Below are 72,089 nucleotides of genomic sequence, written 5' to 3'. Positions count from 1 at the left end.
AGCAATACCTCTTAACCTTGACTTTGCCACCTTGAATTTTTGAGCATCAAAGACACCATCACATTCAAAATGGTTCTCCATTTCTTCAATCCATTCCATGATGAGGTTTGGATCCATCTTACCACTAAACAAAGGGATGGCTTCCAAGGCCTTGTCATTCATTACTTTTAGTGCCTTCAAGAAAGGTTCCTCTAGTATAATTGGGTCTGGTGTTGGAGTTTCTTCCCCCAACTCACTCTCTTTCTCTTTGGCTTCTTGCTCTTCATTCTGCTCCATCTTGTCCTTGACTTTATCTATTGTGTCTTGGACTTCACTTAACAACTATTCAAGTTGTGCCAATCTTTCTCTCAAAGACTTATTGTCTTCCTCTTGTTCTTCTACCTTCTTCTCTTGCTCGTCTACCTTCTTGGCCAATTTAGGATTGGTCACCATATTTCTAGAACCACTAGATTTAGTAGGTGACAACATTCACCTTGTTTTGCACTTTCTTTTCCCACACCTTTATAAGGCTCTAATACCACTTGATAGGGAGAGGGGATGAACTAATCACTAGTTCATGCTTCTAGTCTACCCCTAAGACCTAAGACAACTTAAAAGTTCACCAAATAGATCTATAGGATCCCTCTTATATAGAGATACCCCAATCCTAAACCCCACTTTCCTATCTTGAACAAATTCCACTTCTTGCCATTTGCTAGGTTCTCAGTCTAGGTGGAGAACACTCTAAGTTTCTAACTGAACTAGGTCTTCCTTAGTCAATTCTTGCATAGTACTTGCAAGTTTATGGAGATGGTTAATGAACTCTCAACACATCTTTTCCATGGCACAAAGAAACACTATGCATTTAACTTTCTTACTGATTCCACACTTTCCCTTAAAAATAGTGACCCAAGAAAGAGCCCTAGTTAGCCCTCTTGTTCCTAGAAATTAGGGATTTCTTCAAAATTATTCCACTAAGAAATTAAAACCTTCTTCATAGACCCCCATTTATTTCATAATCACTCTCAAATTTTCAAGGTCTTGTGCCTCAAAACTACTGTACAACACCTCTGCCAAAACTAAGGGTTTTAAGGGTTTTAGGGCCTTTATAAGGCTAGTCTACTATTTGGATTGGCTAGGTGCCTTAATAGATTGATAGCACCATCTCCTTCTTCCCAAGGGATCTTAACTTACTCCTCTTCACTCTCCATAATCACATTTTTGATGATCTTCACAACCCTACAAATTATAAGCTCTACAACTTTAATGTTCCCTAACTGAGCATGCTTTGGCTCACTTAGGTAAAGAGCTTGAAAATGGCTCCATGGCTTTTGAGGGCCCTTCCTTTTTCAAATATGAAGTACATAGAGTACACTCACTATACCCAAGAGGTTTTACTATTTCTATGGTGGGATAGTGAGTTACATCTCTTGTAATGCTAATTGCCTGGTTTAAGACAATAAACTAGCAGAAATGAAAAGAATTTACAAACAATGAAAGGAAAACACAAACACACCTACTCTACTGAAGAAAAAGTGTTCTAAACAAACCTATATATAGTTCCAAATGGATACAAAAATTAAATCACCACTCAAAATCTTTCTTAGCTCTATATTTTTTCTTTTTACATTCAAACAGCATGTCATAGCATATAGTCTGTACACTAGCTCACAACTTCTGGCAATTTTAGGATTTTTGGAAGCTTGTATATGGCTTCTTTGGTTTTATCCCCTCACATTTATGGATTCCATCAGCCTCCACCATTATTGGAATTATTTTTGCAAGTTAATCAACAATTTTTCCAAATTGCAACTTTTTGCAATTTTTGTGTTGACATCTATTTGACATCTTTTTTGCCAAAATTGCATATCCCTTAGTTTTTCAATGATAAGGATTCCCTTAAACTCTAAGGTCACTTATGACTTTAGGACAAGAAATACTTTGATTCCAAGGCCATTTAATGACTTCCTATCCCTTAGCCAATATTGCCAAAAATACACACTTAGGTCCTTAGACCTTTATTCTAAGTAAAAAATCTCTCTTAGAGCATATCACAACAAAATTGAAAGTGGTGAGGGCCCTATGTTTCAAGGTGCCCCTGCACTAGGAATATACTTTCATCTCCTTTAACATCAAGTTTACCATTCCTAGTGTCCTTGTGAATATAATATCTACTTCCAAATATTTTGAAATAACTTACATTCGGTGTATGACCATACTATAGCTCCTAAGGTATCTTGTTTGTTCTTTTCTTCAATTAAGCTTGGTTGAGTGTGTAAACAACAATACTAATTGCTTCCCTCTAGAATATCTGAGAGACCTCCTTATAAATCATTAATCTCCTTGCATAATCCACGATAGATCTAATTCTCCTTTTAGCTATACCATTCTGTTGTGGAGTCCTTGGTGCAAATAATTGTCTTTTGATACCATTCTCAACACAAAAGTTAGTGAATTTAAAAGACATAAATTCACCACCTCTATCAGATCTTAAACATTTCAAAGGTTTATTAGTTTCCTTTTCAACTCTTTCTTTGTACTATTTAAACATATCAAAAGCATGTGATTTTACTTTCATGAATATTACATTCATCATCCTTCAATAATCATACAGAAACAACATAAAGTATCTATTGTTGGAAATCTGATTGAAAAGATCATTGTGAAAAGAAGATTGATTGAAAAAGGAGATTGTTGTTAAAAGAATGTTTTCAATCACTGTTTTGTCATTGATGTCAAACCTACTATGTGTAGGAATGACAATTTCTTATAAGATCCAAGTACTATCACTTAGTTGATTGATGAAGAGGATTTAATCAACAAGATGTAACAAAAGAACCTAAGGGAAAGGTTGAGTTATGGTTTTGTAATGAAGTGTAAGGATCAGTTAAGACAATCTTTAAATGATGTAATGATAACATACTCAAAGATACAAAGCTTGGCCACACCAAGAAACAATAGAAGTATAAGATGGAGAAAGGTTGACTGCAAAGCTTAAACTAAGTTCATTAGTAAGTGCCAAGCAAGCAAGTTTAAGCCGAGAAAATTTTTAGTTGGAGTCGAGCAAATGAAAAATCTAGTGTGTACCAACTGAACTTTAGATGCCGAGTGAAGTTCAAGTGCCAAGCAAAGTAACAAGTGCCAAGCATCAGAAAATCTTAATAGATTCTGAGTGAATTCACATTAGGTGCCGAGCATTAGTAAAACATAGTTCATGCCAAGTAACATAGTATGTGTCAAGCACTAGAATTTCAATAATGTCGAGCTACTGCATTATTGGAAATGACAAACATTCATCAAATCTAAGCCAACAAAGTTGTTACCTTCAATTTTTTGAACCAATTGGAGGATAAGGATGATAAGTTGGTGGCACATAATTCTATGTAAAACATTTTTTAGTGAATTCAAGAGGATTCTTCATGATGTTTCTAGAAGAAACAAAATATAGGTTAGATTTAGTGAATCCTACCTAATCCATATGAATTGAAATTAAAAGAGGGAATAATCAAGTGGCAAAAGGAATTTCAAACTTCTATTTAAGAATCCATAGACCAAGAAGAAAGAGCTACTAGTGTGCCAAAATTGTGAAGTGGTAGAAGGGTGTCAAGGAGAAGACATCTAGGAGAAAGAAGAACAGAGTATAGAGACTCTACTTTGATAAGTGGTCAGAGAAAGATGATTGCACTGGTACATTGAGAATGGAGACTCAAGGAGACTAAGCTTGAAAGGAGGGAAAGTTGTCAAGAGTTGCAGAGACTAAAATTCAGGAAATGTTATGAGCTAAATGGTGATTTGAAATTTTAAAGTTGAGTTGTATTCTGTAATCAGGTCAAAACCCCTTATTGTTACTCTCTAGAAATTTTATTAGTTAGGGTAGAAGAAAATCCTATGGACTTAGGTTGGTTTTACAACCATTTATAAATCCTTTAATATGGTGGCATTCCAAGTGAATGTTCTAAAGTCCTCTAACTAGGCCCACTTCTAACAAGGTGGTTAAATCCTTTAACCAAGTCACATTTAACAATCTGTTGTAGCATTTAATAGGGCAAGCCTTCCATAGGGCATCACATTAGAAGAGTGAGAATTAAATAGCATGTTACTAGTGGTTTTTTTCAAATTGGGTTTCCACATAAATCACTATGTATGTTTTGATCTTTTCATATGTTATGTTTGCATGTTGATTTACAGTAACTTGTTGAATATGAAGGTAAAAGCTTGGATGAATGAATAAGTTTGATGGGCACACTTTACTTGCTAAAAATTTTGAATAGGACATTTTGACCTTGAATAACTAATTCACACCCCCCCCAGTTATTCTAAACCATTCTAGCAATTGGTATTAGAGCCATCTACTGATTTAGTTTCAAGGTACTAGAAGTAGGAAGATCAAGATGTCCAAGAGAGAAGTTCCCAAGCTCAACAAAGATAACTTCATTGCATGGAAGAGTTTGATGAAATTGTACCTTGGATCAATAGGTGATTATGCAAAAACCTCAATTGAAATAGAACATGTAGACTCAGCTGGACCTCTTACTGCAGACCATTTGAACAAAAGGAAGGAGCACAATTAGGCAATGCTAGAGATTGCCTCTGCACTTAGTTATGTTGAATTTGATGACATCAAAGGATGTCACACTGCATTCAAGATGTGGAAAGCCCTATAATACATCTATGGAGGAGATCAGAATGTTTAGAGAGCAAAGAGAGAAAGCCTCAAAGGAAAGTTTGATGACATGAAAATAGAGGAAGGTGAAAATGTTGCTTAATATGCTGCTACAATGAAAGAAATGGTAAGTTCAATAAGAAGCCTAGGTGGACAATTGGAAGAAGAGACTGTCAATAGAAAATACTTGATAACCCTACTCCCTATCTATGCTATTAGAGTTTCAACTATTCAAGAGCTAAGGTGTGTACAAAGAAATACACTAACCTTAGAAGGAATAGTAGGAAGACTTATTGCATTTGAATTCTCCAACTTTGACAACTATAGACCTAGGAACCTTGAATCTTCTTTCAAGGAAAAGTTAACAATGAAAGACACTAAGGAGGTGACATCAAAGAAGAAGAGTAGAAAAGGACAACATACATCTATTGATAGCAGCATAGATGAGGAAGATGTGGAATAGTTGGAAGCACTACTAGCTAGAAGATTCCATAGAGGCAAAGGTAAATTCAAAGGTAAGCTGCCTATCATTTGTTTTAATTGCAATAAAGTAGGTCATATTATTGCAAGATGTACATAGAAGAAGAACTACAAAGAAGAAAACAAGTACAAGAACAAAAGAGAATATGATAGTAGAGATTACAAGGACAAAGGCAAAAGATGTTACATTATTGAAAAAGATTATGAAGTAGTCTATGTTGCTATGAAGGATGAATCAAATGAAGATGAAGCAAAAGCACTAGTGACTTGTGTGAAAAAAAATGACAAGTGGATCATAGATAGTGGTTGCTCATATCACATTACAAGAGATAAAAGTAATTTTATTACCTTCACTCAGTATGATGGAAATAGTGTTAGATTTGGTAATGATGCTCCATATCAAATTAAAGGAAAAGGCTAAATTAAACTTACAAAGAAATTTTCATGTGATAATGCATACTATGTTGAAGGACTAAACTAAAATTTGTTGAGTGTATCACAATTAGGCAATGTAGGTTGCAAAGTAGAATTTAGAAACAAATCTGCCAAAATCTATGACAATGATGAAAATCTAATAGGAAAAGGTGAACAAACTAGAAGTAATTTGTTTTACCTAGATATGGAAGATGCAACTTTTCTTGTTATTAAATTTGATGATGTGTGGTTATGGCATAAAAGATTGTGTCATGTTAACTTTGAATAACTGATTAGCATCAGCAAAAAGAAGAAAGTCAGAGGTTTGCCTAAGCTAAAGAAGCTTGAAAATACAATGTGCAAACAATGTCAACTAGGAAATATGACTAAATCTAGTTTCAAAAGCAAAACATATACTTCCAAAGAACTACTAGAGCTAGTACATACAGACTTATGTGGTCCAATAAAAGTACAAAGCTACCTAGGAGATAGATACATAATGCTATTTGTAGATGACTATTCCAAGATGATGACATTAATGTTTTTGAAGAAAAAATCTGATGCATTTCAAATATTTAAGTGGTATTTGGCTAGAGCTAAGAAGGAAATAGGAAAGATTCTAAAATGCCTAATATCAAATAGAGGAGGAGAGTTCACATCAAAAGAGTTTGAGATATTCTACAATTACAAAGGTATCAAAAGGCAAACATCAGCACCAAGAACTCCACCACAGAATGGTATTGCTGAAAGAAGAAATAGATCATTAATAGACTATGCTAGAACCTTGATGATGGAGAAAAATGTTTCTCTAAAATACTGGAGAGAAGCTATAAGTACTATTGTTTACACCTTGAATAGAGTTCAAGTCAAGAAAGGAACAAATGCAACACCTTTTGAATTGTGGTATGGTCACTCACCTAATGTAAAACATTTCAAATTCTTTGGTTGTAAATGCTATATTCTTAAAGATACTAGAAATGACAAGTTTGATGCAAAAAGTGATGAAGGCATATTCCTTGGATACGCCACTAGAAGAAAAGTATATAAGTGTTTTAATACTAACACTAATAAAATTGTGGAGAGTGCAAATGTAAATTTTGACGAGCATGCAAAAGTATAAGTTCATGAGTCCAAGCAACTAGAAGATTATAGATCTTTTGTATGCTTCTATGAAGGAATGACTATTGAAGATGAAGCTACCAATCAAGTTGGGCATCAACAACAAATCTCAATATCAGTCGAATCACAACTAGTGAATGTCGAGCTGTATTTAGAAGTTGAGTTATAGAATGAACAAAATACACATTCTAACTCAAAAAATAGTATACATGAAAGAAATGATGAAGTGCCAGACGAAGAAGAGAAAAATGAATTTGAAGTTAAAGAATCAAATGTAGAAAGAAGGACAAAACAGAGGTTAGCCAAGTATGCAAGAGACATTACCCTGCAGATCAAATCATTGGTGACAAGGATGCAAGACCAATGACAAGGAATAGATTAAGGAATGAATCATGTCTGCTGAGCAAGGTTGAGCCCAAAATAGTGAAAGATGCACTACAAGATGATGATTGGTATAAATCTATGGAAGAAGAGATAGATCAAATTGAGAAGGAAAAAACCTGGACCCTAGTTCCTAGAACAACTAATAAGAATGTAATTGGTACCAAATGGGTGTTTAAGAACAAACTTGATGAGAATGGTGAGATAACAAGAAATAAAGCTAGACTAGTTTGCAAAGGCTATGCACAAGAAGAAGGATTGGATTATGGGGAAACATTTGCCCCTATTGCAAGAATGCAAGGAGTAGGAAAACTGCTTTCATATGCTGCTTACAAAAGTTTCAAAGTCTACCAAATGGATATGAAGTCTACTTTTCTAAATGATATACTAGAAGAGGAAGTCTACATAGAACAACTTAAGGGATTTTTTGATGACAAAAACAAAGATATGGTTTGAAAATTACATAAGGCACTTTCTAGTTTGAAGCAAGCACCTAGAGCATGGTATGAGAGACTGCACAAATATCTTGTGAAGATAGGATTTGAGTAAATAAATGACAACAACAACAACCTGTATATCAAGGAAAAAAAAGGTAAAGATGTTTTGATATTAGAAATCTTTGTTGATGATATAATATTTGGAGGAAAATATTGTTAACCTCATAATGGTTTTTGACACTTGAGAGCCAATACACTAAACCATTTGATACACTGGAGCCGAGTACACCATGTATGCCGAGCCACAACATGAGTCGAGTCATGAAAGCCTTCAGATGTCGAGTGATCTTTAGGTGTCAAGCAGCCTTCAGGTGTCGAGTGAAGTTCAAGTGCTAAATGACTTTAGGTGTCGAGCATGATACAAGTGCTGAGTGACATTTGAGTGCCGAGTCATAGATGATGCCGAGCAATATAGAAATACAACAAGTGTCGAGTAAGCCAATTTAGTATAAGTGTCGAGCATCAGAGATCAGTAAGTGTCGAGCAACACAGAATGCACATATGAGTTTGTAACATTACAAATTCAGATGTAAACTATTTTTATGGCCAACATATGATGAATCTGGAAGGATTAAAAGATAAGATTGAATCTTTTGTATTTCACATGCAATCAACATGTAGCCAATAAGAAAAATGGAGAAGGCACGCAACCAATAAGAGTAGTACAAGGAATGAGCGGGAAACAGAGATTCAATATAGATCGTAGATCAATACCTAACCCTAAGTCTTCGAATGTCTTTATAAGAAAGATGAAATCACATTGAATTTATGGTGGATGGAAAAGGGTATGTAAGGACAACTATTTTCAGAGTGAAGAGTATCATATCACAGAGGATCAAGATCAGAGAAAGCAAATCAAGTGCCTATATCCAGCAATTGAAGGACTGTAATCTATCAGGTTTATTTTACCTAATACTCTCCAGTAATTGTATTAGAAAGAAAACCCTATGGTGATAGGTTAGCTTAGCAGCTATTTTGTAGATCCTATAAATAGGTGATAAAATCCTTTAACAAGGTAACACTTCTTGTAAAGTGTTTGAAATCCTTTAACCAGGTCACTATTGATACAATGTAAAGCCTTTAACAAGGCAAACCATCAGAAGTGGTTAAATATTATTGATGTAGTGATTTTGTGGGTATCATCCCCGCCCCAGTTTTACCTTCTTATTCTTAGAGGGTTTCTGGGTTACCAAAATCTCAAGTGTTATGTGGTGATGCTTATGTGTTTTTCATAATTGTTTGATATGTTTATATGCATGCAATCTACTTTCATTTAAGAAAAGTTTTAAAGGTCAAAGCACAATACTTTTGGTTCACACCCCCCCCCCCCCCCCCCTCAGAAGCATTATTCCTATTTGAATATTCCAACAAAGATATTTGATGCAAAGATTTTTTTGATCAAATGAAACATGAGTTTGAGATGTCAATGTTTGGTGAAATCAAATTCTTTGTTGGATTGCAAGTACATCAATTGAAGCATGGCATATTTGTGACCCAATCAAAATAAATTAAGGAGATACTCAAGCCATTTGGATTAGAAGACTCAAAACCAGTTAACACACCAATGGTGATAGGACGTAAGTTATCAAAGAATGATGAGTCGGCTGAAGTGAATCAGACATTATATAGATCAATAATTGGAAAGCTACAATATGTTGTACATAGTAGACTAGACGTTGCATTAGCTATTGGAATAGTGGAAAGATTTTCTACAATTCCAAGAGAAGATCATTTGATGGAAGTAAAGAGAATACTGAGATACCTAAAAGGAACTAATGACTTTGGTTTGTACTATAAGAGAAGTGAAAATTTTGAACTAAGAGCCTACACTGATGTAGACTAGGGAGGTAATATTGATGATAGAAAAAGCACCAGTAGAGGAGAACTTTTCTTGGGAAGAAGATTGATTGCATGTACCAGTAAAAAGGAAATTTTTACCTCATAGTCAATAGCAGAAGCTAAATATGTTGTAGCTGCTATCAATTGCATTGATATTGTATGGATCAAACATCTATTGCAAGGTATGAAGGAAGAGGTAAATGAGCCTATAATACTTTATTGTGATAATACAAGTGCTATCAACATATCAAAGAATCTTGTAATGCATGCCAAAACCAAGCATATTGCAATCAAGTATCACTATGTAAGAGAATTGGTAGAAGAAAAACAAGTGAAAATGGAATATGTTAGCTCCAAAAAATATATTGCAAACATTTTCATAAAAGCATTACCTAAAGATACTTTTGAGTATCTTAGAGGTAAGGGGTGATACCCCTAACCAAGGCTACTTGAAGTAGAAGCAAGACAACCTTACATCAAATTAGCTGATTGTTGAAATATTACACATTGATGCAGAGGATATTTACTTTAAGATTCATGCCTAAACAAATGAAAATATTGAAGTTCCAAATTAGTCACAAGCAAGGTGATAGAGGGAGAAATTGAAAGAACCTACAAATGTTACACTTGCGTAATAAGATGCTGAGATAATGTGTCTTTGGTATTGTTGTCAAAGAAGGAGAAATATCAGAAACTAATCAACAATTGATCAATAGTTGAGGGAAAAGAATGAAAAATAATAAAGATTGAGGGAGAAATAGCAAAATATGAGCAATGCATACAGAGGGAGAAAATGTAAGAAGGGCATAAAGGAAAGAAAAAGGATACAATTTCTAAGAGGGAGAAGTAGAAATGAAGCAATTAGGATAGTAGATCAAAAGAGGGAGATGTGAAAACTGATGGTAACACAATTACTTTTTGGCATTTGACTTACTGTTCTAACCTAGTTAGCATTTTCATAATTTGGTTGAATAGTTTGGTCTGATGGTTGATTAGTTTGGTTTGCCATCAATGCCAAAGAGGGAGATTGTTGGAAATCTAATTGGAAATATCATTGTGAAAAGAAGATTGATTGAAAGAGGGAGATTTTTGTTTAAAGAATTTTTTCAATCATTGTTTTGTCATTGATGTAAAATCTACTATGTTTAGGAATGACAATTGCTTATAAGATCCAAGTACTATCACTTAGTTGGTTGATGAAGAGAATTTAATCAACAAGATCTAACAAAAGCACCTAAGGGAAAGGTTGAGTTATGGTTTTATAATGAAGTGCAAGGATCAGTTAAGACAATGGTTAAATGATGTATTGATAACATATTCAAAGATACAGAGGTTGGCCACAGTAGGAAACACTAGAAGTATAAGATGGAACAAGGTTGACTACAAAGCTTAAACTAAGTTCATCAGTAAGTGTTGAGCAAGCTAGTTTAAGCCGAGCAAATTTTTAGTTGGAACCAAGAAAATAAAAAATCTAGTGTGTTCCATGTGAATTTTAGATGCCAAGTGAAGTTCAAGCATCGAGAAAAGTAATAGGTTGCAATAGACCTTCTCAAACTTTCTAAATTTCCATCAAAAGTCAGCCTCAAATTCTAATTTCTTAAAAAAAGCATCTGGGTGTCACTTGATAAACATTACATTTACTCAAGAAACATTACATATGATGGATTGTGGAAAATTTTTCTCTTTAATTTAACATATAACTCAGTTAATACTAACTTTCTTAGGTAACATTGGATTCTTCCTTCCTCTTTGCAATCACTCAACCAATATTGTAGTCACTCAATGAATAGAGTCTCCCTTGATTAACCTTGTGACTTGGCTAAGCTTATGACCTCCAACACATTACAACAATACATGATTGTTATACAATCAAACCAATATTATATTATCATTGTCCAACTCATTCAAATACCCATTGAACATCTTACATTTCAACTCTATCTTCACCATACTTTCTTCAAATCATCTTCATCAATCAAATGATATGGTACTTTCCCAAGTTAGCATAATGTCTAGCAAATTTCAGACTTTGAAATCAATGACAATATAACAACTGATATGACTCTTTTACATATATTAATAGCATCATCACCTAAAAATTATTTATAATATCAATTGGGGGTAACATAGTCTTCTCATTTTAGAGCCTAACATCTCAATTTCCTTCCATAACCAATTCTCCCTCTTTTTCACTTGCATTGGAACTAAAGTCTTGAAGATCCAACTTCTGAAAACAATAACTTGTGAAACATTAAGTTGACTAGCTATTACTACCATAATTTGGAAATGACACAAAGTTATATATGGTCTTGAGTGAGAAATGTCACTCACACCAAGGTTTGACCCTTTTCAAAGCCTTTAAATCCTTTAGAATTGAGTTCATAGTTTGTACCACTATACCAAAATAGAAAAAAGCAATAACTTCATAACTAAACTTGATCCTATCATGAATCTTTGTTGGTTATAGCCCTTATTTTCACTAAGTCAAAAAATTAAATTTTATTGTGAAAATGTTTTTGAAAATATGATGTATTGTTAGGGTTTGTGCTTTATTTGGTATTTTTTTTGGAAAACAACCCTAAACTAATTATTTTTCCCTCGCCCAATGTTGAAAATCATACCCTAAAGTTGTCTCTTTACCATGTTGAGAAAAGAATCTATTAAATTCATAATCTTTTACCTTCACCCTAGGCTTTTTTCCAAGCGAGAGATTGTATGTCAGTTTCAAATCATGAGTTATGATCTTACAATTGAGGTTTAGGTGTAAAGTCATAAGTTAAGATTATTCCTCTCTCAATGTTATGATGGAAGGGTTAGCAAAGGCTCATAAGGAGAAATGTTGAATGTTGAGATCTTATGATTTATCTTTTTTTCGTAATGTTGTGCGTATTAAAAATGAAGCTTTCCATCTTACAACTTACCCTTTCCCATGTCATCTTAAGTGTCTCATAGAAGGGTCTTAAGTTAAGTTGTAAGATATTACAACAAATAGGTGATTGTAAGATCAAAAGGGTGAAAAGAAAGGCTCAAGGCCATGCAAAAGTACTAGATCATAGGATTGCAAAGGTGTAAATACAAGGGGCTATAAAGAGTTCTAATCCTACGATAAAGGCGAGATCAAGACACCATATAGATTTTCAAGGAGACTTCCAAAGATGTGAAAAGATCTAATCATAAGATCGTAGGAGCAAATTATGAGGTGTCTGATGGCACAATAATGAAGCAATCATAAGATCATAAGGATCAAAATGATAGAGCAAGGTGGGGCCAGGTGCATGAGCATAAAGATTTTTGAGACACATGGCATTTCATAGCTTCTGATGCTATAAAGAGTAGTAGATTGTAAGATCTCAAGAGTAAGTTAGGAGCTTTTTGAAGCTATGAAGCAGTGTTTGATCATAAGATCATGAAGATGAAAATTGAAGCTTTCAAGGCTACGATAAAGAAAGGATAACCACCAACATGTGGTCATAAGTTAGCAATTATAATTAAGGGTAGCCTTTGATGTTACAAGGTTAGTTAAAAGACTACAATCATGTGATCATAAGATAAGAAATGTTAAGGCCCTATACTATGCCAAAACTATGACTGTGAGATCATGAGTGTTTATGAAAAGAGGAATGAAGTTACAAAAAAGGCATAGCTAACCATGATTGTAAAATTGTAAAGCAAGTAAAAGAAAGACAAGATGGTATGAAAAGGTTTGTTAACCTTTTAGTGTAAGATCGTGGGAATAGAAGGTACTTTGTTTCTAGTAATCCAATCTTAAGATAAATTATGTCTTGTCAAATTGTAAAAGACTTAAAGGAAGGCTCTAAAGACATAGTAAATGGTATATCATAGGATCATAAAAGCCATTTTCAAGGCTTATGATAATGGGATAAGGGTTTGAATTAAAAGGATCATCAGATCATAAAGCCAAAGTCCCCTGCCTAAGATGATACAAAGAACTTATATTTTAAAGTTGATCGTAAGATTGTAAACCCTAAAGTTTGACTTGAAAAAGTGAAATTTGTTGTTCTAAGCTAGAAAATGATAGAAAGCCCCTAGCCAATGAATTTTGAGTAAAGTACAAAAGGTTTGAGCTAGATAATTATGTGGAAACTCCATTGAAGTGACATTAGAACACTAAATTTAATGTTTGAGCATGCATAATATAAATATAGAGGGACATTGATGAAGTATAAAGACATTCTCTAGATCAGTTATAGATCCTAGTCATAGAGAGAAGAAAATCCCAAGAGTTGTAGAGCTTTTAGTGTCAGGATATTATTGTTTTTAGTGCTAAGTATAAAATTTTCTAGTGTTTTTAGTTTATAGTTAAGATGTCTAATAAAGAAGTAGAAGAGATTTAGGCTTCAGACATGGAAATTGTAGAAACCTCCACTTCCAAGGGAGGAAAAACTAGGTAGAGAAATCCAAATAGGGTTTTTGATGAATGGATTAATTTTTTTTCTAACTCCTTCAACACCCTTTCTACAAATGACCATGACTTTAGAGACCCCTATACATTTTGTAGAGATGCTACATGCTTTGGATTCATTGGTTCTAAACTATTCAGATACTTCTACTATAATAGGATAGACAAGATTCCTATTTGTAACCCATGGAAGAAAAATCTTGCTAAGCTTATATTTTTAGAGGTCTTTTTTGATGTTGATTTGGTGAAGGCCCTTATCAAATCATATAATCTATTGATTTGATGAAGGCTCTTATCAAATCATATAATATGGCCACTAAATCATTTCACAAGTGGGATGACACCATTCTATGCACATTAGATTGTGCTTCTTTCATAGAAGCTTTTGGATTGGATGGTTCCATGAGTGAACCAGTAGACTTGGTTGACCTACAAAAGAAATTTGAAAGAAACACCAATTCTTACATAGGGAAGCTTATGCTACAACATATCACTATGGACCTCAAGAAGGTGAGTGATTACCCTAGAAAGATTGCTAAGATGATGCTTATGAAAAAATTCAAGAATTATTTTGTGAAGACAGTCTATGGTGTCCATAAGGTAGTGGGAAAATATGGATCTGACATGGTCTATGGTATAGAATTCATCATTTCTAGAGATATGCAAGACACCAACCATGGTGGAGAATATGAATATGTAGATTATATCCTAGAGAAAATCAAGGATAATATAGGGTTGGCACAGAGTGGAGAAATGAGAGATTTCAAGTTCCACCACTATTCACTGCTGATGCATTTGATTTTTTACAAGAACATGGGGTACATTAGCCTAGATTTCATTGATCATAACACATCTAATACAAATGGAGAGCTTCTAGTATAGCTATGGACACAGGTATAGGATGGTTCTTATCACTACTCTAATTGTGTTCCTTTCTTTAATAATTGTAGTGTTGTTATAATGAAAATGCTAGACCCTAGCTATTGTAGAAGATTATTTTAAGACCATCCCTACTCCCAAATACTAAAAGATTAGATCATAATTGGGGGGATATTTTTTTATTTTCAACTTTTTCCCTAATGAGAGTATATGGCTTCCCTTAGCCACCTAATTTACTACCCAAATTCATTTCCCCAGATTGGCCATCATTGAATTCATGTGGTAGTTATTCATGGTAAACAAGGAGTATCTAGGACCTAAAGTGCGTAGAGGAACATTTTTATGTAGATGCTTTAAGGCTATAGATTTTCCAATAGGAAAAGAATCCTTAGACCAAATACATTATTTCCTCCACTATTTCAATTTATCAACTACTCCCTATAAGATGTATTATCCTAATAATTGGATGAGGAATACCCTCAAAGCAATTAGGAACTATGTGTTACTAAACACAATGGAGTTGTTACATGAGGACCTAATTCCAAACATTGTAGCTGTGGGGGAGGTAACTAATAAACGTTCAAAATTTGATGATGTTGTAAGGCTCAAGAAGGAATTGAAGAGAATAGATCCTAACTTCAAAGGATTTTTCATGGATTTCCCTTATCCTCATAGGATAAGGAAGATGGTGGTCAACCATGCTAAGATTATGGCACAAGTGCCAGAAGGGCCACTTGGAGAAGAAGAGGATGAGCTTGTTGAGGTATCATGGGTCACAAAGGGAAATAAGAGATAAAAGGTTGTCCACATACCAAAGAAGATGAAACAAGGTACTTTTTAGATCTTGCCTGGTAAGAGTTGATACTTTGCTAACTTAAGACAGAGTTACATCAAGATAGAATTAGTGAGGCCAAGAAAAATCTCACTAACTTGGAGTTGGCAATAGCAAGGTTAGATGACAGGATCGTCCAAGCTGAATAGTTCATAGAAGATGATGAATTCATTAAGTCTAATGAATTTAGAAGCTTCCTATATAAGATCAAGAAAAGTGAACTAGTATTAAAGATGAAACTAGGGGAGTCTGATGAGGAGAAGTAGAAGTTGATAGAAAAATTGCAAGCCTACTATCTAGAGAGTGAGGTAATGATTCTTAAGTAGGCAAGGGATTTGGTGTATAGGAGTGGAATGCTATTGCTGCCTGGTTGGGATTTGAAGCAAGCATTTATGCTTGACCAAATCAAGAGACAAGAAAATGCCATATCATATGAGGCATATGGTGTTGATGGCCTACAAAGAGGATTAGGTTTCAACATTGATACAAAAGCTCTAGCAGTATGGAGCATGGCTCCTATATCAAACAAGCCCAAATTGATGGATGTGTAGAGTACAGATTAGGGGAATATGATTGTATGGACCTTATAGGGTACCTCTAGTACAGAGATCCCCAAAGCCATGAAATGCTTCTCATTCATGAATGAGGCAAATGTGGAGGAGATAGAAATAAGATTATCCAAGGCTTTCCATGAATATATTGATGTTAGGAAGTTATACAAGGATGAGCTAAGGAAGAGCCATCTGTACAAGAAGAGAATTGAAGAATTAGAGGCTAAGGTTCAAGGGTTAGAAGAAAAAGTTGCATCTTTAAGCGATCAATTATCTGATGCAGAACAACTTGCTATTATAGAATAGAGTAGAGTAAAAAATATCAAAGAGAAACCAACTAGTGTTGTAGAACAAATGACCATAGAGACAAAGGAGTTAGAAAGAGAGGAAACAAAACCTAGAAGAATGAGCATTGATGCTCCATTTCCACAATAGGGTAGTGAGGTAAGGACAATTGTCCTTAAAGGTATGATAGGCCATAGAGTACAGACTCTAAAAATATATCCCAACAGACCCATAATTTAAATGTTTCTTTACAAGATTTTGAGCATATTTTCAATGAAGCACTTGCATTGTTATCACCCACTTTCAATTTTTGGGGACCATATATTCAATTTCTAGAGAGGTTGATTATGTTGATGGCTGAAAAGCCAAATTTGCCTGATAAGATCATTACAGTAAAGGAGGGCTTAGACATAGTAAAAGAGTTAATATACTTCTTTACCAGTATTGTAGATAATACAAGGAAAATTGAAAGTCCTATCACAAGGGATTGAGCCCTACATTTCACCAATTTTGGATGCTAACATCAAGATAAGAGACTGGTAGGAGTGGCCTAACTCTTTCAATAGCATGCTAACTCGAGAAGCCCAACATCAATTTTTGAGGATAGTAGTGATATTTCATTTAATAACCTGATTGATTCTTTATTTAAAGTTGAAATGGACTTAAATAAATTTTCACTAGAATCAAGAGCTATCACATATGCTAGTTGGGTTAAAGCTACTAAGGACCTCAAAGAGGTTAAAACAACTAAATGGCCCACTAAAAGAGACATTTATATCTAGGAAGCAGTGGGAGAAATTAAAGCTTTGTTAGCAAGGAGTAGCTAAAGACTTATTTGATTAAAGGCATTGAGAGATTTATATAGGATCAGATATACTAAGTGACATATTAAGAAAGTAAATCTCTCATAGATGCATATATTAAATTTTGAAAAAATTGAAGGAGTTGAAGGTATTAGAAGGAAACAGGGGAATTAAAGTGAATATCCTACAATAAATGTCACCTATTGATCTCTCAACTACTCTCCTATTTTGGGTCAAATGCAGAAGAATGTTTTGATTGTAACATTCTAGACATATCTTTCCTTTGTCTCTTTCCATGAGGGTTTTGACATGTATCCTCCTCTCATCTAAAGCTTGTTGTAATCCTCTATATAAGGATTTCTAGGATGTGGAGTGATGGTCTGAGACTTGTAGAAGTTTTAGAGTTTTATGTTATTCATAATCAGTCCAAATTTTGTAAATCATATGTTATATTCAATTTTTAATTCTAGGAATACATTGAATATTGAATGATTAAGTTGTCCAAGTTCTAATTTATATTTTTATTTGATATCAATACTATATTTTTTTCGAAGGGATTAATAGAAAAGAAAGTTTTGCATATCTGTGTCTTTGAGTTTTGTCTCTATTTTAATACATCTATAATCTTGAGATAGAATTGAAAAAAGTTCTTTTAGTTTAATGTAGCTTGGATGAGTTGTATATCTTTTCATTGATTGCTTTTAATTCAAATAATTAAGTAATAGCTTTCAAGAATTGATAAGGTTTCTAGGTGAATGGGAAGGATATCATAAGAACAAAATTATGGGTTAACTACTGATAATTTAATTGCAAGTCAATTAAATAGGTTAGAAGTTACTGGTTCAACTCTATATAACAATGGATAAGGAATTGATCAATTAATTCAGATGCAAGCTAATATTGTTATGTGATTGTACAATAAATCATTTAAAATCAAATTTTTATTTCTGTAAATGAAGGATTAAGTTTGTTGGTCTTTACTTATTTGTGATTACTTTTCTTTGAGTTATTGTTAGCTAGTGTCATGAAGGGAGTCATTACAAATCTAGAAGAATGTTGACCATTGTCTTCTATAGGGGATAGATTTGAAAAAAGAATTAATTGTGAGTGTTTTTAAAGAAGAAGATCATAAAGCTAGTCATATCAATCCCTAAGGTGTACCTGCCTTGGCCCTACCGAGCCTAAAGTGTTGAGAATCTTTCTTATTCTTTTGAAGTTGGTCTAGAACTAAGATTAACTCTATTGAATATATGATTTAGCTAATCATTAGGCTTGTTTATGTCTTATGCTTTATGGTATTGGGTTTAGAGAAACCTAGTAGTTCCTTTCCAAAATGAACACTAATAGTTGTTAGGCTTATATACTCAAGTTGACTTCCAAGAAATAAATTAGAACAATTTTTGCTCAAATGAAAAAATTCCTAAAAATAGTAATTTTTCCAAAAATAGTGAATCTGCACAATGATAACCCTTATTGAAAAACTATACAATGTTTCTGGGTGATGCAAGATTTCTCTTACACCTTGGATGTTCCTGAATCATCATTCATTTTATGTTTTCATAGATATTGTGTCTATTGAAAGAGTTATATTTTTTGGAATTCTTTAGAATAACTAAGGGGGGGTGAATTAGTTATCCAAGGTTTAGATGTATAAATAAAACTTTTCATAGCTTAGTGAACCTATAAAACATTTATCATCATGCATGCATCCATAAGATTATGCAATCACTTAAAACTTTGTACATTACTATCAAATCAATTTGTAGAAATGTAAACATGAAACATAAAAGATTCAACAACACATTTGATACAATGATTTATGTGGAAACCCAATTTGGGAAAAACCACTAGTAACATGCTACTCTTTTTTGCTCTTCTAAAGTGATAACCTATGAAAGGCCAACCCTGTTAAAGGTTACAATACACACTGTTAAATCTGACCCTATTAAAGGATTTCAATCACCCTATTAGGAGTGAGCCTTGTTAGAGGACTTTATACCATTCACTTGGAATTTCACCTAGTTAAAGGATTTATAAATGATTCTTAGGTCAACCTTAATCCAAACAATTTTACCCTAGAATGATACAATTATTAGAGAGTAACAGTAAGGCTTGATCTGATAACAACTTACAACTCCATTTCTAGACTAGAGATCTATATTTCAGTCCTCCATTCTTCTTAGCCTTCACAAATTTCAGCTCTAATAGCTTGTTCATCTTTCAAGAATTCATACTATTAAGCCTTCTTACTTAACATGCCAATGCAGACTCTTCTCTAAGTCACTTGATGAAGCAAAACCCTTTACTCCTTCTCTTCCTTAGGTTCTCGTAAATGACAACCTTGCTTCATGACCAGCCATTCCTATAAATAGGAAATTAAAATCTTTTTCCACTCATTCTCCATCATCCAATTTAGGGTTAGGTAGGATACAATGAATCTACCCCATATTCCACATCTTTTCTAGAAACTTCTCATTTAATTGTCTTTGAATTCACCTCAAAATGATTTATCTTGAATTCTATGCCACCATCTCATCATCTTTATCTTCCACATGGTTCATACAATTCAATAAAACAATCTTGTCAACTCAGATTCACCGAATTCATGATCTTTCAAATAATGTAGTAGCTCAACATTAAGTATCTTTTGATGTTTAGCACATACTGCATTGCTTGACACCCTCTATAAAATCACTCGGCATGAACTAAAGTTTACTAGTGCTTGGAATCAACTAAACTTTATTGAACACCCACTATTTTACTTAGCATCCACTAGATTTTACTTTTACTTGGCTCCAACTAATTTTCTGATTGACTTGCACTGACTTTTCTCAGCACCTATTATCCACTCATTCAAGATTGGAAAACTTTGCTTAACGTGTTCTTCTATACTTTCTTAGTGTAGCCAACCTTTGTAACCTTAAGTAGATTACCAATACATCATGTTATCATTGTCTTAACTAATTCTTGTACTCCTTTGTATGTCATAACTAAACCTTTCCTCTAGGTGATATTGTTACATTTTTTGATCAAATCCTCTTCACCAATCAAATAAGTGATAATACTTAAATCATATAAGCAGTTGTCTTACCAGAAAAATAGTAGGTTTGACATTAGTGAAAAAATAATGATTGAACATATATATTAATATATTCTCAACAATCTTCCTCAATCATTCTCAACAATATTTTGGTCTTGATTCCCTTTTCTAGACTACTTTGAGAAAAATATATCAAGAGTTTTATTCTTCTTAATGCATTATATTTCAATTCATAGTTGTCAAAATTAATATACATTTTATATTTTTTTTTTATTTCTCCAATTAGATGTGTAATCATTCATTTAAACATATAACCTTTTTTGATAATTGAAAATGGAAAGAAACTTTGGACAAGAAAATAATATTAAGAGAAGAGGTACGTTTGTAAATTTGCTAATATTTTCCACCATATATATTTAAGAGTTGAGATAAAATTCTTAAAGTGGATGTTTAGGTATGTCCTATAAATTTTAAATTTTTAAATAAACATATATAACAAAATTTGAAGTATTGATATAATATTTTCTATTGTTTAATTTTTAATCTAGGTACTTTTATTTTCTTAGATCTAAATGTAGATTATATTAAGGAACTAGTTATTATATTATTTACAAAAATATAAGTATATTATTGTTTAGAGGGAAAATGGAAGTCATGAATTTGTTAATGTAAAGTAGATGAAATAAGTTCATTAGTTAAGCATCTTCACTCTAAGCCAATAAAATATAAGAGAAAGAGGGGGTTTCAAACAATAATCTTAATATAGCTTGAGTTATGTTAGTAAAAATAGATTTGTCACTATGAAATTATCTTTGAAATTGACCCTATTCTCCCTATGAACAATGGCAATTGTGTCAACAATTGAAGAGATTGCAACTAATCACTATCTATTTACAATCTTCCTCTATCTTTGAGAGGGGAGACTCCCACCTATGATTGCGGTATTTGGCCTTTTTTATTACTTTTCTCCTGAATTGGGCCATACATAATGAAAATCCTAAAGCTCAACTTCATTTGGGAGATTCTTACTAAGCCACAACTCCAATTTTCATGATCTTCTAAATATGCTATAGTCAAAAACCTTTTGTCCAATATGAAAGGTAAATCTCTTGAGGCTCCCCTAGAGGGAGATCCCCACATCTTCCTAAATTCTAGCTTCTTTTTTAGACCCTCTAGATCATTCCTATCTAGTTTCATTTCTTGTAATAAAATATGTTATGCCTTTGTTGTTTATATGCATTATTTTAGGACCCATTTATTGTTAAGGGCGTTTAAACCCCTAATATTCCAAGTTAGGACATTCATGGCGACTTGGGAAGGATCTTCTCCTTCCCTGCATTAAGGATATTGGTTAATTTTGATTCACCATGAGCACATCCATCCCTCATTCTTAATTATTGAAGGGATTTTCTTCCTCTCTTCTTATTTATTTTTGCACAATTAGGAACATTTTTATGTGGTTGAGTCATGGTGATCTCCAATTGTTCCTAATCATTCTATTCTAATTCGTCTTGTTTTGTTATCAAATGTTCTACTACTACTTCTTCCTTTTCCAACAAGTCTTTATCTTTCAAATATTTAATCAATGATTTCTTCTGTCTCAAAATTTCCTCCTCATCACAAATTTCATCAATATATTTGTCCATTAGGTTATTAACTAAAAATTCACATAGATGCTCAGATATGATCCTAATCTATCCCTCCACTCTATCTTGGCTATAAGGTTCCTCATTTGGAGGGCTTGGTGGGCATAATGTTTCCTCCAAGATGTCTATGTCATTATCTAGGTGATCCCCTCCCCCATAATCATTTTCCTCTTTGTTGACTTGTTTCACTTCTAAAGCCTCCTTCTTTCTCATTAAGAATTATTGTTATATTTTGCTACAACTTATACCTTTAGGAGTCCCTTCCTCCTACCTCTTTGGTTTCTACCCCTACATTTTCATTGAGATCTTGCTTAGAACTTCCCTCACCCCTCATTTTTTCAACAACTATCTCCATTACTAATTGAGATGAAAATGGGACATTCATGATGAAACTTGAAGCCTCACCTCCCTAATATACAGAGATAATAATTCCAACTATAACTGAGCTGAATGAGGGTATTGCTTCACTTATTTCCCTCTCTTCCAAATCATCATCTACATGAGATTCCACAAAGTCAAAGCCTCCTTTTTCCTTATTAAGGATAAATTTTTTGTCAAGAGGAGCATATGGAAAATAAGGGCTTTGATTCAAGATTGGAGAAATTGATGCATGATCCTCTATGAGAGATCCTTCCATGAATATCAATTCTATTATGAGTGACCTTCCCCTAATACATATCTTTAAAGGCTTAGGTTTAATAATGTTATTATCCATATTGACTATAATAATTGCATTAGAGAACCTCAATTTAGATTCTAAAAAACCTACATATCTCCCTAATGAAGGATGTTCCCTTTAATACCATAAACCATGACAAAAAATAAAGAAACAACAACAAATGCGAGAACAAAATATGGACTTTTCTTATTTATGCCACAAATGTAGAATTACATAATTCACAACTACAATATGCTAACCCACATGGGTACCTTCATTACAATAATCTACAAGACAAACTGTGAAATATCACCCAGAGTTGTCCTAGACAATGTTTGGATCTTTCTTAAATAGGCAATTTTATGTCACTTGAGAAGGTTCTACATGCTCAAACTTAATACCTAGGGCCAATAGACCTTGAAAATACATATAGAGTTGGCTAAACATATATTTGACAATTTATTTTAGAAATTCGAGTAGCCCAACTTCTAAAGGCCATAACTCTCAAACTAGTGCTCCAATTGGCTATTATAACCACTTTTTGGAAATGTCAGCTCTTGATTTACATGCTTAAAATGATGCAAGCACCCTTCCGTTGAGTTTTTAGACCTCATTCGAGCACTCTAAGGCCTCCAATAGTGATCCTGAAGTGTTTTCTGCAAATTTTTCCATCAAAAATCTGCAATAACTTCTCTAATACTTAACTTGGAACAATGAGATTTGTATGGTAGCCTTATAACTCTAAAATGAACCTTCATGTATAAAATGAGAATATTTTGAGCTTGAATCAGAGACTTACTAAAAATAACAAGTTCCCATAAATAGTAACCACCCTGTCTACTTGTACTTATTAAAATAGAAAAGATTGAAAAGAAAATATTTTTGAGTGATGCAAGATTGCTCTTACACCCAGGATGCTCCTGCATTAGACACCCATGGTAATTTCCAAAATCATGCCTTTACACTATCTTGCACGGCCCAAACTTCTTTATCTTTAGCTTATTATACATACCCATTAGAAAATGCTCCTTTCTCAAATGAACCATGACTTCATCTCCAATTTGAAATTCCTTATACCTCCTTTTCACATCTGCCTTAGCCTTATACTATGTATTCATCTTTATGATATTTTTCCTCACTTCCTCATGGATTTTCTTCAAATTTTCATCAAAATCTTCTACTTCAGCACTACTTATCCCTCCTTTATCCAACTACCTCAATTCAAAAGCATTTCTAGGACTACTCCCATATACAATCTAGAATGGTGATTTACCAGTACTCCTATTGATAGAATTATTATATGCAAATTTTGCCTATGGCAAAATCATATCCCATCCTTTTGGTTTATCTCCAACCAAACATCTCAGCAAGTTTTTCAAACTGCGATTCACAACTTATGTCTATCCATCAGTCTGTGGATGATGTGATGAACTAAACTTCAAATATGTCTTCAACTTCTTCCACAATGTACGTCAGAAATACCCAACAAATTTGGCATCTCGATCTAAAACTATACTCTTGGGTAGATGATTTAGTCTCACCACTTTCTTGAAAAGCAATCCTACCACATGAACAACATCACTAGTCTTCTTGCAAGAAATAAAATGTGTCATCTTTAAAAAATTGTCAACCACCACAAAAATAGAATCATGTCCATGCTGAGTCCTTGGTAATCCAAGTACAAAATCCATGTTGACATCCTCCCATGGGTTCTCTAGTATAGGTAATGGCTAATACAATCACGTATTCTACTTTACTCCTTTCACCATCTGACATACTCTACAACTTTGTACAAACTTTTTCACATCGTGTTGCAACTATGGCCAATAATAATTCTCAATAACCAAACCTATGTTTTTGTATCTACCAAAATGTCTAGCCAATCCTCCACTATGCTTCTCCTTGATGAGATTGTCTCTCATTGAACTTCTTGGAATGCACAATTGGCTTCCTTTGAACAACATATTATCCTAGATCATAAAATCCAACCACTTTGTCCTGTCAAGTGTAACAAGTTATGTACAAGCCTTCCATGCTTCACCAAAATTAGGATCATCTAAATACAATGTACTAAGTTCCTTGAACCCAACCACCTCTATCTGCATTTCTGTCAACAAAAATTTTCTTCTACTAAGAGCATCTATGAATCTATTAGACTTTTGACTCCTATGTTTCAAAACAATGGTATAACTCTACAAAAACTCAACCCACTTCAAATGCCTTTGGTTCAATTTTCCTTAACTATTCAAATATTGCAAAGCTTGATGATCAGTATACAAAACAAACTCCTTAGGAAGAAGATAGTGTCTCCACTTCTTCAATGCTTGAACTATAGCATAAAATTCATGATCATAAACAAAATATTTTCTTTTTGCATCATTCAATTTCTCACTAAAATAAGCAACAGGTCTACCTTCTTGGTTCATAATAGCTCCTATTACAGTACCGATAGCATCACAGTCTACTTGAAACACCTTGTTAAAATTAGGAAGTGTTAAAGAAGGCTTCTCAATAACTTTTTAATTCAACAAATTAAAACTCTTACATGCTCCCATAGTTCTACTTAAATTCTTTCCTATCCCCTCTCATTGTTTCAGTCAAGGGTCCACGAATACTGCTAAAACCTCTTGGGAACCTTTTATAAAAAATAGCTAGTCCATGAAAAGATCTTACCTCTATCACACTCCTTGGAGTAGGCCATTCAAGGATAGCCTTCACTTTCTCTAGGTCCATTTTTAGACCTTCTATTGAGACTACAAATCCTAGGTACACCAAATCCTTCTTTACAAAATTGCATTTCTTTAGGTTTATCAGCAACTTTTCTTCCCTCAACTTATCAAACACCTTGCAAATATGAATCAAATGCTCCTCCAATGTCTTACTAAAGATCAAAATATCATATGGGTAAACAATGACAAACTTACCCAGAAACTCCTTTAGTACCTCATTCATGAGCTGCATGAAAGTACTCAGTGCATTAGTTAGCCCAAAAGGCATGACTAACCACTTGTATAGTCCTTCTTTGGTCTTGAAAGTAGTTTTTCATTCATCACCTTCTCTAATATGAATCTAATGGTATCACTCTTTAGATCTATCTTTGTGCAATACTAGGCTCCACTTAAATAGTCCATAATATCATCCATCCTTGGCAATGGAAATTTGTACTTGATTGTGATCTTGTTGATAGTGTGATAATCTATACACATCATCCATTATCCATTCTTCTTTGGTTCTAATATTGCTAGTATAGCACATAGACTTAGACTCTCTCGAATCAAGCCCTTCTACAACAACTCATGAACTTGTTTGTTCAACTCTTCACTTTCTGCTAGTGTCATTCTATGCATTGCCTTTTTTGGAAAACTAGCTCCTGGAACCAAATCCATCTGGCGAATGATCTTCCTCATTGGTGGTGATCCATCAAGGACATTATCTAATACAATATTAGAAAACTCTCTCAAAATATCTACAACTTCTATAGGAACCTCTTCTACTTCTCCTTTACTATCTTTTGGAATTATAGAAAAACACATATGCTCATGCTTCATACCTTTGCAAAACTCTTTTCCATCAACAAAACATATTTTGGCAACACTACATACCTTATCTTCTTTGTCCTTCAATGGCTTCAACTTATGTTTCATCCCATCCTTGGTCAAAGTGTAGGTATTTTCTCATCCATCATGTTCAACATGCCTGTCAAACTACCATAGCTTTCCTAGCAATACATAACATATGTCCATAGGTGTGATATCACAAAGTACCTCATCCAAGTAGCTTACAATCTTGAACTTCACTAAGCACTGCTCATTGACCATGACCTTGTGGGAATCTTGCACCCAAGCAATATGGTATGGATGCAGTTGTTTCTATCTCTTCAACTTCAACATGGTGACCATCATTTCTAACACCATATTGTCAGTACTTACACCATCAATGAACACATCACAACACTTATCTTCACATCTGCACCTTGTGCGAAACAAGCTCCTTCTTTGATTATGTTCATTCTCACCACTCAACAAAACTCTTCTATTAACTTTCTAATTTGGCATCTTCATCAACATGTACAACTCTAGACTAGCCTTTTGTTCTTCAATATATCCTTCCTTGGCATTGGGTACATTCAAATGCCTTATGCCCTTCTTCTCCGTAGTGAAAACATTTCCCACGGAAGCCTCCTCTTCTAGATCCTTGTCCTCTACATCTTCCTTGCTAATCTCTATTGTTCTGATCATGGAAATGATTGGAATTGTTTCCCCTCTAGTTCTAATTGTTACTTCTAGCCTCATCCTTGTTCTTTTGATCATCATTACGACCTCCATAAGATCGTCTGTTGGATCTTACACCACGGCCTCTTTCGCTATTCTTATTGTCAAACTTCTTGCTCAATTTCTCCTCAACTCTTAGGGAAAACTAGTATGTCTCCTCAATATTGTTCATTCAAACCAGAATCAACTCGTCCTGAATGCTTGGGCTTAACCCATTAAGATAATGGGCTACTTTCTCCTTATTAACTTCTGCATGGCCAATTCTAATGAGAACTCGATAGAACTCTTAGTATGCTCTTGAATAGATTTTCCTACTTTCTTCAACCCTTGCATTTTCTTCAACAGATTAAGCTCATAATCCATGGGAATGAATTGTCACTTCAGTTTAGCTATCATCTGAACCCATCTGGTGATTTTTCCTTTCCCTTTTTATTTTGCTCCAACTAAACCTCTTGCCACTAGATCTTTGCATGTCCCTTCAGTTTTGCCTTTGCAAACTTGACCCTATCTGAATCCTCAATATCTTCATACTCAAACTACTTTTCTAGTTCATTGATCCAATTGATTAGCTCCTCTAGATTAAATTTTCTTGAAAATGTGGGAACCTCAAACTTAGGTCTTTTTCCAATCTTGGAGATGGCTCTAAAAAGCCTCTCTTCCTTTGGGTTTAGAACTCTCTTCTTTGGCATTTTCTTCTACTTCATACTCATCCTTGCTTTCATCTCTTACAAGAAAATTTATTTCTCTACACATTTGTTCTTCCAATGCTTGCATTTGTCTTTGGAGGGCTCGTAAACCCTCAATTGTAACACCTACAGCTCTTCTACAACACTCTCTTTGTGGAGGCATTTTTGCGCTTCCACTAAAACCCTATTGCAAACTGCCTCACAATCGACAATCTATCTACACGCTTAGCCCAAACCACAGTCCTGGTGTGAGCTACCTCACAGTTGGTGATGTATCCACACACTAAAGAACTCCAGCTCCAATACCACTTGATGAAGGGTGCTCCCTTTAATACCATAAACCATAATAGAAAACAAAGAAACAACAAGAAGTGCAAGAACAAAATATGGACTTTCTTATTTGCACTACAAATGCAGAATTACAGAATTCACAAGTACAATATGCTAACCCACATGGGCACCTTCATTGCAATAATCTGCAAGACAAGTTGTGAACTATCACCCAGAGTTGTCTTAGACAATGTTTAGGTCTTTCTTAAATAGGCAATTTTATGTCACCCAAGAAGGTTCTAGAAGCTCAAACTTAATACTTAGGGCTAATAGACACTAACAATACATATAGAGTTGGCTAAATACATATTTGACAACTTATTTTAGAAATTTCAGTAGCCCAACTTCTGAAGGCCATAATTCTCAAACCGATGCTCCGATTGGCTATTATAACCACCTTTCAAAAATGTCAGCTCCTGATCTACGAACTTAGAATGGCACAAGCACCCTTCTAATGAGTTTTTAGGCCTCATTTGAGCACTCTAAGGCCTCCAATGGTGAGCCTGAAGCTTTTTCTACAAATTTTTCCACCAAAAATTTGTAATAACTTCTTTCATACTTAAGCTGGAGAAATGAGATTTTTATGGTATCCTTATAACTCTAAAATGAACTTTCATGTAGAAAATGAGAACATTCCGAGCTTGAATGAGAGACTTACTAAAAATAGCAAATTCCTATAAATAGTAACCACCTTGTCTACTAGTCCTTATTAAAATAGAAAAGACTAAAAATAAATAAAAAATTGGGTGATGCAAGATTGCTCTTACACCTAGGATGCTCTTGGATCATTCCCTAACTTATTACCTATCAATTTAAGACTCTCTTTTGTTGATAGTTCGATCAAGAAGTTAGGTAGACTAACAACACAATCTATTATGAAGGATCCTAAGTTGTTTGCGGTGAAGAAAGGCTGCCAGTCAAGGACTCTAAAAGCTTTGCCTTTGAAAGCTAGGGTGTTTCTAATTTTATTTTTTTTAAATCAAACTAGAGCTGCAACAATTAATATAAAGAAAATAATTTTCCAAGATAGTTACTTCTTGTTTACTCCCATAATATTCTTTCAACCATCTCACAATAGTTTCTATCTTTGCACCTATTCTTGTCCATCTAGCATAAGGTCTATACTTTTGGCATTGACGTTGGGTATATCCCACTTCATAACCATGAAGATCTAGAGTGAGGATTTCCTCCTTGTCAATTGCTAATGAATTAGTAGTGATCGCCCCATTGGCTTGTTGGGGCTTCCTTTCTAGTTGGTTTGATTATGAGATCATATTTGAATTTGGAAAAAGGTGATCTTGGAACTAGATCTCTTAGGGGATTGAAAGGATTAGAATCCATAAAATGTAGGTATTGAGTCAATCCCAATCTTCTTTTAGAGGGGGGTTTCCACCTATGTGAGTTCTTAAGGTAAGGGTGAGAAGGAATTTGAGTTTTAGGGGGATCAAATGCAATTTCTTTTCGCCTAGATCATTTAGATTTTACAATAATGCAACTTTTATTATAATATTCACTCTTTGTTAGTGCAGAAAGATTCCAAGGAACCAAGTCTGGAATCAATTTTTCATAAAAAGGAAAGCTATATTTTGTGCACAAAAAGATACAATGTTATTTGTCCTAGCCATCTAGTTCACATAGATTAAACAAAATACAGAGTTTGCATGATTCATTTTTTGTATTTCTCCTTATAGTAGATAATATTTATTATGAACACCAAATAGCTATAGAAGTTTCTATATAAGATCATTGCCTAATATTAATAAAATCACCTTTGATTTAATTGGATGAATTTATGATTAGCCTTGTTAGGGTCTGCTAAGAACTTGCCTTAATTGATTGTTTAACGATTTTGAATTTAGAGGTTGTAGAAATTTGCTAATTTTAAGTTGATTTTTACCCTAGGTGTATTTGATCATCAATTTTGGTAATCTATAATTATAAATTGACCACTTGTATTATTTACAAATAATACTTAAATTAATTATTAACTAGATCTAGAAAAAAATAAGATAAAAAGAAAATCTTTGTATTGAGGAGAAGAGTTGAGTTATATGTAACTCAAGTGCTAAAGCTTGAGAGTTGGTATGCAAATACCCAATCTATCTTCAAGATTGTATTTTTTCTAGAGTTATTGTTTTTGAAAATATTTTTCCTACCTTAGTTTGGTCTTGCTACTATTGCAAGAAGTGATACAATCCGCTACCAACCTGAAGAAGGACTGCTTCCCTATTCAAAGATTAACTCTTAGTTTGGTCTTGCTACTATTGTAAGAAGTGATACAATCTACTACCAACTTGAAGAAGGACTACTTCCATGTTCAAAGATTAACTTGTTGCATAAGTCATTGCTATTTGACAAATTTGGAAAAATGATTTGATGTTGATGGAATTTGCCTTGAATCTAATTTAATTTGCCTCCTTTATTACTAAGATTATCTTTCGACTATAATCATATATGTCTATATGTTGGAAACGTTTCCTATAATAACACAAAATCTTGATGATTTTTATCCTTCTTTCATTGTCTATCTTCATTCCTTAGTGCTCGACACCTAAGAGAATAAGCACCTAAATTGTTTCTCTTATACCTAAGAGAATAAGCACCTATAATAAATAGTTAATCAATCGCCGAGTAAGCACCTAAATTGTTTCTCTTATTTGTCGACTCACATTTGCCTGTATGTTTTATTTGTCCACTGGAAATGTATTTTTTGTTTGTTTGAGGAATTGTTTCTTTTGATGCCTAAGAAAACTATTTTACTAGTCACTTGTTTGATCAATTAACCCTAACAAAGAAACCCAAGGGTTTTGCAAGGGTATTTTCCTCACTGTGTACTCTTTCCCACTGATTTGTGAGTCATTTTCAATCTTGAAATCCAAATCTACCCTTCACATCATCAAACCATGGAAATGAAAAAGAAAATGCAATCTATCAAAAAGTTCAATCATTTTAAGCGAAGCTTAAATTCGTTGAGAAGGATTAACTACTTAAGTCATCTTCAATTTTTTTATGAACACTTTGCTACATAAAATTAAGACACAATTTTATACCTTTAATTATAAATATAACATAAGTTAATATGGTAGAAACATAGGTTAATAAAGTTGACTCAAAAATTACATAATTGAAAAATGATAACTAACAAATATTAAAATGAAATATTTTTATTAAAAAATATTTAAATTTTCACATAAAATATCAAAATCATTTTGCTTAGATCGACTTATATTTTTGATGAATTAATTAGAACATACTTTTCTACCTTTATTTATAAATATATTATAAATTTATAAATTTCTTTTCAAATATTTGTAATATAAAAAAAAAAGTTTAAAATATAAATTTTACACTAAAATATATATTACATTCTTAAGTGATATTATCAAACTCATTTATATTTAAGTAAATTATGAAATTGTTTACACAATTATTAGTCAAAGAAATAAATAAAAGTAATAATTTTTATTTTTTATTTTTTTTGGAAGTTCAAACTTATAAACTTATGACTTAGAAATAATAATAAAAAGTCAAACCAATTTAGCAAGGGTCATTAGAGGTATTTTTCCTATCCAAATCTATACACTGAACTCCCTTTTAGAAATAAGGTTATGGTAGGATTAATCTCTCACTATATATCTTTGTTTTTTCGTAGAGGGTTCAGACATGTGAAGTAGCCTAATAGATGCGTACAATATTTTAGCAATCCAATACGAATGCACTCATAGATGGTGATGATGTCAAAATTTTGCACTAGGCAACACTTAATCATTAGTGATGATGTCAAAGTCTTGTACTGAGCAAAACTTAATCCTTGGTGGACTAATTGAGAACCATTCAACATCACCAATATATCAAAGACTCGCATTTTTATTTTTGTTGTATATTGATCATTCAAATTTAATAGAAACCAAGCAACAGGCTATCTTTTTAAAGATAGATTTTGCTAAAGCCTATGATCGCATTGAATGGCCTTTCATTTTGGCTATGCTTCAGGCTCTGGGTTTTGGTCCCAATTTCCTTTAGTCCATGGAGATGCTTTTTGGTGACGCTAATGCTTGCATCACCATCAATAATTTGCAATCTGAGGCTTTTGGACTTTTTCATTCCATCAGACAAGGTTGTCTGCTAGCTCCAGTGCTTTATGTCCTTGTTGCTGAAGGTTTTGGTTATTTACTTGCTCACTCTGTGTCTTCAGGACTGGTCTGTGGCATTTCCTTGCCTGATTCTTCCTCCCAGTTACTCAATGGTCATTTTGCTGATGATTCTTTTCTTACTCTTCTTGAAGATGAAGAAAACATCAAAAATGCTTTAAATTGTCTGGACACTTTTTGTCAAGCCTCTAGCTCTGCCATTCAATGGCATAAAACGCTCTGCTACCGACAGTCTTTTTTCCCAGCTCCACCTTGGCTCAACCAATTCCAATGGAAATGGGTTACTCATGGAGAAATCTTCCACTTTCTTGGCATTCCCTTTGCTTTCCAAGCTTCCCCTGTGGAACTTTGGAATGTTGTGCTTACAAAGATTAGCAAAAAGCTTGATTATTGGATCACTAAGCCACTTTCACTTGCTGGTAAATACTACATTTGTTCTAAGATTTTGGTTGCCACCCATGTGTTATTCTTCTTGTTGGGCTCCCTTCAAATCTTTCTATCTCAAATTAGAACGTTTGCTCAGAGATTTTCTTTGGGCCTCTGATTCTGACTATCATGGTTTTCACAGAGTTGTTTGGGATTTCTGTTGTCTCCCAAGGGAATCTGGGGGTCTCAGCCTGCTTTACACTCGGAAGCAGGGCCATACCCTCTGTGCTAAATGGATTATCAGAGCTATTTCTAGAGATGAAGCCTGGAAAATTCTTGTTAAGCATTGCATCTCTTCAGGCTTCCCTGCTAATAGACTGGCGTGGAAGGGGATTGGTTTTCAGACCCTTCTCACTATGCGTGAACCAGTGGTCATACAGGGCTCTTTTGTTATAAAGAGCATCTAGAAAGCTTGGGAAGCTGTTAAACCTTGGCTTCGTTGGGATGGTGATGAGTTTTACAATGGGCTATCCTTAAATCAACAAAACATTTGCTGGTGGTCTCCCCTATTTGCCTTCCAAGGTACTCCTCTTGCCAAGACTCAAGGTGCCAATGCTCTGCGTTTCTTTAAACGTGGCATCCGCACTACCAAGGATATTTTTTCAAGAGTCACCATGAATTTTAGGTCATGGGAGGATATGCAAGTTCAATACCACCTTGTTCGTGTGAATCGCCAGACTTATGACCTTTTGTTGTCTTCCATCCCTGTGCACTTACTTTATAAAGTGGGGATTTAGTCTGTTCGTCCTTGGTGGTATGATTGGAAGTGGTTTCCTGCCACTCCATTTACCAATTATAAGCCCAATATGGGATACAGATGGCTTTTGCCCCACCTTCCTATGGTGGACACGCTTAATCAATAGTGGCATTTGCATTCTTCGCTTTCTCAATGGAGAAAACAGTTTGACACCATTTGGAGTGCCATTACAGAACCTAAGATTGCACACTTTTCTTGGTGCCTTGCCTTCCAAGGTCTTCCCCTGGGGCCTCAGCTCAAGCACATTGGGGTTCCTAATCCCAGATGACCCTTCTGTGGCCAACCTGAGTCCTTTTTGCATATTTTTTTGTTTTGCAAGCGTTCTCAGAATTATTGGCACTGGATTCATGATTTTTTCAAGCCTTTCAGGCCCGAACCTTTTTCATGGCACATGATCCTACTGAGTGATTCCCCCAAAATTCCTCAGAAGTTCTCCGAGATTTGGCATACTTTCAGGATGGAAATTTTGTTTTCTCTATGGAAAGATAGGAATGCAGTTTTATTCACTCACAGTGTTTTGGATGTTAACATTGCAATGTAAACTAAGGCATGCATTTGTAACAATGTCATTATGCAGATACAGGTGCAAGCTAATAAAGTTTCCCTAGAGGTTGCACACTTATAGGAATTGTTAAATCATTGGGGCAATGCTCCTTGCACCATTTCCAGAGTGCCTTCGAATGCCTTGACTGATGCCTCCTCGTCTCGTGGTCGTTGTTCCCAACGCCAGTCCTCTGGCCACCATTCACACACGCCACGCTCCCAGGGTCTCCACCACCGCTCTCCCAGTGGTGGTCATGGCGATTAGAGGTGCCGCTCCACTTCCCCATCGCATGGTGGTTCTGGCTAGTCCCCGGGTTCCCCCCTGGGCAGGCTTCTGGCAAGTCTCCGGCTCCTCCCCCTGGATGGGCGCACTCTAGCAAGTTTCCTCAGTTGGCCTTGGCAATTTCTCCTTCGCAGCCAGACAAGAAGGATGCGGAGACTGCGACTACCCCAGATCTTGCTGATGCTGTTGACGGCTGGACTGTTCCCAGTTCACCTCACAATCCCACTGATGTGTGAAGATTTCCTGATAAAGATGATCCTCCTCCCTCTGCTGGTATTGCCTTGGTAGCCTAAGGTTGTTAAAAGTGTTTTTTTTTTATGAATAGTTTATAGTTTCTGGCTGAGGCCATGTTGTTTATTCCAGCTTTGACCATTTGAACTCATTCGCGGGGTGATCCTGTATCCCCCGGCCCCTTTTTTGTGAATTGTAATCTTAGTAAATTTTATTAATTGAAAAGGACTATTCATCAAAAAAAAATTTAATAGAAAAAGTCTATTCATCAAAACAAAATTAGCATCTATATTTTTCAAAAACACAAAATAAATTCCACAAATTAAGCTTCGAGGCCATAATGGCATAAGTATTGTTTAAATTATAAATTTAACTTAATCCCCACTTTTAATTTAGATTTTCAAAGTCACAACTCACATCACAAACGTGGATTAATTACCTTGAATTACGAAGCTCGGCAATCAGCGGTCGTGAGAAGCTTCCATTATCGTTTAGTATTTAAGTTTCAGTAGCAAATGAAAAAATCCATCGACTGATTCAAACGGGTCCTCTTCTCCAGTCAGTAACATGTTTAGTTGTCGCCTTAATATCTTATTAAAAGCTCTCAACAATCCCAACTTGTTGTACTAGATAATTTCTCGAGAGAAAAATAATAGCCTGAAGAAAAATGTAGCTGTTCCTGACAAATCATGTGGCATTTATCTATAAGAAACGTTTCTTTATGGTGCTTGCTCTGCTTATTCTCCTGTGTGGTTGCAAATTATTTTTTGATGGTGCAGATACCCTTTCTGTTGGGTCTTCCCTGCGGGAAAACCAGACCATCATTTCTAAGAATGGTACCTTTGAATTGGGATTTTTCAATTCCAATGGAACAAACAACTGGTATATTGGAATCTGGTATGCTCAGATCCTTGCCAACACCATCATTTGGGTGGCTAACAGAGTTAAAAACCAGCCAGGCCTTCTCTCTCTGTCTAAATCTGGTTATCTCACAGTCTCTGACTTGCAAGGAGAAGCCATTTGGTCGAGTAATGATACTCAAAAAATAGGGGCGTCCATGGCTACCATACTGGACTCTGGTAATTTTTTTATTTTAGATCCCCAAAACACTTCTGAGACTATCTGGGAGAGTTTTGCGCATCCCATTGATCATTTCATGCCTACCATGAAGCTTTGCAAAGGCTTGAAGATAACAGCTTGGAAAAGTTCAGTGGATCTGGCACCTGGGAAATTTTGTCTCCAGATGAATTCGTCCCCCCGCAAGACAGACTTCTTACTGCAGTATGAAACCAGTGTTTCATATTACACCTCAGGAGAATGGACTGGTAGATATTTTGTTAGTTTTGTTAGCTTGGACAGCTGTTTGTCCATATGCTATTATTTAGTATCTAATTTTTTTTGCTAACAAATTGGTTAGAGCAAGGACAATTATTTATTAAATAATTGACTTCTTTTAGAAGCAACTAGAAACCAATTTTGTTAGGGTTGGTAAGTTGTTTTATATCTTCACCATTGATTGTAAATCAATCTCAGCCATTGGTTTACCAACGAGAGTAGTATAAAAGGGGGTCTAGGGGGCATTTGGAGAATAAGAAGTTTGGAGAAACGTTTGCAGTGTTAGCAAAAAGTCTTGCAGTGTTAGCAAGGGCGCAGTGTTAGCGCAGGAATAGCAGTCGGGAATATCAGCAAGATAAATTAGGAGGTTGTCAGAGTTCTGCTAGGAAGAGGCAAGGAATTTTGTATCTCTTGATTTGCTAAAGTTTAATATAATTCCTCATCTGTAGAACTGGTTTTCCCTTAGGGGTTTTTCCAGCGACAATTTGTCCAAAAATATTGTGTTCATTGTGTTGCGCATTTCTTTCCATATTTTATAAGTGAAGTTGCAGTTGTGTTATTTTTCGATATTAGCTAGAAATTTATTTTCAGCAGTTTAATAATCGTTTATGATAGGAGATTAATAATCAGTGACTACAATAGTTAAATTTTTCACATGGTATCATAGCATTGTTAAGGGTAGAAGATTTTTTCCCAAGGAAAGAAATTTTGATCTCTTTAGATTTATTATTGCTTTAAACCTTTGAGATGGCTTCAACTAGTTTGAGAGATCAGGATAGATTGGATGGTGTCTCAAATTTTGGTGTTTGGAAGGCAAGAATTTCTTTATTGTTGGAAGAGAATGGTATCAAGAATTATGCTACTAGTGTTGTACCTATACCAACGGATGCAACACAGCTTGCAACATATAGGAAGGACAATTCCAAGGCGAGGAGGATAATCCTTGATGGTGTCAAGGATCATATTGTTCCACATATCGTAGAACTAGATATAGCGAAGAAGATGTGGGACGCCATTCTGAATCTGTACCAGAATGCTACCACCAATAGGAAGTTGATTCTCAGAGAGAAGCTAAAGAATACCCAGATGAATCAGGGAGAAGACGTCACAAGTTACCTCACCAGACTCAGACTTGTCAAGGATGAGTTAGCAGCTATTGGAGATAGCCCTAGTGATGACGAGCTAGTGAGAATAGCCCTAAATGGGTTTACTAAACAATGGAGTGTCTTTGTTCAAGTTGTCAGTGGACAAGATACTTTACCAAGTTGGGATCGACTATGGACTAATTTCATTCAGGAGGAGTTTAGACTAAGTCTTGTCAATGGGGCCAACAAGAGTCAAAAAAATGAGGTGGAACAAGAGAACGTTGCACTAGCGGGTAAAGGGAAAGCAAAAAAGGGATCTAGCAAAGGATCGAATTCACAAAGTGAGAAGAAGAAGAAGGACCTTTCTAAGGTCAAGTGCTTTGGATGTCATGAGTTTGGCCACTATGTCAGTGATTTCCCACAAAGGAAGAAGGGTAAGAAGCAGGTGGTAGCTTCAACAAGTGCAGAAGAACTCTCCAGTAGAATGGAAGATGAGTTTGCACTCATAGCTTGTATGGTTAGCTCAACCTCACAGTGTGTTTGGTATATAGATAGTGGGGCATCATTTCATATGACAGGAGTTAGAGAGTACTTCTCCAGTTACAAGGAGGAGGACACCAACATCCAGATTTCTATGGGAAATTTGTCCAAACTCAACCCTGTTGGGAAAGGGACTATTCAGTTTCAGAGGGAGAATGGAAAGATAATTCCACTTCATGATGTGTTATATGTCCCAGGCTTAGGTATGAATTTGATTTCTGTATCTATTCTTCAGGATAGGGGGTATAATGTACTTTTTAGAGGGACAAATGTGTTAATTAAGCACAAGGATTGGAAATCACCCATAACTATTGGAGTTAGGAGTGGTCACCTTTATAGATTGTAGTTTGATACTCCTAAGGCACTTATGAGAAATAGTAATCCTAGAGATCTTGGAGAGCTATGGCATAGGAGGATGGGCCATATTCATCATGGAGCACTTAGATTGCTTCGTGAGACAGTTACAGATGTTCCAGAGGTGAGCACAGAGCATGACGATGTATGTAAGGGATGTGTGTTGGGAAAGTTTGCGAAAGCATCTTTTCCAAGGAGTGACACCAGATCTAAGGGTGTTCTTGATCTAGTACATTCAGATGTTTGTGGACCGATGTCGACGAAATCTCTCAGAAGATATGAGTACTATGTTACTTTTATTGATGATTTCTCTAGAAAGACCTGGATATACTTCTTGAAGACTAAGGATGAGGATTTCAGTCGATTCCAAGAGTTCAAGGCTCTTGTGGAGAACTCGACAGGAAAGAAGATAAAGGTTCTTTGGTTAGACAATGGAGGCGAGTACAAAGGAAATGTCTTCCAGGAGTTCTGCACCAGAGAATGGACTGTTCCTTACAATCCACAGCAGAATGGAGTTGCTGAGAGGAAGAACCGTTTTATATTGGAGGCAACAAGAGCTACGCTAGATGAGTAGGACATGCCCCGTTACTTATGGGTAGAGGCATGTAATACAGTAGTCTACATTCAGAATAGAGTTCCACACAAGGTACTAGGGAAGATGACACCAAAGGAGGCTTTCACAGGGAAGAAGCCAGATGTTAGTCACTTCAGGATATTCGAGAGTTTGACATATTGCCATATTCTTGGAGATACACGTACAAAGTTAGATCAGACTATAGAGAGAGGGTACTTTGTGGGGTACAGTGAGACCTCAAAGGCATACAGGATTTTCATTCCGAGGACTAAAAGAATTATTGTCAGACGGGATGTCAAGTTCATGGAAGACAAAGTATTCAGGAGATCTAGAGATTTGCTAGCAGATGATCAGAGTGAGCAGCCAACAGAAGCTCCAAGGCCAAGTCAAGGGCAACAAAGCTCAAGTACAATTACCAGTACGAGTGTAGACTCAGTTAGTGAAAATTCACAGAGTATGGAGCAACCAGTGCAACAGGAAATGCATCTAGAAGACTTAGAGGTTGACATTTCATCCTCTACAGTTGGCAGCGGGAACCATGTGGTTCCAAATACACAAAGGGATACTCAGGAGTTTGTGGGAGCTCCTAGGAAGAGTACTAGATAGCGAAGACAACTAGCCAAGTTCAATGACTATGTGGCATTAGTTAGTCAGTTGGTAGATAGTGAGCCTTCTAGCTATCAAGAAGCTGTAGAACATCAGGTATGGCGAGATGCTATGGTTGAGGAATATTCTTCAATAATGCAGAATGATGTGTGGGAGGTAGTACCTTGACCAACAGATAGGTTTGTAGTTGGATCATGCTGGATCTATAAGATAAAGCACAGTGCATATGGTAGCATCAAGAAATACAAGGCGAGGTTCGTGGCAAAGGGGTTCTCTTAGGAGGGAATAGACTATGAGGAGACATTTCCTTCTGTTGCCAGGTATACTTCTATACGAGCTGTAATCTCACTTGCAGCACAGATGGGATGGCAAATCCATCAAATGGATGTCAAGACAACATTCCTTAATGGTGAGTTGAAGGAGGAGGTATACATAGAACAACCAGAAGGGTTTGTAGCACACAACAAAGAGACCCACGTGTGCAGATTGAAAAAAGCATTGTACGGACTCAAGTAGGCTCCTAGAGCGTGGTATGAGCGCATTGATACATACTTGCAAAAAAATGGGCTTTGTAAAGAGTGAAGTAGATGCTAACCTCTACTACTTGGTGGTTGGGGATGAGATTCTCATTCTTGTTCTTTATGTGGATGACCTATTTCTTACAGGTTCTCTAGGGCTCATAATGGATTGCAAGAAGAATCTTACAGAAGAGTTCAAGATGAAGGATTTAGGACTTATGCACTACTTTCTAGGCATGAAAGTGTGGCAGACAGATGGGGAGATTTTCCTTGGTCAAGGGAAATATTGCATTGAAATTTTGAAGAAATTTGGGATGGAGGATTGCAAAGCCATGTCTACACCCATGATCATGAATTGGAGGAAGGTAGATACAACTAAGGAGAAAGATGTAGATCCCACTTTATATAGACAGTTGATTGGTTTGCTTATGTATTTGGTCAACACTAGGCTAGATATAGCATTTGCAATTAATTCTCTTAGTCAGTTCATGGTTAAACCAAAGAGAATGCATTGGATAGCGGCTAAGCATGTGCTACGTTAATTGTATGGTACAGTCGAGTATGGGATCAGATATGTTCGAGGTGAAGGTATCAGGTTGATAGGCTATACTAACGCAGATTGGGCAAGAAGTACAACAGACAAAAGGAGCACTTCAGGGTGTTGTTTCAGCTTGGGATCAGGAGTTGTATCTTGGTTCAGTAGGAAGCAGAAGTCTGTGGCTCTAAGTTCAGCAAACGCAGAATACATAGCAGCTAGCATGGCAACATGTGAAGCTATATGGCTTCAGAAGTTGTTAGTAGCCTTGTTTGGTTAGAAGGTTGAGACTACTGTGATACATTGTGACAATCATAGTTGCATCAAGTTGTCTGAGAATCTAGTGTTTCATGATAGGTTTAAACATATAGATATCAAATATCACTTCATTAGAGATTGTGTACAAAGGGGAGTTGTTCAGCTACAGTACATACCTATAGAGGAGCAGGTAGCAGACATTCTGACTAAGGCATTGGGGAAGGCAAAATTTATCTTCTTCAGACATAAGTTAGGTGTCCTGCAGAACAGCTTCCTTGCTAAAAGGGAGTGTTAGTTTTGTTAGCTTGGACAGCTGTTTGTCCACATGCTATTATTTAGTATCTAATTGTATTTGCTAACAAATTGGTTAGAGCAAGGACAATTATTTATTAAATAATTGACTTCTTTTAGAAGCAACTAGAAACCAATTTTGTTAGGGTTGGTAAGTTGTTTTATATCTCCACCGTCGATTGTAAATCAATCTCGACCGTTGGTTTACCAACGAGAGTAGTATAAAAGGGGTCTAGAGGGCATTTGGAGAATAAGAAGTTTGGAGAAACATTTGCAGTGTTAGCAAACAGTCTTGCAGTGTTAGCAAAGGCGCAGTGTTAGCGCGGGAATAGCAGTGGGGAATATCAGCAAGATAAATTAGGAGGTTGTCAGAGTTCTGCCAGTAAGAGGCAAGGAATTTTGTATCTCTTGATTTGCTAAAGTTTAATATAATTCCTCATCTGTAGAACTGGATTTCCCTTAGGGATTTTTCCAGGGACAATTTGTCCGAAAATATTGTGTTCATTGTGTTGCGCATTTCTTTCCTTATTTTATAAGTGAAGTTGCAATTGTGTTATTTTTCGATATTAGCTGAGAATTTATTTTCAGCAGTTTAATAATCGTTTATTATAAGAGATTAATAATTAGTGACTTTAATAGTTAAATTTTTCACATATTTTGCCACCATGGCAGGGGCGGTATCTGATACTTCATTTGAGCAGAAATTGCGGTATCTGATACTTCATTTGAGCAGAAATTCGTGGAGATTTCTCCGACGAATATGTACTATTTATACGATCTTACGCCCAAAGTCCGGTCGACGACTATGGCGAGGGAAGTTCTCAGCTGGAACGGCCAGCTTTCGTTCTATTTCTCGGTTAATAAGAATGCATGGAGCCTAGTTTATAATTCACCCACTTCAAATTGTGAAGTGTATGGTGTGTGCGGGGCTTATGGAGTCTCTGCTTCAACAGAGCCAAAATTCAGTTATGCAGGTGTGTCGATGGCTTCGAGCCGAGAAACGCTACAACATGGAACTCTCAGGAATGGTGGTCAAGCGGTTGTGTCCGGCGTTGTCCATTAAAATGCTCCACTGATGGTTTCCTCCAACTCACTAATATTTCCTTTACAGAGGACGGAGCGGCGTTTCAGAATGCACAAAACTGCTTGTCTAAACAATTGTCCGCAGGAACAATTGTTCCTGCGGCCAATTCCTTCGATTGGCCGCTTCTGATGTGCCACAATTGTCATCTGACGGAGGTAGCAGCAGCAGCAGAGTAATTGCTCTGTCTGTTTCAATTCCTTTAGGACTTGCGGTTTTGGGTGCTCTGTTAGTTGTTGCGTGGTTTATTCCACGCAGGCGTCGAGGGCTGCTTGAGAAAGGCGAGTACAACGGCGAAACAACATCGACGAGAGCATTCACCTACAGAGAGATGAAAATTGCGACAAACAATTTCGCCCATAAATTGGGAAAGGGGGCATTTGGGTCTGTCTATAAAGGAACTCTACGGGACAATACATCTGTGGCAGTTAAAAAATTAGAGGGATTGAGACAAGCAGAGAAGCAATTCCGCGCTGAAATAAGCACTATTGGGAACATACATCATGTGAATTTGGTGAGACTCGTGGGATTCTGTGCAGAGGGATCTCAAAGAATGCTTGTTTACGAGTACATGCAGAATGGGTCTTTCAATTCTTTCTTGTCTCGCAAGGTCAAAGAAGCGGGCAGAATGCTGGATTGGAATACAAGATTTGGGATCGCTTTGGGTACTGCTAGAGGGTTACTTTATCTCCATGAAGAATGCATAGATCGCATCATTCATTGTGATATCAAGCCTGAAAATATTCTTCTTGATTCAGATTTTTCCCCAAAAGTGGCAGATTTTGGACTGGCAAAGCTTGTTGGCAGAGATTTCAGCAGAGTTTTGGCTCCAGAGTGGCTCTGTGGGTTGCCGATAACAGTGAAGGCGGATGTGTACAGCTTTGGCATGACTCTGCTGGAGATAATCTCTGGGCGACGAAATAATGACATGAGCGTGGATGAGTCACAACACTACTTTCCAACATCGGCAGCAGCTGAGATTGAGAAGGGAAACACAATGGGTATTGTGGATGAAAAGATTGCTGACAAGGCAGATGTTGAAGAAGTGAGGAGTAGCTTTGGTGAGTTTTTTGTGCATTCAAATGGATGAGAAGGAACGGCCGGACATGGCTCAAGTTGTGAGGATACTGGAAGGCAAATCAGAAGGTAACGTGGAGCAATATGAGAGGTCCCTCCAAGCCCTGGTTAATGATCACTGTGTTTAGGAGAAATCTCTATATAAATACTTTGATTGTATAGTAACTAGGGCAATAGGTATGGTTTTGGCTATGAAGGTGTCAAAATGCACCTACATAACTAATTTGTTTATTTTTTTAACAAATTAACATTCATATATAAATTTATAATTAATTAATAAAAGTACATTTTGGTCCTTGTATAGACAGTGCCGATATCAGTATATATAAAAAAATGGTATTGTTTCTTTATTTATTTCTATTACTCTTTATTTGTCTCTGTCACTTTATATCTCTATTTATTGATGGAATTCCCTCCCTCCTTTCTCATTCACTCTATTTCCACTATTTTGTATATGTGTCTCTATTTCTCCTTGTATATTCCTTGCACTCCTTCCTATATTTCCTTCTATCCATATCTTTGTCTATATTTATATCTCTTTGTAAAAAATTGTTATCATTCATTTCAAAGATATTGATGTGATCCAGTGGAAACTATAGTATATGATATTTTTCAAGAAAAGAGACAGAGATTTTTCAAATTGGTGTGTTTCACTTAAAGGATGACCTTGATCAATTTTTATTTTTATTTTGATCAATTTTTGTTTTGATTTTTATCAATTGGTATTCCTCTATTAGTTGTTTTTGTTTGTTTTGGTGAGGATTGTTTTTGTTTGTTATGGTGAGGATTCTTAAATATTTGAAGCAGAGAGGAGAGTAAAACATAGATTGTCAGCTGAAAATGTTAGGGGTTTCATTAGATTTCTTTGTGCTAGCATTTTTAATCAATGGAAGTTTTAATTGCAATCTTTTGTTTATTTTTGAATTCTCGCTTGACTTTGAAGCATCTAGTACGAAGTTCTTTCCACAAGATGTGATTTTCATCAATGAGTGAAAATTCTTGGTCAAGATCTTATCTTTCGATACTGATCTGCTATCTAATCATGGGGATTTCATGAAAATGTCCACTAACTTGTTCATGACTAAATTTTGTCAATTTTGATGTAGGTTTCTATCAACTCAAAAATAATTCTTCAATGTACTTGTCAATTGAAAAGAGAATCCATTATTAATAAAATATATAAAAGATTATACACATTTTATTATTTAAATTATATTTTTAATATAATATAATAATTTTTAAAATCTTAAACACATTCAAAAATAAAAACAATTTGAAATATATATCTATCATATATAATAATTAAAAAACTAAAAGTCTAAGTATTAAATAATTTTCTAAATTTTTAATGAAAATTTAACATATTAAAATAATCAGTATTCAATACTAAGTAAAACTATAAGTACACACTATAATATAATAATTAAAATCTAAAACTCTAATGTTAAAAAGTTTAAAATAAATAAATTTCAAAGTTAATAATTTAAAATGAAATGTAGTAAGTAAAATCTTATATCACTAGAATTCAGTTTCCCTAAATGTTGTTTATTTATTTTTTGCCAACATAACTCTTCAAACTTGCCTAACATACTATATTTAGACACCAGAAAAAGATTACAAAATGGCTTGACAAATGTTCCCATGTTCTCTTTAATTTTTAACAAATATTTATATTTTTCTTTTCAGATTTCCATTATTTCATTTACAATATGAATTACAATCAATTGTCTTTGTCTTCCTTATTTAAAGTGGATCGGTTCACTTTCCATATCAATCACGCAAGCTATTGGAAACATGGTGCAAGATGATTGAAACCATTAGGACTGTGGATATTCACTGGTTTTCATTGGCTGCAATAGTTGTGAAAGAATAAGTGACGAAGTTGTTCGCACTCCCATGAGAGTGTTGACGTCCTATTCTTGATCGTCTTCTATGTTAAAATTTACCCTTGTTTTACTTTATAATGATTAAAGATCTATTGTGTATATAATTTTTTTTACCTAGATAATATTTTATTTGAACCTATGCAAATCATATTTTAAACCAAAGTGCTAAAACCAAAATTCAATTTATATATCTTAATCTTACAAACACAATAAATATTAAAATATATACACTATATATGTATGTTTCATTTAGTATTAAAGTGGCCTCATCCACGAGAATTGGGGCCTCACCCAAAACATACTTGATCTCCTTGAATTGCGTAAAATGAACATATCATAAAATAGCAAATGCTAAATAACTTGAAGTAATATATACCTATAAATGCTTAATAACTATTTGAACCACCAAGATACATATTAATAGATAAGTAGGAGATATTTCCATAGAATGTCAAATTGTGATATTACTATCAGGATTTAACTCAGTAGTTTTTTAGTCGAACTCTTTAACCCATGTTTCATGAGTAGTGATTCATACGAATCCATCTCTCATGAGAATAAATAGAACACTTAGCACTCATTGAATCTAAGTGATGCTTAGAAATGCTTGTTAGAATCTAAATGAACACTTAACATATTATTTTATTTTTTTAAATAAAAGAAGTACTAAACAGATATCTGTCATAGTTGGCTTGCTACATCTAACTTCTAGATGGTGCACCACCACTGCAAGAATAATTGTTGACATTGTGGCATTCAGATGTTGAGGAAGTCACGTACTTACAGAAGTCTCAAATTGAATTTCACGCACATTAAGTCTTAATTTTTTTTCTTACTGCCGCCAAGGAGCTCGTACCACCACTCCATGGAGCAGGTGGACTTTTCGCAAACATGGGTTACTGCTGCTGCTGGCGTTGAAAATGTTGAATTGTGAGCGGAAGGGGTCCTTCGGCTATGAAATGATGAATCTCCTTCCACACCTCCACCGTCTTGTTCACAGTGCTCTAATGCAGCATCAGTTTACATTTGTTCTCCGTCCCCATCGCCACTCTCTTCGACGTTGCACATGTTTTTAAATGGAGGTTACCTGTGTAAGCTGCGATGACGACGCCACCATTATTATGAAAGGAGGAGTCGTCATTCAATGCCACGTATACACCTCCCTCTCGGCCTTAATCTTGTCCTTCCCCTCCGTTCTCTTCAATCTGATTAATAATCACTTTTTCCAGGTGTCGAGTCACAGAGTTTGTCCACTTCTAGTTTCCCTCCGCCACGTCCTTCATACACCACATCCTCCAACTCGTTTTTCACCCATTTTTTTTTATATTCAAGTTTCTTGTTGTTACATCATGCGCTAAAAATGATAAAAAGGTTAAAATAGATCAATGCTTCCCATTTCTTTAATGGTAGTCATTTGGTGTACACGATTTTCCATCGTTAGATCCAAAGTTTAGACTCTAGCATTCATACAGGGAATGCCTTCAGCGTAATAAAAGGTTCGTATTAATATCATAGATGTCTCAAAATCAGTGGTTATAGTTAAAATTATATGCATCCATAGTTAGTGTTAAAGTTAAAATTATATGCATCCATAGTTAGTGTTAAATAGTGAAAGTATTTTATATTTTCATTGAATAAAGGTGGATATAAGTTGCATCATAGATGGTGCCCATTTCTAGTGGCATCACTGATAACCGTCATTCGAAAAAGATAGGGAGACGTCTTGAGATTTATTGAGGGGAGAGTTGAGACTCATCCCTTGATCCCTTCATGGGATGGTCGAAAGTCCCCCTTCCATGACAAAAAGAAAAAAGTTGTTTTAAAAATTGAATATATGAATATTGATATTATGTTATTCAATGTAATCATCTTTATGATGATTGATGAGAACTAATGTTTTTGAGAATTTGATATCCATGACTATTATTATTTATTGATTCAAGTATCTAAAATTCTAATCTTTATATTTCAATGTTCCACTTTCACTGCTAGAATATAGCTTCTCTAGTTGTTGCTTAGCATGAGCTAACTCTCCTTTCACAATGGTATTGTACTTCTCTAATTCAACGCTATCTATTATGATTGAATCTAATTTAGATGTTACCCAAGTCAGATGGAATCTTAGGTCTACATTCTCAAATTTTAGATCTGGTTCAATTTTACTATCATCCTTCTTCAAACTTAATTTAAGTTACCCAATTTTCAACTCATGTTTCAAGATCTCATTTTTATTCTTAAGGGTTTCTACTTCATTACCATCACTAGTGTACTCTTTTGAATCTTTGTTAGATTTGAGATGATTTATCTTGTCTTTTAGTTTACCAATGTAATATTTTCCATCTTCATACCTTCTTTCAGGTTGTCTCATTCTTTTGTGTTGGTGAACAGTTTATCCCTCACCTTGAATTCTATTTACCTTGACTCCTTATGGACAAGATTGTGACAAACAAGCTATCTACAATAGATTGGATTAGTGCAATCTGATGTCACTAATCCCTTAATTGAAGGGTACAACTCCCCTATATGCAAGATGTGCAATGAATTATGTTTTTAATTGAACAAAGGGTAGGAGTATGCTCTTAACCTGAGAACATAAGAGGATTTAACCAAGTTACTCATAACTATAAGTAACTTAGGTAGGTTTAGGATTAACTACTAACACTACTCCTAATCCTAAATGCACATTAAACCTACTGAAATGTAATCTAGGGAGAGAAAAGAGATGCATGTGAAAGATGAAATGGAATCCACCTTAACTGATAACCCTTTACCAAAATGGAATCTGGAAAGGAATTAATAGCTCCAAATGCATCTGTCCTACAATCCCATAGAAACTATTCTAAGATGCAAGGTTAGCTCAGTTGAACGAGACAATGAAAGGAACCTAGGCATGCTAGTCCTAAATAGAATAAAAACTACACATTACCTAACTGCAAACACAATACAAATCCTTCATTCCATCTAACTCTTCAATTCTCACTCAACATCTAAAAGTGCATAGGAAAAGTTGGACAAAATTGTCGATCCTTTCTATTAACTTGAAAAATCACATATATCGGTCCCCTTGTCCTCGAGCAGTTACAAGTGACCCTACAAATTTAGAACTTCTTGATGATGTTGCATACCAATAGTCAACAATTACAAAAGCATGCAAAGCTTTTGAATCGCCTTCCATATCATCATTTTATAGTTACAAGTACATATCATAGAGAATGAAGAAGGAAACAGGGTAGAACTAATGAAATTCCCATTTTCAAAGGTTTCCAATCATTTGTGCAATGCTCCAAGGGTTAGGTTTTAGTCTTTAGACATTTTTATAGAAACATAGCATCTCCTCCAGCTTCTATAGGCTCTGGATCATCCGAAATCCTCCTTGAAATGACCGATATTCCACTCTAGACCTATAACAATCACATTGGTGCCAAAACTTGTATTTTATATCCTAAGAGTCATAGAATTTTAAATCTTCATAATTGATCTCCTATCAATTATCACGATTTAAACATGGCAACCCTTCCATCTTTACTTCTCTGTCTCAAAACTCAATTGTGAGCAAACTGTTGCGAAGTTGAGATAAACTACTTTCACAACATCATAACCTTCTAGGCTAACAACAAATTTCACCTTGCAAATGTGCAAAAACTTCATTTTAAGCCTTGTCACCTCTTTGCAACTTCCCATCATACAATACTTTTTAACTTGTGTGATGATCCGATAACTATCATGGGTTTCTTTTTATAGCTTCACAACCTTAAGTTTTAACTCACAGCTAAAGTTTGCAGTGCGATCATAAGGTTCTCTACTTCTCCACCCTAACCTCAAGTCACCTTTAACTAGTTGTGATGATGTGATGATACACCCTCGCTACTTTGTTTCCTTAACTCAAGGTTAACTTTAACTATATGTGAAGATGTGAGAACCTTAATCTTAATTATTATGTACTCTTCATAGTTTAGCAACTCAAAATCTTTCTTCATGGCTTAACCGTGCGATGATGTAATCTGTTAACTTTTTTTTTTCCTCTCACAACTTGAAATATGTTGAATGTCTTTTAACCTATGATATTGCAATAACCATGTGAAATTGACTGCTACCATCCATCACAACCTCGGAACTTGAAGCCTTAACTAGTCTTTTAACCTTGTGAAGCCACGAATAGATGCTTTCACTCCTTCACAACCCTAACCTCAGGTTATTCTTAACTACCAGTGATAATTCAATGAAGAACTTTTGTTGCTTCACCACTTTAACTAGAAGTCAGCCCTAACTCCTTCTGATGGTGCAATTACTTAGACCTTAATTGTTGTGGTTAGCTCTTGCTTCTTTGCAACTTAAAATACTTAAAGGCACTTATAATCCATCTTAAAACACCATCCATTAATTTTATCCTCATCTAATGGTCGTGACATGTCCTTTGGAGCATTTGGATTTTCAACTTGTAAATGTGGAAACTCATAGTTAATTTGCACCATTAATTACACTTCAACAAGATCGTTCACCACCTTTGACTAGGTTTTTTTGCCACCGCTAGATATTTGATCTCTTCCTCTGCATTGTATTCGAATGCTCTTCCTTGTAACCTATTTCCATGATTCGTATCATATCCTCTAGCCTTGATCTTGATGTTCTCTACTACCTTTTTCTTAAAATATAAGTGTGATCTTCTTTTCGAATACATCTTGTCTTCACCATGAATACTTGATCAATGCATTAGGGTTTTAGAGCAACTTCCCTCTCATCTAGGAAATACATAGAATTACCCTCCCTTTCCCAATCACCTAATATGAACAAATGCATAAGATTTTTTTGAATGCCCTATTAGGTGCACACAAAGGGATAGATGAGAGGAGAAGTTCCTTAAGGGCAATCTAGACACTGACATGATATTGACTCAACCCTAACCTTGGGAGTTTGAAACATATAGGGGAACTATAATCATGGCAACAACTAGCTCTAACTAGGGAACTAAGCATGTTAGTGCCTAGGTAGGAACCTAGAATCTTTGGTAAGAAAGTCTAGAAGGCAAACTCTAGACAAAACCTAAACTAAAACACATAGCAACAAGGAAGACTTAATTCTTATTGATAGGACACATCTTTAAGTCACAAAATGAAGTGCCCTATCTATTGGGTTGCAGAGTCTAAATTAGCATTGGAAGTTGCAATTGTAGATGGGTGGGCAAGACAAGGTACCTAGCACAAAGGGAAAACAAACACACAGAAAGCATGAAAGCAAGGAAAGACAATGTGATGTCCCCTTCTAGCTAGAGACATCACTTTAGCTAGTGATTAGCCTATCAGAGACCCTCGTAGGCTAATAAGATTGGATAGAGGGTCACCTTGGTGTGGAGATCCTCCAAGGACCAGAGAAAAGTACTCTTCTGGGTTGCCAGAGTTTGATTATGATGAGTTTTCCTTTGAGTTTGGCTTGGTCAGGCTATTTTTAGCAGTTTTGGAGTTATAAAGATAGACCCCTGCTATTTTTAGAAAAGGGGTATGGTCATATGCAGTTCTATCATGTTAGCTCCCAGTCCAAACAACATTCAAAAATGTTGAGTAATAATGGAGATATTAATGTTTATTTAGTTAAAATAAACATTATTGGTTTTGAGCCTATATTGTTAAGTTATAATATATAACTTAAGTGAGGGTCATGATATCATAAAAGGGGCCATCGTTTCAATTAATTGTGGGTCCAAGCTTATGGAAAAATTAAAAGGGGTTTTCTAAGTTTTAATGTAATAACATTTTTTATGTTATTATTATATCTTTTATCCCACATTGAGCGTGGAGACTCATTCTGGAGTTGAGGAGTCCTTATAAACAAACTTTGTCTTCCTTCAAGAGCAGGTTATGAGAATTGCTTAAAAACTTTGCCTTGTGAAATTTCTTGAAGTTGTCGCAACAAGGGTTTCTACAAGTTTAAGAAGAATTCAGACTGTGGAGAACGTAGTATCTTCAGAGTTGATGCAATTTGAGGGTGTGAAATATCACTTGAATTTTGCCTGTGAGTTGACTTCATTCTGGAGTCAATATTGTGTTTAGTAGGAAAGAATTTGGATGAATCTGTTACAGGTTGGAAGGGGTTATAACAGCAGCTACAGTGCTGTGAACAGTACAGCGCTACAGTGAATCAGAGATTTAATATTGCGGTTTTTGATAGGCGCTGCCCAAGGAGGAAGCAACCAGCAGCGTGGTTGCATATCGGAGACAAAAATCAGGTTTTTTTCAACTATTAATGATGATGTTTTCAATGTATGCCTCCAGCAATAAGTATTGTACAAACATTAGGAGCCATCTGAATAAATGAATTTGATCAGATTTGAGTTATTATTTGAGGTAGATTAGTTTTCAATATTTGTATTTTCTTTTCATCAACTCAAAAAAACCCAAAAACAACTTAAAACATTCAAAAACAAACCAAAAACAATTATTACACCCAGGGAAACAAACAATGATCAGCGTAGAGCCTATTTGGGGTTCTTACATTGGTATCAGAGCCTCATTCCTGCCATCCTGAGGGTTTGGGGAGTCATATGCAGCCACCGAAAATTGGACCACACAGGTACCATACTCGTAGGAGAGCTCTGATTGAAAGAGAACAGTTACAGGAAACAGGAAATATGGAAGAGAGGCATGATGGGAGTCCACCTAGAAACAGGAGGAATAATGATGATCAGGATACCAGAGAATTCTACCGTGCTATGGTTACAGGGCAGCAGCAGATGGCACAGGCATTATAGGCACTCACTACTATGGTAGAAAGGATGAACCCACCTGTTAGACAAAATGGGGAGCTGGGAGAACAGGGAGATAACAGGAGTACTACAGGTAATCAGAGACCACAACGGACCCATTCTAGAATAGCTAATAGGCCTACACGCCCTACATTTGTTTCGGAGGAGCCAGAAGAAGCTCCGGTAGAGGAGGCGACAGGAGACCCCATATTCACAGATGCACTCATGGCTGCAAATAATGAATGGGAATTATTAGCTCCGCAGGTTCGGGAGAGGATGACCTTTGAACGCTTTGTAAATCAGAGGAGAGAGCATTACAGGTCACTCAGACAAGATAGGAGGCCTAGAGGTCAAAATAGTGAGCTGAAGAGGGCTACAGGCAAGCTTACTATGCCTACATTTGATGGGAGTGGTAAGATGACAGCTCAATCTTGGATTCATAAGCTTGACACATTTTTGGCACTGAGGCCAATGACAGAGATTGAAGCTATCAAATATGCCACCTTGCATTTGGAGGGAATAGCACATGATTGGTGGTACCATGGTATGGTAACACTTCAGCATAACCAAGTGACAGAATACCAGGACTTCGTGGATAGGTTGGTTGAAAGATTTGACAAAAAAGATCTAGAGATTTACTTCTGGGACTTAGCACAGCTGAAACAAACAGGCAACTTGGAGTATTTCATTGGTGAATTTTAGCGGTTGGCAGTCATGGTGCCAAACATTTCAGAGCATAGATTGATAGTTCTTTTCATTGAGGGCCTATCTGAACCACTGAGAGGTTGGATAAAGGCATTTGATCCTATTTCTTTACAGGAAGCGATGAAAAAGGCAAGAAGTATGGAACATGCAGTCCCAACAAACAAATTTCAGTCCAAAGGAGCATCTTCTAGTAAGGATAACAAACCATTTTATAAAAAACCAGAGAGGACTGATTTTAAAAATGATTCTAAAGATAAAACTCCAGCACCTTTTGAAAAGGAAACATTAAACGATTTAAGGAAGAAAAAATTATGTTTCTACTGTAAGGGACCCTATGATACAAACCATGATTGTCCTCTTAGGCCAAAGGGAAAAGCTAACAGAGTTATGTGGGCATACTATGAGGAATCAGAATCAGATAATTCAGATCAGCACTCTGATATAGAGGAAATAGATGGTGAAAAAGAGGAAGACAAGGCTGAAAACTTTTCTAAAATGGAGTCCAAGGATGGGGAAGGAGATGGGCAACTTAGGGAAGCTTGTCTCACTAGTATTAAGCAAGAAGGGTCATTCTGGATGAGAGGAGTACTTGTTGGACAGTGAGTCATAACCTTGGTTGATATAGGTGCCACTCATAATTTCATTGATGCTAGGATGGTGGAGAAGCGTGGCATACAAACAGAGGAGTTTGGGGGAATTAGAGTGAGGGTAGCAGATGGCTATGTCCTCAAATGTGATCGTAGGATCACTGGACTCCCATTGAAAGTTAATAATTATGACTTTAAGGCAGATTTTTATGTTGTACCTATGGGAGATACGGATATAGTTCTTGGGATGAGTTGGTTGCACGATATTGGTGAGTTCACTCTTAACCTCAAGTAGATGGAGATGAGGTTTAAAGTGAATGGGAAGACACATATTCTTAAAGCAATCAGGGACAGTGATCTCAGGATGGTCTCTTTTCGTAGAATGGCTAGATTGATTCGACATGATCAGGTAGAGTGGGCAGCAGAGTGCATGTTGATGCCATCACAGGAGGGACAACATAAGATTGAATATCCTCCTGATATTTAGGAGCTTAGAGTTAAACACTCTAAGGTGTTCAGTGACATTCCACTAGGTAGACCACCAGACAGAGGTATTGAGCACATCATTGAGTTAGAGGAGGGGGCTAAGCCCATCATGATTACACCTTACAGGCATCCGAAGAGGTTGAAGGATGAAATTGAGAAAACCATAAAGGAGTTACTTGCTATGGGCCACATTATACCAAGTAAGTCTCCTTTTGCTTCTTCAGTGGTGTTAGTAAAGAAGAAGGATGGGACATTGAGGATGTGCATTGATTATAGAGTGCTTAATAGGAAGACGATTAAAAATAGATACCCCATTCCCAGGATCGATGAGTTGATAGATGAGCTTCATGGAGCTTGCTTCTTCTCAAAGATAGATTTGAGATCAGGTTATCACCAGATCAGAGTTAGAGAGCAGGATATTGAGAAGATAGCCTTTAGATGTCATTGTGGCCATTTTGAGTTTGTAGTTATGCCATTTGGGCTAACTAACGCACCTGCTACTTTTCAGGCAACAATGAATAGGGTTTTCCATCCTCAGTTGAGGAGATTTGTACTTGTCTTCTTTGATGATATCTTGGTGTATAGTAGATCTTGGGAGAAGCACTTGGTTCACCTGGACACGGTGCTGGGTATATTGGACAAAGAATCCTTGTATGCAAAGGAGTCGAAGTGTGATTTGGGCATGACAGAGTTGTTGTACTTGGGTCACATCATCAGTGTAGAGGGCATGTGCATGGATCCTGAAAAGATTCATGCCATTTTGGAGTGGCCTTCACCGGTGAACCTTACACAGTTGAGGGGCTTTCTAGGACTATGTGGTTTCTACAGAAGGTTTGTGGATGGATATTCCAGGCATGCGGCACCCTTGACAGATTTGATGAGAAAGGGAGCTTTCTTGTGGACTCTTGAAGCACAGGAGTGTTTTGAGAAATTTAAGGGGTTGATGACTTCTTGTCCAGTATTAGCATTACCAAATTTCAGCAAACCTTTTGAGCTACATTGTGATGCTTCCGGAGAGGGCATTGGAGCGGTGCTTATGCAGGAGAAGCACCCTATTGCTTATGAGAGCAAGAAATTGAGAGGGCCAGAGCGGAGCTTCAGCATATATGATAAGGAGATGTTAGCCATTATGCATGCTTTGGCCAAACTCGGGCAATATTTGGTAGGTAGCAAATTTTGTATCAAAACCGACCATAATAGCCTAAGAAACTTTTTGGGGCAGCGAGATCTCAATGATAGGCAGCAAAAGTGAGTGAGCAAGTTACAGTCCTATGACTTTGACATTACATATTTTAAGGGGACACAGAATGTAGTTGCCGATGCCTTATCACGTAGGCCCCATTTAAGCTTACTAACAGACATATCGGAGGATTGGAGACACTTGATCCTTGTAGAGTATGCAAAGGACACTTGGGCAGCTGGATTCATAGATGGGGCTATTCAGGACAGCAGATACACCCTTGTGAATGAGCTCATCATTTACAAAGGACAAATATTTTTGGTCCCAGGATCAGTAGTGAGGAGGGTGGTTTTGAAATCTTTTCATGATTCACCTATGGCAGGACATCCTGGTTTCTACAAGACATACCGACAGATTAGAGAGCGATTCACATGGAAAGGGCTCAAAGCAGAGGTACTTCAATATGTTAGGGAGTGTCCCACTTGCTAGCAGAATAAGCAAGAACACTCCTATCCAGCCGGTTTACTTCAGCCACTTCCGATTCTTGATAGGAAGTGGGAGTGTTTGTCTATGGACTTCATCACAGGACTACCTAGAGCCCAAGGCAGAGACTGCATATATGTGGTTGTGGATCACCTTATGAAGTTTGCACACTTCTTTCTAATCACTACTACATACACTGCTACACAGGTGGCAGAGTTGTTCTTCAAAGAGATATTCAGATTACATGGCTTACCTCGGAGCATTGTAAGTGACAGAGACAGTAGGTTTATGAGTCACTTTTGGCAAGAGCTATTCAGGTTGTGTGCGACAGAGCTCACTCCGAGTACTAGCTACCACCCTCAGACAGATGGTCAAACAGAGATAGTAAACAAATGGGTGGAGGGATATCTCAGAAATTATATAGCAGGGCAATAGAGGGCATGGGTAAAATGGATTTATCTTTGTGAGTACTGCTACAATACCACTTATCACATGTCTATTCAGATGTCACCCTTTATGGCCCTGTATGGGTATGAGGCACCCAATTTTATGGATCTGCTTTTGAGTGACAGTAGAGTGCCCAGTGCAGGTGATGTGTTACAGGAGAGTCAAGACCTTGTTAAGACTCTCAAGGATAATCTAACTAAGGCACAAAATTAGCAAAAGCAGTATGTAGATTAGAAGAGGACTGAGCGGACTTTTGAGGTTGGAGACATGGTGTATCTTATGTTGCAGCCTTACCATCAATCCACTCTTAAGAAGAGTGGTGCCGAGAAACTCAAACCACAATACTATAGTCCATTTAGGATTATCAAGAAAGTGGGAGAGGTGGCTTATGAGTTAGACTTGCCGGCGGAGAGCAAGGTGCACAATGTTTTTCATGTGTCAAGCCTCAAAAAGGCACTAGGGCATCATATTGTGCCTTATACAGTACTACCACCCCTGGATGATGAGGGAAAACTTTTTTTGATACCAGAGGCTATCATTGATTTTAGAGAGAGGAACTTGAGGAAACGTACCATCCGACAATATTTGGTGAAGTGGAAGGATTTGTCAGTAGAGGATGCTACTTGGGAGAGCGAGGAGATTTTACAGCATCCAAAGTTGAGATTGCTTGAGGACAAGCAATTTCAAGGAGGGCGGACTATGATGTCCCCTTCTAGCTAGAGACATCACTTTAGTAGGTGATTAGCCTATCAGAGACTCTCGTAGGCTAATAAGATTGGATAGAGGGTCACCTTGGTGTGGAGATCCTCCAAGGACCAGAGCAAAGTACTCTTCTGGGTTGCCAGAGTTTGATTATGATGAGTTTTCCTTTGAGTTTGGCTTGGTCAGGCTATTTTTAGCAGTTTTGGAGCTATAAAGATAGACCCCTGCTATTTTTAGAAAAGGGGTATGGTCATATGTAGTTCTATCATGTTAGCTCCCAGTCCAAACGACATTCAAAAATGTTGAGTAATAATGGAGATATTAATGTTTATTTAGTTAAAATAAACATTATTGGTTTTGAGCCTATATTGTTAAGTTATAATATATAACTTAAGTGAGGGTCATGATATCATAAAAGGGGCCATCGTTTCAATTAATTGTGGGTCCAAGATTATGGAAAAATTAAAAGGGGTTTTCTAAGTTTTAATGTAATAACATTTTTTATGTTATTATTATATCTTTTATCCCACATTGAGTGTGGAGACTCATTCTGGAGTTGAGGAGTCCTTATAAACAAACTTTGTCTTCCTTCAAGAGTAGGTTATGAGAGTTGCTTAAAAAATTTGCCTTATGAAATTTCTTGAGTTGTGGCAACAAGGGTTTCTACAAGTTTAAGAAGAATTCAGACTATGGAGAATGTAGTATCTTCAGAGTTGATGCAATTTGAGGGTGTGAAATATCACTTGAATTTTGCCTGTGAGTTGACTTCATTTTGGAGTCAATATTGTGTTTAGTAGGAAAGAATTTGGATGAATCTGCTACAGGTTGGAAGGGGTTATAACAGCAGCTATAGTGCTGTGAACAGTACAGCGCTACAGTGAATCAGAGATTTAATATTGCGGTTTTTGATAGGCGCTGCCCAAGGAGGAAGCAACCAGCAGCGTGGTTGCGTATCGGAGACAAAAATCAAGTTTTTTTCAACTATTAATGATGATGTTTTTAATGTATGCCTCCAGCAATAAGTATTGTACAAACATTAGGAGCCATCTGAATAAATGAATTTGATCAGATTTGAGTTATTATTTGAGGTAGATTAGTTTTCAATATTTGTATTTTCTTTTCATCACCTCAAAAACCCAAAAACAGCTTAAAACATTCAAAAACAAACCAAAAAAATTTATTACACCCAGGGAAACAAATAGTGATCAGCGTAGAGCCTATTTGGGGTTCTTACAGACAACTACACTAGAAAGTAGGAAAACACACAACTAAAACTACCTATATACAAGGATGGAATGAATCCCACCTTAAAAACCAGTAACTAGAGATATTCAAATGAAACCACTCACTGGTTGATTGAAGTATGAGGCATTTCTTTGTAGTTGATTCCATTCCCATGACATTTCTATCATCATTATAATGGAAACTCCAAATCTCCAGAGAGGATGTAGGATTTGACTAAATGCCCATTCAAATCCAAACAAGTCATATATTACTTCAACCTCCTTGGGTCCTCTTATAGTCTCCTTATGATAATATTCTAGGAGAGGAAGATGGTCACACACCTCCTTATTAGGAGTAAGGTGATTAACACCAGGGCCTTCAATTACACTCTCATATAACTAGGCTTCATCCACCAAGGTAGAGAAAGGCTTGTCCAACACAAGTTCTTTTATTGGATGGATAATTGCTTCATTGCATTCAAGATTCAAATATCCCTCAACTATATAGTAATCTCCATTCTCCCTATCCTCCAATGCATCCTTATTATATTTAGCAATAAAAACAACATGAATAAACATAGGAGAAGTGGGAGAAAACTTTTCCATTAATGGCTCTTCTTTAATTTGATTTGGATTTGTACTTGGGCCATCAAGTGATTCTTTTGTTTTAAGGGGTGGTAAGGACCAAAAAACAACCTCTTTCTCTTTGGCAAAAGGATTTATATCCATTATTGATGCAAAAGATACCAGTGATTGAGAGTTGACAATAAGACTTCCTTCTTTAGTCAAATCTTTCTTAGGAGAGGATTCCTTACCAATGAACAACATTACCTTGTCTCTTGAAACTCTTCTTCATACTAGCAAGGTTTCTTCATGGATTGCTCCTTGCATATCTCTTAGGCTAATGTTGAAGTCTTTCTCGTTGGTTTCTAATTGTTGAATGGATGCTTCAGAATAGGAGGATGATCATCCACCTTTGATTTGCGATTTTCTTGAACAAATGTATCTGATGAAGACTTATTGTCTCTTTCTAAAACATCAAGAATGTTCACCTACTCTTCAAAACTTTAGAAAATATAAGGAATAGAATCAAGTGACTTCACGAAGGGTTCTTTATGTTCAACTATCTACACTTGTTTCAGCCTCTGGCTTTTAGCTTCTTGCAGGTCCTTGAGACTATGAAAATGGGCATAGATGTGATTCAAAAAAATCTTTTACATATGATCATCTTTTATGTTGAAGTTCTCTTGAAAAAAATAGGAGATTCTTTCTCTATAATAATAAAAAATCTCATGAAGACCTTGTCATCGATGGCATGGAGTTCTTCAAGAGTAGGAGTGAGCTTCAACATTTCTTGCTTCAATCTCAGCTCCTCTCTTTGCATTTCTTTCAGCTTTTAGAATCTGGTGCACACACATTCCCATAGAGATGTAGAAACATTATCCTATTCAATGTTGATATTCTCTTAGACAACATGGGAAATACTTACTTTATATAAAAGTACAAACTCTTGTAGCAACGTTTTAGTAGTCTCACTGAGTTCTTAGAGAATGGGTTTAGGCCTTGGCCTTCTCTTAGTTTTTGAATTTGACATGGCCATGAGTTACATTGGGCCTTCTTAGACCAAAGAAAGTAGGTCCTTCATACAGAGTCACCATCCTCTATCCTAGGGGAGAAACCTTTTGATTTATGAGAATACAAACCCAAACACTAGACTTTGGTTCAAATCCCCTGCAGAGTCACAAAAAATTGTTTGTGAACAGTTTGTCGCTCACCTTGAATTGGCTTTACCTTGATTCCTTATTACCAAGATTGTGAGAAATAAGTTATCTACAATAGATTGGATTAGTGCAATCTAATGTCACTAATCCCTGAATTGAAGGGTACATCTCCCCTATATGCAAGATGTGCAATAAACTATGTTTTTAATTGATCGAAGGGTGGGGGTATGCTCTTAACCTAAGAGTAGAAGACGATTTAACCAAGTTACTCATAACTATAAGTAACTTAGGCAAGTTTAGGATTAACTACTTGTTGGTGCTCAAAATTGTAGCCCACATTTTGAACACCATTGAGAAAAATCAGGCCTATAAATGCTTTTCCAAGCTGTTTGGCAAAGTCCTATTCTGAGTTAGTGTCAAATTCTGCATTTTCACCTAACTATTAAACAGCGACAGGAGGTTGTGTTTGTCTTTTTATATCTTGTACCCAGAAATGTGTTATAACTCACCACTTTGGGAATCTCTAGTGTCCTCACCTAAGATCCTATGTTTCAGATTTTGAGTCATTTCGAGTCTGTTTGACTAGGTTTTGAACCCCTAAAAGTCAGTTAGTTATTATCTTCAAACATTTGCACTTTGCACACATTTTCGAGAAGCCCTGTTTGACCCGTAATAACTTTTGACCAATTAATCCAAATGCTAAAATTCCTTTTGTGTTGCATTGTAGACATCAGAGACTTGCTATGTTTCAAGTTTTAGCTTATGAAAAATTCATTTGATCAGTTTTCAAAAATGATTCCAAACGCAATTTCTAAAGTTATACTAGTGTCAGCATTTGAAGATTTATCAGGACCCCTGCTCGAGACGTTATAACTTGAGATTCATGATCGGTGAGATCAAATGGATTGTACCCCTATATTTTCCTCTGAAAATACTCTAACTTTGTCAATTTATAAACCTTGACGAATCTATCTGCACACTTTTCCAGGGCCTTTTCATTCGCAAAAAACACTTTTCTGTTGTTATCTCTTGTCCTGTAATTCTGAGTAGCCAACTTCTGACGCTCGCCAAACGTGCCCCGTGATTCGTCATGAGCCCAAATTGCATATCCACAATGTCCTCATGATAGAGAATGAGTGTCCCAGTTTTCATTTCCCCATGTGTTCATTTGCCTAGTTTTCCAAGTTGATTCTAGAGCCAATTTGTTGTTTTCTGACATGTTTCTTGCAGGCAGTTCTGGGAGGTCCACTTTGATAGAGAATATATTTTGACCCTGAATTCTTCATGAGACAAGATTCAACAAGGTGCAAGAATGTGGAGCAGAGAATCAGTATCCTGGATTTCAAAGCACAGTTATCTGTTTGGATCAGTTTTTAAGGGAAATCAACAGACCTTCTGGCAGCAAATTGACAATTTGCAGAATAGTGATAAAATGAATTTTTTTTTTTTAAACGATCAATCAATGATCAAATGTGATTCAAATAAGTTCAACAAGTCAGTGGGCCAGTTTGAGGGTTTAGTTGTTCGAAAATGAAATTTTTTTAGTCGGACCCACTCTGGGGCCTGACTAATTTATGCCATATCTAAGGTGAGGAGTGAATTGCTTAATAATGAATTCTAAGGAAATGAGGGATGCCTGGTGGTGTAATGAATCTAATAAGTGCTTGATCAGAGGCCCATAGAGAAGTATGTTCAGAACAACATAGATATTATTGAGGAAGTCTACGAGGGCTTGCTTAGGTTTAAAGAATAATAAGAGATAGCATTTGCTTTGTTTAGTATGACAAGCCACAACACTCTTTTTAACTCCTAGTAACATAACAAGAGAGAAAATAAGTGCGACTTCTAATAAAATTATAGATATTTCTCTATATCTCCATTTGTTTCTAGCTATCTAAAGAGCTTAAGTAAGAAGCACTTTGAGACTACAAAAGGAAGGATAGGGTACCTGATGGTCAAGTCATGACAAAAAAATAAGAGTTTAGAACTAATTTATGGATATTGTTCTTCAATTTATGATTTCATGCTCGAGGAAGTTTTCTAGGCATTGAAAGAAAGGGGGAGTTCATATACAACCCAACGCCTCTTCATGTATTCGTGAGCAAAGGAACCAAGTAGCTCATGCATGTTAAAAGGAGCATCCACTTATGCTAAGACACAGTGCCTGAGCAATGGAATTAGTGCATGAATGGAGGAAGAAACATTGCTGAAAGAACAAGGATTACAAAGTTCAAAGAACCTGCTTGCAGAGGAAAGCCAACAGTCAAATGTAGAGGAGCTCAGCCATCCTCCACGCCTGGTCAAAGTAGAATGCATGATCAATTGATTTTCCGCAGAGAGGGCATCCATCAAAACAAAAGAAGAATGAAGGATGCTGTAATAAGAAAAAACTCCCACGCCATGCAGAGATATTAGCCACCACGTCCAAAATAGTGGTCAACGCCCATACAGAAGGCTCACGCATCAAAAGAGGAATTCGCCAGTTACAATGTGCAAAGGTTTTGATTCCAAGACATTTCAAATAACGTGAGAGGAATGAATCAGCCAGTTTAAAAGTTGTGAATAGTGGAGGATTTCATAAGAGCAAGCAACCATGGTGTTAATAAGGTAATCCAACGCTATAAAAAGAGCAACAGGCAGCAATAAATGATACCAAGGTATAAAGGAGTCGCCCTTGCATTTAAAGGAAGTTGCAGCTTTGTGAAAAGGTCAAACAAGGAGAATCCGCTGCTATAAAAAAGAGAAGCATCAGCCGCAGTCAAAACAAAGTCACGAAAAAGCAAAAAAAAAAGTTGAATGGAGCCGCCAGTCTATAAAGGAGATCGGGAGCTCTGTGCAGGGGATGCCCATGAACAAAGGAACAACCAGTTGAAGAGGGGACTGCCAAGGAGGAGCCAGCACTAGTGCATTGAGTAAGATGTAGCTTCATAAGAGAACACATAGCCCAATAGAGCAGTAGCATGAGAGATGTTAAAAAGACTCTCGTGCCAATGAAATGGACATCCACGCAAATAAAAAAGGCAGAGGCTGACTGCAAGGAACCACGCTATATAACAAGCTCCTCACTCAATCAAAGATGCCCACGATGTGAATGTAAAACACCGTCAAAGACAGTCAGATAGAATCTCGCGGCTAGAACAGAAGAAGACCCTATGCAACAATGGAAAACGTAGCCAAAGTAAAGGGGAAGACTATGAAATGTATTTATCCCACATTGGGTGGGTAACTTAGAAATTCATTTTTTAAATACCATTTCAAGCACATAACATAACGTCTTCAAGACAAGCGCTTTTGAAACGCTAGTTGCATGTGGGGCCTTGCACCCATGAGGCCAGTTGCACAATGATGTCAGCGTGTAGAAAGAAAAATTTTGAACCAAGGTACATGCACACTGATGTGGCAATGGAAGCACCAGATTGCACCAAGTGTCATGATCCAAGGGTTAGCGCACGCCCGCAAAACAGAGTTGCGCGAAGGTTAAAAAATGCAAGGATGTGCTTGGGCACCATGTGGCACGACGGGCGCGGGTGATGCGATGGCCAAAATGAGCAGTTCAGACGGAGGCATAGGATTTCGCCACATGGCGAGATCCGACGGTCTGTGCATCCCCACAATATGGAGTTGCAGGGATTTAACTAATGCGGGGTAGCGCATTCTCAACAAATGGCATTGGGTCCCTGCAGTGCTAACGTGGCATCTGAGAATAGTGGTCGACCAATCAGAGGCCACCACATGGCAGAAAGGCTCGGTCAAACATGAGTTGACCCGGATTAGAAGGCAAGGGCTATTAAAGAATAAGAAAATAATAATATTTTATTATTATTTTTATAAAAAATGTGCTACGTACAAGTTGATTTTAAATTTAAGAAGGGCTTAAATGTAAAGTTTTGACTTTAAAGAATATTAAATTCTTGAAATTTAAAATCAAATTGAGTGCAAGCCTTAACTTTTAACCAGAGGGGTGATTTTCAAATGAAGATTTAGTGGGTTTTCGATAAGCTAAACATGGACTCCAATATACCACTGGAATTGGGAGAAGACGAACTATCCAATTCTGAAGTCAATTTTTGCATAGGTAGTATCTGGTTCAAGCTATAGGAGGTTTTCTATCAGGTACCTGAATTGCAACCGTTTTCAGACCAGAAAGTTTAGTTGTGATTTTTGGCAAGTTAATAGCTTGAATATGTGTAAAAGGCAAGGAGAATTGAGCTGGGGGCATTTTTGAGTCAGTTAGATGAAGTTTTATCAGCATTTTGATGCAAATCAAATATTTAGCAAAATAGGGATTTCATCATTCAGCTGGGGATATTTTGCAAATTAGTTGCAATGTAATGATGAAACAGAAAATCAAATCAGATGGAAGAAAGAGGTTAGAGAGAGTCTTTACAGTTGCAGGAGATGGATTTCTAAGTTGACAGATGGCAGTCACAGGTTCAATCCGAGATTTCATCTTCATCCTATATTATTCTTTCTTTCTTCCATTTGAAGGGTTGCAGTTTCTGGGAATAAAGAGTTCATTGCTGTGATACCATTAGGGATTCTAGTTTTTGCACTGTGAGACCATTGGTTCTAGTATTTTGACATGTTTCCATGACTATGACACCATTTTCTTCAGCAGAACTCTCATGTGAACAGCAGTTGTAGAGATAATATAGATAGTTCTAAGATATTAGGTTGTTTCATGTTTTAATTTTATGCATCTGAATGTATAGTTTCAAGGAAATGAATACATATGAGCAACAATTTCACTAGTTTTGTTCTGGTTCTTGTCTCCTGTCTCAACAATCTATAAGTCTTATATGGTTTTGGAACAAAGGTTTGAGACCCATTTGCATCCCTTTTAGGTTGTATGTTTGATATATTTTGTTGTTGGACCAAAGGGCCAAGTAAATGCTCGATATGTTTAAACAAGGTTACTAGTTCTTTGAGAAGGATATTTTGTGAGAATGAGACCTAAATGAACACTGATGTCTGAGTTACAAGGTGGTTGGATAGATCTGATGTTTGGGTATATGAGATACATCGTGATGTCACAAATGTATGTTTTGAATTCATGGAATTGCCCAATGGATTAGGCACTGATCAGTTATAGGATCACTGGTTATACTGTTGCATTTTTGAGGTTTTGTTGAATCAACATCTTTAATCAAATGAATTTCCCTTTCATGTTGAAGAGCTATAAACAGAATGCCCTCACTCAGCCTATGAATTTCATTTTTTTGCATCTAGCTATTGTAGATATATGTTATTTCATAAGTTATTAGGAGAAATAAGGGTTTCTATCTGCTTTGTATTAGATTCAGTGTATGCTTTGATAACTGGTACCATATAAGGAATCTATAGGTTCACCCACCTAGGTTTTGCAAAGCCTGAAGAAGAAGAAGGGTCATGCCTTATAGTTGGCCTGGTGTTTGAATGGGCATGTTGAAAATGGGAGTTAGCTGCCCCTAGATATGTTTTGTTCTCATCAGGGTAACTGAAAACCCTCCAACGTTTTCAAACACCAACACTACTAACACTACTTATAATCCTAAATGAGCATTAAACCTACTAAAATGTAATCTAGAGAGAGAGAAGAGATGCACATGAAGATGAAATGGAATCCACCTTAACTGATAAACCTTTACCAAAAATGGAATTTGGCAAGGAATTAGCAGCTCCAAATGCATTTGTCTTACAATCCCATAGAAACTATTCTAATATGAAAGGTTAGCCCAATTGAAGGAGACAATGAAAGGAACCTAGGCATGCTAGTCCTAAATGGGATCAGAACATCACATTATCAAACTACAAACATAATACAAATCCTTCATTCCATCTAACTCTTTGATTCTCACTCAACATCTGGAAATGTAGGGGGGAAAGTTGGACAGAATCGTCGATCCTTTATATTAACTTGAAAAATCACATATATAGGTCCCCTTGTCCTCGAGTAGTTACAAGTGACCCTACAAATTTAGAACTTCTTGATGATGTTGCATACCAATAGTCATTAGTTAAAAAAGCATTTAGAGCATTTGAATCACCTCCCATATCATCATTTTACACTTACAATTACATATCACAAAAAATGAAGAAGGAAACAAGGAAAATTTTATAAAATTCCCACTTGCATAGGTTTCCAATCATTTTTGTAACTCTCCAAGGGTGAGGTTTTGGTCTTCAGACATTCTCCTGGAAATGTAACATCTCCTCCAGCTTTTGTAGGCTTTGGATCATTTAGAATCCTCCTTGAAATGATTGATATTCCTCTCTAGATTTGTAACAAACACCTTGCTGCCAAAACCTGTATTTCATATCCTAACAATCACAACAAGTTTGAATCTTCATCATTGATCTCCTATCAAAAATCAAAATTTAAACATCACAACCCTTCCATCTTTACTTATTTTCCTTGAAGCATAACTATGAGCAAACTGTTGCAAAGTCACGATCAACTACTTTTGCAAGATCGCAATCTTCTAGACTAACCATGAATTTAACCTTGCAAATTCTTGAAAACTTCATCTTAATCCTTGTCACCTCTTTGCAACTACCCATCATACAATACTTTTAATCTGTGTGATAATGTGATGATTATCCTAGGTTTCTTTTTGCAACTTCGCAACCTTAAGTTTTAACTCATGACTAAACTTTATGATGGTGTGATCATAAACATCTCTACTTCTCCACCCTTATCTCAGGTCACCTTTAACTTCTTGCAATTATGTGATAATAGACCCTCATTACTTCACATCCTTAATTCAAGGTTAACTTTAACTATTTGCAAAAATGTGATAGCCTTTTAATCTTAACTATCATGTCCTCTTCACAATTTTTGTAACTCAGAATATTTGTTCATGGTTTGACCATGCAATGGTGTGATCTATTAACTTCTGTTGCTTTGCCTCTTTATCGTTGCTTTGCAACTTGAAATGTCTTAAATGGCTTTTAACCTGCAAATTGTGATAACCATGTAAAATTGACTACTACCATCCATTGCAACCTCATAACTTGAAGCCTTAACTCATATTTTAACCCTGTGAAGTAGCAAATACATGCTTTCACTACTTTGCAACCCTAACCTTAGGTTATTCTTAACTACCAGCAATGATGCAATGAAGAACTTTTGCTGCTTCACCACTTTAACAAGAAGTCATCCCTAACTTCTTGTGATGGTGTGATTACTCAGACCTTAACCACTGTGGTTAGTTCTCACTTCTTTGCAACTTAAAATACTTAAGGGAACTTATAATTCCATCTTGAAACATCATCCATCAATTTGATCCCCATCTAACGGTCGTGACATGTCCTTCAGAGCATTTGGATTTTCAAGTTGAAAATGCGGACACTTAGATTTAATTTGCACCATCAATTACACTTCAACAGGATATTTTGCCACCTTTGACCTAGTTTTTTTGCCATTTCTAGATATTTGAGATCTTCCTCTGCATTAGATTTGAATGCTCTTCCTTCTAACCTATTTCCATGATTTGTATCATATTCTCTAGTCTTGATCTTGATGTTCTCTATTTCCTGTTTCTCTAAATATAAGTATGATCTTCTTTTTGAATGCATTATGTCTTTACAATGAACACTTGATCAAATAATTAGGGTTTTAGAACTTCCCTCTATCTAGTAAATTCATAGACATACCCTCCCTTTCCTAATCACCTAATATGAATGAATGCATTATATTTCATTTGAATTCCCACCTAGGTGCACACAAAGGGATAGATGAGAGGAAAAGTTCATTAAGGGAAATCTAGACATAGACATGACATCATATTGACTCAAGCCTAGTCCTAGGAGTTTGAAAAATATAGGGGAATTGAAATCATGGCAACAATAGGATCTGATTAGGGAACTATGCATGTTAGTGCCTAGGCAAGAACCTAGAATCTCTGATTAGAAATTCTAGAAAGAAAACTCTAGACAAGATGTAAACTAAAACACATAGGGACAAGGAAACCTTACTTCATATTGATAACACACATCTTTAAGTCACAAACTCTAGTGCCTTATCTATTGGGTTGTAGAGTTTAAATTATCATAGAAAGATACAATTATAGATGGGTGGGGGGAAGCAAATGTATCCAACAAAAAGGGAAAAAAAACTCACAGAAAGCATGAATGAAAGTAAAGCCAACTACACTAGAAAGCAAGAAAAAAAACAACTAAAACTACCTATATACAATGGTGGAATGAATCCAACCTTAAAAACCAGTAACTAGAGATATTCAAATGAAACAACTCACTGGTTGATTAAAGTATGAGCCATTTCTTTGAAGTTGATTCCATTCAGATGACATTCCTATCAATATTTCATGGCAACTCCAAATCTCCAGAGAGTATGCAGGATCTGATTGAATGCCCATTCAGATCCATATAGCCACTCTTCATCATATATTACTTCATCCTCATTAGGTACTCTTATAGTCTCATTCCAATAATATTTTAGGAAATGAAGATGGTCACACACCTCCTTATTAAGAAAAAGGTGATTAACACTAGGTCCTTTAGTTACACTCTCACATAACTAGGCTTCATCAACCAGGGTAGAGAAAGGCTTCTCCTACACTTTTCTTTATTAGATGGGTACTTGCTTCATTGCATTCAAGAATCAAATCTCCCTCAGCTATATAGTAATATCCATTCTCCTTATCCTCCAATGCATTCTTATTATCTTTAGGAATGAAAATAATGGGATTGAACATAGGAGAAGGGTGAGAAAACTCAGCCATTAATGGCCCTTCTTTCACTTGATTGTCCTTCAAGTGATTATTTTGTTTTGAGGGGTGGCAAGGACCACCAGACAACCTCTTTCTCTTTGGTAATAGGACTTATATGCATTGTTGATGCAAAAGATGCCAATGGCTAACAATTGACAACAAGACTTCCTTCTTTAGTCAAATCTTTCTTAGGAGAGGATTCCTTACCAATGAACAACATTACCTTGTCTTCTTGAAAATCTTCTTCATACTGGCAAGGTTTCTTCATGGATTTCTTCTTGTATATCTCCTAGGCTGATGTTGAATTCATTCTCCTTGCTTTCTCATTATTGAATGGATGCTTTCGAAAAGGATGATGATCATCCACTTTTGATTTGAGATTTTCTTAAATAGAAGTATCTGATGAAGACTTGTTTTTTCTTTTTAAAACATTAGGAATGTTCACCCACTCCTAAAACATTTGGAAATCATAAGGAATAGAGTTAGGTGACTTCACCAAGGGTTCTTTACATTCAACTATCTGCACTTATTTCAGCCTCTTTCTTTTAGCTTCTTACAAGTCCTTGAGTCTATGAAAATGGGCACAGATGTAATTCCAAAACATCTTTGACACATTATAATCTTCTATGCTAACATTCTCTCAAGCTACATAGGATATTCTTTCTCTATACTGATCAAAAATCTAATGAAGCACCTTGTCATCTATGGCGTGGAATTCTTCAAGAGTAGGAATGAGCTTCAACCTCAACTCCTCTCTGTGCATGTCTTTTATTTTTTAGAATCTAGTATACACACATTCCCATAGAGATTTAGAAACATGATCCTCTTCAATGCTAATATTCTCTTACATGACATGGGAAATGCTTGCTTTATCTCAAATTACAAGCTCTTGCAAAAAAATTTTAGTAGTCACATTGAGTTCTTCGAGTGTGGTTTTAGGCCTTAGTCTTTTCACAGTTTTTGAATTTGACATGGCCATTGAGTCACACTTGACCTTCCTAAACTAATGAAAGTATCTCCTACATTCAAATTTTCCATCCTCCATCATGGGGGAGGAACCTATTGATCTCTAAGAATACAAACCCAAGCACTAGACTTTCATTCAAATCCCCAGTAGAATCACCAAAAACCATTGGTGAATAGTTTGTCCCTCAGCTTGAATTGGATTTACCTTGAATCCTTATGCCCAAGATTGTGAGAAATAAGCTATCTACAATAGATTGGATTAGTGTTATTTGATGTCATTAATCCCTAAATTGAAGGATATGTGTGCAATATTTTTTTTTTTTGTTTAAATTGAACAAAGGGTGGGGGTATGCTCTTAGCCTAAGAATAGAAGAAGATTTAACCAAGTTACTCATATCTATAAATAACTTAGGTAGGTTTAGGATTAACTACTAACATTACTCTTAATCCTAAAGGTGCAGTAAACCTACTAAAATGTAATCTAGTTAGAGAGTAGATATGCACATGAAAGATGAAATCCAATCCAACTTAACTGATAACCCTTTACCAAAATGGAATTTGGCAAGGAATTAACAGCTCCAAATTCATCTATCCTACAATCCCATAGAAACTATTCTAAGATGCAAGGTTAACTTAGTTGAAGGAGACAATGAAAGGAACCTAGGCATCTAGTCCTAAATGGGATCAATACATCACATTACCAAACTAAAAACATCATACAAATCCTTCATTCCATCTATCTCTTCAATTCTCACTCAACATTTAGAAATTTAGGGGGGACAATTGTACAAATTTGTTGATCCTCTCTATTAACTTGAAAATTCACATATATAGGTCCCCTTGTCTTTGAGCAATTACAAGTGACCCTACAAATTTAGAACTTCTTAACAATGTTGCATACCAATAGTCATTAGTTACAAAAGCATGTAGAGCATTTGAATCACCTACCATGTCATCATTTTACAATTACAATTACATATCATAGAGAATGAAGAAGGAAATAGGGAAAAAGTGATGAAATTCCATTTTGAAAAGGTTTCCAATCATATGTGTAATGCTCCAAGGGTTAGATTTTGGTCATTAGACATTCTCATGGAAATGTAGCATCTCCTCTAGCTTCTGTAGGCTCTGGATCATCCAAAATTTTCCTTGAAATGGTTGATTTTCCTCTCTAGACCTATAACAATCACCTTGGCACCAAAACTTGTATTTCATATCGTAACAATCATAGCAAGTTTGAATCTCTATCATCGATCTCCCATCAACAATCATGATTTAAACATGGAAACCCTTCCATCTTTACTTCTCTCCCTTGAAACTAAACTTTGAGCAAACTATTATGAAGTTGCAATAAACTACTTTCGCAACATTGCAATCTTCCAGAATAACCATGTCTTTAAACTTGTGAATGTGCAAAAAGTTCATCTTAATCCTTGTCACCTCTTTGCAACTACCCATCATATAATACTTTTAACCCATGTGATGATACCATGACTATCTTAGGTTTCTTTTCACAACTTTGCAACCTTAAGTTTTAACTTATAGCTAAACTTTGTGATGGTACGATCATAAGCTTCTCTACTTCGCCACGTTGACTTTAAGTCACCTTTAACTACTTATGATGATACGGTGATAGACCCTCATTTCTTTGCTACCTTAATTCAAGATTAACTTTAACTATTTACAAAGATGCGATAGCCTTTTAAACTTAACTGTTATGTACTCTTTGTAGTTTTGCAACTCAAAATCTTTGCACACGGCTTAACCGTGCAATGGTGCGATCTATTAGCTTTTTTTGTTTTACCTCTTTATCATAGCTTTGTAACTGTAAATGTCTTTCTCTTAACTTTTGATATTGTGATAAGGGTGATCCCACAATAATGGGTTCCACTTTTTGGCCAATTTTGACACTAAAATCAATATTTTTGCAACAAACCTCATGTTCGAGTGACTCTATCTCTAAAACTATAAATAATTTCATGATGACATAAACTAGTGATTTTTAGTACTTTGTTCCTACTTTGTAACTATATTTTTAAATCTAAAAAAAAATTATTTATGTTAATTTTTTCATCTCCTCTGAAAAGTGGTACATAATAAAATTTAATATTTTTAAAGAGTGATAGTCTGTTTAACACACATAACTTTTTTTTCTAGAAATGATAATGAAGGAATTCTTTTGGCATTAGATTTTTAACATCAATATCCAAAGGATGCATTTGGTTTGATTCATTTTGGTTGAATATTATATAGTTTATGAAGTTTTGAAGTGACACCAATCATAATTTAGACATACATTCATTTTGACACAAATAATTTGAAGTCAATTTATCATAAACCTATTTATTTTTTGAATAGAAAGCTATCTCAATAATCTATTTCCTACATATTTTTCAAAAAAAAATTGACCTAATTTACTAATTTTCCTGAAGAGTCAAAGTTGGTTGATGTTCAATCGGTAATGAACCTATGATGAGTTAAACTCATATTTGAAAGTCTTAATGATTAAAATATGTATTACAATTATAGTCATTTGAAAGCTTGCTCCGACCAGCACATTTTGAAATTTTTTATTTTATAGGAGGAGATCATTCTTTTGCAATTATGGGTGTCAAAAGAGAAAACAAAAAAAATTAAGAAAAAAGCGGCAAAATTTTCTTAGTTTTGGATGTTCACAGCGAACATGACATTCGTAGCAAACATATTTTATATGTTCGCTGCAAACATATGGGTTATAATTTCCTGACCACCAAAAATTTAACAAGATGTGTTCGTGCAAACATGTAAAAAAACAAAAAAACTTGATGTCAGCTTCTGACAAGCAATTTAAACAGTGACAAGAAAATCCGTATAGCGAAAAATTTTATATAGTTATTGCGCGAAATTTATCTTGAGGCAAGGGGTATGGTAAGGGGTAATTTTTATTTTTATTTTTTATTTTATAATGCAAAACAAGAAAGGAAGGCAAAGTAAATATGCAAGAGATTTGATGAAGAAGAAAAAAGAAATCTTCAAAAGACTGTGACACGTTATCATGGAACTAAACAAGGTGAAGGAAATGTGAAGAAGGCTCAATAGAAGTAGAAGAAGTGCATATGGGAGAGAGGCCAGGAACACTCCCTACGGAATCTCAAACAATGAATGTTGAAGAAGGCTCAAAATCACTCCCTATAGAGGTTCAAATAAAAAAATTCAGAGAAGGGTTAGAGTCTTTCCCTACAAAATCTCAAACAATGGATGTTAGAGAAGACTCAAGATCGCTCCTTTTAGAAATTCTAGTAACAGAAGTCAAAGAAGGGTTGAGATCAGGTGCAAGAACTAGTATGGATGAACTCCTAAATATTTCCCAATCTATAAAGACTGCTATTTCTCCAAAAAAAAATAGATCATTTACTTAAAATGGATGTGGATAAATTGAGACGACTTGTAGCTATTGTTAAACCATTAAGTTTGTGTAAGAAAAGGTCAATGAATAAGAAGATAAGAGAAATTATGACTCAATTTGATAACACTGAAATACTTGAACAAGCTAAGTTACTTTCACTTTTGCTTACACAAATGAAGTTGTAAGAGGCATTGAAATTGCTAGGTGTAGACACAACATCAAAGAAGAGAAGATTGTCTAGCATGCAAACTAATCTAATTGAAAATGTTAAACAAGGTTTGAGAAACATAGGAAAATACTCTCGAACTAAAGATAAGTTTGTGGCAAGAAAAGTGATGTTGATGTCTATTGTAAATAAGAATATGACCCAAAATAGACAAATATCTTCAATTTCATCTTAAATGGGTTTTAGTAGGAAAAAAATGAGAAAATATGTTAAGAGAAGATTAATTG

The 72,089-nt window shown here is 35.7% G+C and overlaps 1 pseudogene; it reads left to right on the top strand.

Annotated features, from left to right (window-relative positions):
• Positions 1-34,885: 34,885 nt before the first annotated feature.
• Positions 34,886-42,431, top strand: LOC149554231 (G-type lectin S-receptor-like serine/threonine-protein kinase At2g19130 pseudogene; annotated as a pseudogene).
• Positions 42,432-72,089: the final 29,658 nt, after the last annotated feature.

Source organism: Cupressus sempervirens, chromosome 6 (assembly GCF_028749045.1).
Source record: "Cupressus sempervirens isolate cs-2001-9-10 chromosome 6, ASM2874904v1, whole genome shotgun sequence".
NCBI lineage: Eukaryota > Viridiplantae > Streptophyta > Pinopsida > Cupressales > Cupressaceae > Cupressus > Cupressus sempervirens.
This window is presented reverse-complemented; position numbering and strand designations above follow the sequence as displayed.